We start from the raw sequence: 72,089 nt of genomic DNA on the forward strand, positions 1-72,089 counted from the left end.
CTCACGAGATCTTCAGGGCTCTTCTAGCACTCCTACTAACTTGCTATTTGGCAGTACATTTAGACACAGTACAGTTCAGATGAGCTGCTCTAACAACTCACTTTTTCAGTATGGCAGGAAGCAATGAAGGAAAAAAGACAACACCAAAAAAGCCTCTGAAAGTGACTACAGACCTGAAGAAAAAAAAAAAAAAAAAAAAAACACCTTATTGTTTTCTCCTTTCTGCCCTCCTCAATGAGGCTCTAAAACACAGCAAGCTGATTTCTTTCCCAAATAATCATTTCACTAAGCTCGCTCCTCTCTCACACACCCTGAGATATAGGCAAGCCAGCTCTGCCAGGAGAAAGTCTAGGACAAGAAAACTGCTTTCCCAATCAATTCTCCACACCATTTCTCCATATTAACTATGTTCAGCAATGTACTTGAATTTTACCACTGCAATTATGACAGGGGTTTCAAGGTACGTTGCATCTTCCACAAACTCGAGTGATTTCCAGTCCAATGGGCATCAGCCATTACCAGGTAACTCACAGACTGTCCACAGAAAATGCTCTTCTTTCTGCACTGCCCCATGAGCCTTTGTCATTTCCTGCACTTGAGAAAAGCCCATGGATACGTACCCAGAACAGACTGACTGCTTCAGGAGATAACTTCATTGTTCACGAGGATGAGATAGGACAGCTGTCAAGGAGAGACTGAAAACAAAAATGTGGGAGAGGTGCATATTTGTATTTTAAGCTTCATGTGTTTGCCTCAGTACCAGTGCTCATGGTGAGGTAATGGTTGGGCTTGCAGGACTGAAGGGAAACATCTGATGCACCACAACTGCAAGAAAAAATACTCATAGCTGACCTGGCACAGTAACTGTCATTGATGCAGAAAGATATCAGTATAGTTTCCTAAGCCTCCAAATCTCAGTAAGTGAATAAAGGCTCGTCACAGCATCCAGAATGTATTTCTAAGCAATGCAATACTTACTATTCAATAGACAGTAAAACAATTTTTCTCCATAAAAGTTCATGGAACAGAAATTGGATATATGCAAACATTATACAATACATAACTTAAAATGGAAAAAAAAACAGCATATGTAACACAGAGGATGGAAAAAATATACAAGCTGCAACATCAATTAAAGGAAATGAAAACCTCCTTTCCAAGCCATCTCAGACACTTTATTTGAGAACACATTTAATTATGACCAGTTCACAGACTGAACTCACTCAAAGTGAAAAACAGCAACAGTGGTCAATGGTCCAACATTTGGCCTCAAGTAAAGAGTCAAATCTTTCAGAATACTGACCTGGTAAGACAACTCAGCCCCTAAAAAGCCAACACCTTCTTGAGCCACTGACACCACTTCTGAGCTTAAGCTGTGTGTACTTAAGCCTCCTCACACACTCACCTTTGCTATCCTATCATGCACAGAATTTATTCCCTATCTGATAAGCTCAGCTGCTTCATCTATGGGACTGCTGATGTTTAGCAGAGCAGCAAAGGTTCTGCTGTGAAGCAGCTCAGTCTGAAGCACTAGAGACAAGTGATAAGTGTAGTCCATATCTTTAACAGCAGAAAATCAGAATCTATACAAGGCAGTAAGTGAACAGAGTTTAAAATGGCAGACTAGAACATGCTTTCTCTGTTTTGTGGTATTATAACGTTATTCTGAAGATAGAACTGTTAAGTCACTACTGGAAAGTAGTTATTTTTCCCCTCCACAAAATTGGGAAGTTATTTATACAGGGTATGAAAGGTTTAAGTTTACTGCATTGCTATTAGTCATCTTCGACAGAAGTCCCTTCTAAAAAAAAAGAGATAGATTTGATTAATGCTTTATGAAAGAAATTAGAAAACCACTAAAGTACCATAAGGTTAATTTCCTTCAAGTCAAGCTTGATCACTCAAGATTTCATTTTACTGCCCACTAAACTTGAAGTATATTTGGCAAGCTCCAAATTACTCCCAGCCTATTGAGCTTGACTAATTTTTCTCCTCCAAACAATCCTGTCATTTTTGTGGTACATCTTCAGCTACAAGAAATACCAAGCCAAACCCAAACCTTTCCCTAAGAGGCACACATCCATTCCAAATACCAGCCAATAAAAACATTAAGATCTTCAGTTAAAGAAATAAAAAACTGATTTAGTATATTACAGAAGATCCATCAAATTCCACTCCAACCTCAATATAGTACACTGCCTTACCTGTACCTCAAGAACATCAACAAAATGAACTTCAAAAAAAAAAAGCTACTGCATGGGGCTCCTTCTTTGAAGGAGACATCTTTCTTAACCCATTTTTCACATCTCCTCAGCATTGCACAGGTGAAGATCTCAGCTACCACCAGTTGCTTACTGATGCAATAGTCACAGGGATTCAATTTTGCTCTAAACTACAGAGCCTATACTGCCATGTAAGGCTGGTGAGCTGGAGAACGGTGTTGCTGTGTGTGACACATTTTCATGGATAAAATAGCCTCTGCTGGTCAGTGTTCACCATCCTGTACTCTCTGTGATACTTACACTACACAGTTTGGAAACAGAACTTTGCTTTTGTGTTTTTCTTAACGTAGTCAATTCTGTATTCTACCAAACCAGGACATCTTTCTCTTAAGCATCACCTCAGATTACACATCTATTGGCTCACTGTGAATTAACACATAAACTGTACTCAACAGCCTGTCTTCTTATTCAGCTGGCAGGCAAGGAAAGAAAATCAGAGGCTTCCAAAACGGAAAATCGGAGGCTTCCAAAACGGCCCCAAATGAAAGATGGTCTGGCATTAGCAAGCTGTAGGAAAAAAAAAAAACTAATTATATTTCTGGATTTCTGAAATAAGTCCTACTTTTTGAGACTGAGCTTCCTTGTGGTGAGGCATAAGAAGAATGAACAAAATCATACAATTCAGTGAGGCAGGCTAAGCTCAGAAGCAAAGTTACATCTGAAGTCTTCCTTTCAAGGAAAAGCATTTCACACACTGTGGCTGAACACCCGTACAAGCAGAGCACCTACTACAGCTGTTCACTCTGCAGGCAGACCTTTTCATCAGAACTCAGGAGCTTCAGCTGAAGCCAGAGAGGCACAAGTGTTGTGGAGCACATCCCATAGAATTCACAGAGTCATAGGATCAGAAGCAATAATTGCACTGCAGAACCTCAAAGTGGGGAGCTATTACTGCATTGGAAGTACTGCAAGCTGAAATCTAATGAACGAATCATTTGCACTACTCATCTTGACAGCTCCTTATCCCCACAAGCTCCACGATTTCCACATGTTAATGAATGTATCAGTTAACTGTGATGCAGTATTTTAACCATGTATTACAGTCCAACTCTAAACTTTTTTGTTAAGAGAAAATGCTTTCTATGATCAACTTAAGATTTTTACAGGATTCATAGCCAGCATGAAGTGTGTTACGTTTCAAAATGAATCCAGAAGAGTCTACAAGTGAACCTAACAGAAGCACAAGTATTACTGTTAAAGGAACAGAAGAACAGTATTCCATTGCTCTTCACATCAAACAAGACACTTCCACTTTGCAAGAGTTTGCTATTCTTCTGATGCAGCAAGTCACAAAAGCATTAACAGAAAACATTTCAGACATATTAGTCATGCACTTTTCAGACCAATGTGTCTACACTGCAAATACTTGTACCTTGAGAAGTTATGCTATGTTTAGCTGTCCCCAAGAATCCTAGAGATTCTGCTCGATTTTGACCCACCATCACTTCCCGCAGGCAGAGAGCGGCTTTCATTCAAGGCTGTGCAGAACAGAGCAAGCAGCAGCCCCCAGCTTTGTGCTCTGGCCACAGCTCCGGGCTGCTCCACTCAGCGCTGAGCACGGACAGCTGGCCCCTGTCCATGTACCTCACTGTCATATCCCTGCCTTTTTTTTTCCCCCCCACCCCTTTCTCTCTCCTCTCCAGGAGAGAATTATACTGATTAAGTACTTCGCCTGTTACAGCAGACACATTTAGAATCATTACAATTAGAAAAGACCTCTAAGATCATCTGGCCCATCCATCAGCCATTCCACCGTGCCCACTAGCCTCGTTCCTCAGCACCACATCTCCGCGCTTCTTGAACACCCCAGGAGCTGTGACTCCACCTCCTCCCTGCACAGCCTGCACCAATGCACTCGCACTCTTTCAGAGAAGTTTTTCTTCATATCCAACCTGCACTCCCCTGGCACAACTTGAGGCTCCCCCCCCATCGCTGTTATCCGACAGAAGCGGCCGACCTCCACCTTCCACAACCTCCTTTCAGAGAGTTGTAGGGAGTGATAAGGCTTCCCCTGAGCCTCCCCTTCCGCAGACTGAACAACCCCAGTGCCCTCAGCGACTTCTCAATAGACTTGTTCTTCAAAACAAGAGTTTCGAAGACAGCGAAAAAAAGTAACCCAAAAACCAAAAAAACCTCACGCCAGATATACAAAACATCTGTGAGGCATTTCAGCAAGCACGAAGCGGCCGGTATAAATAGCAGTAGTCGCGGGGCTTCAGCGCGGTGCCGCAGCTGAGTAGCAGAGCCGCCCCAGCCCCGCAGGCCCCGCGCCATAGGCGTTCCGGACGCGCTCCCAGCGCCGCCCGGCCGGCTCCCGGCGAGGGCGGCCCCGTGCCGTGAGAGGCGCTGCCCCGCGAGAATAGGCGGGGACGGGCCGGCCGCCCCTACTCACCCGCACCAGGTTGCTGACAGCGGCCTGCACGGCCGATACGGGGGCGGTGAGGTCCGGGATAGCCTTGCCGTCCACCTCCCCCTCCTCATGCATAATGACCAGGTGGGAGATCTGCTGGGCCACGGGCTCCAAGATGCTCTCGATGGTGCGCGTGTGGAAGACGGGCATGGCGGCGGCGGGGCGGGGGGCCGGAGCCCGAAGTCCGCACAAACTCCTGCGAAACTCTGTCCCCGCGGGCTGGCGCCCCACGGAGAAAGCCGCGGCCTCCGCCGAGAGAGAAAAACGAGAAAGCAAGAAGGAAACGCCGCCGCCCCGAACTCCTCACCCCTCAGCGGGCTGCGGCGGCGCGGAGCGGCGGTTCCCGGCGCGGGCGGGACTCGAACCCGCTGCCCTCGCCTTCCCCCGGCGGCCCCCACCCCGCACTGGCACCCCTCGGCAGCCAGGCGGCGGCTTTTCAGGCGCCACAACCAACCCCCTCGCTCCCCGCCCCCGCCACCACCCTCGCCCAATGGCCGCGCCGCCGCCGCCGCTCCCAGTGGCGCGAGCCCGCGTCCGTCAGCATTCCAGCGCCTCCCGCCCCCCCGCCCCCGCCGCCAAGCTGGGTTGCGCGGTGGCTGGTTTCCCAGCGCTGAGATGACGTCAGACATTCTGCTGTCCATATAAGGAGACGATTAAAGCCGCGGCGCTGGGATAGCGGCGGGGGGTGGCGGGATTCCTGTGCCCGCTCCTCCCTCTCCTTCCCCCTCCCGCGCCGGCACGAGCTGGGGCGGTCGTGCCGAGGGGAGGCAGGTCGCGCGGCACCGCGCGGCTCTTTCGCGAAGTCTCCGAGTGCGGAGCGCTGCCCCGCGCCGTGCCCGCGGGCACAGGGTGCGGCACGCCCCGGGCGCGGTCCCAGCCGCTTCCGCAGCGCTGAGGAGAAGTGCCTGGCGGGGGGTGCTCCGCCCCGCGCGGCGGGGAGCGGCTGTGGTGAGCGGTGTGGTTGCGAGAGAAGAAGGGCGGAGCAGAAGCAAAAAGCAACAGAAATCCCTTCTGTGGTGACTGCAGAGTGCGGCCGTTGTCCCGCAGTACGAGATGTCCTTTCTCTTGTAAATGCCCCGAGCACGCGGCCGTGCCAATGGCCGTGCCGGGCGATGGGGGTGCGCGGCACCACGCGCTGCTGTGCGCGGGCACCGCCATCGTAAATCGCTCTGAGCGCGGGCGCTGCGGGGCGGCACTACGAGGGAAGAATTAAACCTGGTTTGGTGCGAGGTTAGAGATCCCGGCAGCGCCTCTCGCACTGACTTGATCTTCTGTTCTTGCACATGTATATCTATTGAATCTATCACGGTAAAAGTCGGATGGCAAATTTCTGTGTGGCACTATCCGGATTTCTTCGGGAAGAGGAATTCTTGTAGTGCAGGCTTGATAACAGATAATCAAATTACACGTTGGCATTCAAGACATGCTTAAAATATCAACCTCTCAGCGGTACGGAGCGTGTTTAACAGCCTTGAACTCTGCACCCTCGGAGCGCCTTGTGGTGCTGACTGTAACCCGGCGCCTACGGTTACCCCGCCTGCATCGCCGGTGGTGCTTCTTTAACAAACAATAGATCCGGAAAAACGAATGCACAGACAAATCCTTCTGGCCTGCACATCATCTGCAGCAGCTAGACATTACAGAGAGGAGTTGGGGCACGTTTATGGCCTAATAACGTGCTTACTCCCACTTCATGTAAGTGTGCAAACTTAATAAGCCTCTTACTTCATTGTGCAACTTGCACACAGGCTAAGTTCTCTGGTAAAAAATAGCCTGCTTTAGGTCTCGAGCCCTTTGTGCTGAGTCGTGTCTTGAAACAGGCATGCAGAAACAGGTTTTAAAGCAAAAAAAAAAAAACATTCTACAATAATCTTGAAAGGCTGTCTTGGAGGATCTGATAGGTCTGCAGGTGTAACAAAATACAAAGAGCAGATGGACATTTCTGGCAAACTTCTGAAAGTTTGCTTACCTACAGGTCCAGAATACAATTGCATACTTGAGGGTGGTATAGAGAGTTTGTTTCAGCATTTAGGTCACATTGGTGTAATTTCTGCCCAGGAAAAAGGAGCTTCTGTTGTCTGTAATGTATGACTGCACTGCAGGTTCATCACTGACTTTCCCTGCTTCCTCTTTACAGAAGATACTTAATTTTTGAAGCCACATCTACCAGAATTACATGTAATTGATAGCAATACACACAACGCTTTTTCTCAAGTACCTTCTTTACAGTGCTGTTTTTTTCTCTTTGCAGCATCCTGTTGCACTGACATCATATGGACAGCTTTGCAGCCGGTACTGTTTTGTGGCAAGGGTTTTTTGTTTTTTGTTTTTTTTTTAAACATTGATTAGCCCTTTGCACTGTATCTGTAATTATACACTATGTTGGTTTTGTGAGGTTTCTTCTTCAGTTTATATTGTTTCATTAATTCTCAAGATCCTAATAGATAGAAAATAAGAGTAGATTTGGTCACAGTACTTTCCATTTCTTGAGCCCAACATGGAAATGTGTGAATTCTTTTATTTTTCCTATTTCCAGTATGTTGTTACATGTGGAACACATGAGGAAAAAGCATGCTGAACCTCCTTTCCACATACTCACCATTTTAGTGATGTTTAGAATCTGTGTCTATCATTAGCAGTCCAGGAGTAACTAGCATCCAAAATGTGGTAAGATGGTTAGACTGAAAGGATTAGCTTTGAAGACACTCTTCATATCCATTGCAATTTCATAAGAACTCAGGTGAGTCCAGTTAAACCCATTCCTGCAAAAAAATTCTGCCAGCAAACTTTTTGCTAACAAAAATTTTCATTGAATTGAAGGCCATAATACATCTCCATCTTAGATGACGGATGAATAAATACTGACAAAACGGAATTTACTGAACACAGAAATGTCATGGGCATTGTCTTACCTGCAGGGTTTTTTTGTGTGTGTGTGTTTTGTTTTTTTACAAAATTATGATAAGACTGTACAAGATGAAAGACTGCTTTATGCCTTGATTCAAAATGAAATGGAAGCATTGACTATCTACACTCTGATTTTCATTAAAGTTGAGTCATAGTAAAGTAAGAAAATATGAATTTGTGCTCATCCACTGAATATAAAGTTCACTAAATGTCCATGATAATAATCAATTCTATCTTCATCTGGTATGTTTTTATTTCCATTACTTTGGCTTAGCTTTTTGCTCTGACAATCTGTTTATTTTGCTTTCCACATAATATCAAGTTCTTTTTCCACACATAAGTATCTCTCAGTGAAGTGAAGGAATACTCTCCTTGCTTCCACTGAAACAAGAGAGATGTATGAATACGGAATAGTAGACTTAGGTAGAAAAAGGGAAAACGCTGCATGCTGACAAACAGTGTAGCTGCATTGCAGTCTTTGTCACAGTTCTGCATCCTGTGGTAGGTATACATGGCACTACACATGGCAGGAGCAGCGGGGCAGAGCCATTTTCACAGCTTTATGACCTTGCAGTTGTCTGAAACCATAAGGTGTTTTATTATTATGAATACTTCGTTGAAATCAATATGCCTGGTTTAACTGCAAGCACTAGCCATATTATGCAGTAGTTGATTTCAGTTTTAGATACCAAAGCAGAGAATGATGAGGTTTTCTAAGCATTTGACTGTGGTGAATTGCCTACCTCTGGAATGGCCTGATCTTGTTCTTTGACTGCTCTGGCTTCTAGATTTCCTGAGTAACACCTGATTAGCTGCCTTGTAAAGTTTCAAGAAGTGCTGTATTCATGTATTGCATAAAACAGCACTGTCTTGATCCCGTGAAGGTTTAAGCATATGTTGAATGGATTAGAATCTCTTTTTGTCAACTTTTGGAGAATCTGAAGCTATTATTGATCAGTGGACATAGAATGCATTCTACAGTTTTCTTATCAAGCCATTAACTTTGGGTAATCTAAGGAGTATATCAAAATATTCTTTTTTCTGAAAAAGAAAAAAGGATTTTATCTTTTATGGTTTAGTATCTTCTGGTAGCAATGATAATGGGAGGACAGTTGGACTAGATTATCTTGTACATCCTTTCCAACCTTGTGATTCTACGATTCCTTGTGGTAAAAACTGCCTTAAAGACATTTTAAGATTGGTATAGGTTTGTCATAGTACTACTATATTGATATCTCTAGTCTACTGCTTGTTGGCACAATGAGCACATCTCACACCTAAGAAATGACAAAGGGAAGAAAGAGCAGGCAGGAAATATGGCAGCGTAACTTCAACACGATACTGTTATTATGCCTTGCCTTCATGAAGATGACCTGCCATGAGACTGGATTAGGTTCTGTTTTGTCCTGGGTCTTGGCTGGCAGTTTGGTAGGAACTGCAACAAGACCAACGTTATATGATTTTTATTATTCATTTTTACATTCATATCACCAGTCACTAAATGAGATAGGTGGGAGCAGTCTCTCTACAGCTGCAAAATTTAAATCAAAATTGCCAGCCATCTCCTGAAGACCGTATTCATTGGACTCCTCAGTTTCTTGTGTCTTTGTGCGGGTGTGTTGTTAAACATAGTGAGGCTTAGATCTGCAGAGAATGCTATTACCAATTCACCATCTCCTTCAAGGATTTTCTTTCTACACAGCTGTGCAACATCTACTAGGAAGCATTTATCTTTTTAGCTTTGAGTTCAAGTGCCTACTGCTTTGAGCCCAGAAGACTGCACTAACTGCACTGCGTTCTTAAGTGGTTTTTATCTTGGAGTAACACAATTGTAACAGTACAATTCAAGGAATGTTTTTAAAGACAGAAGACGTAGAAAAAGATAGATACGCATATTTGATCTATTTTTATCTATTTATGTATATATTAATGCTTATTCTAGAAATTGCTAACAAGGGATGATGCTCAAGAACAGATTTTCCTACTTCTCAAGAATTCCAGACAAGATTATCATACATTTCTATATATGTAAACTTGTATGACAGCTTATATGTAGTTAAATTTACACGATCTATTCACAGTAAATTGAAGTAAAATACCTTTCTACTCTTCTGGCAACATTACTACTAATTTTGACTTCCATTTTCAGAAGGCAGTCGATAATTTTCGGGAGTTTGACTCTCTGATTAGGTAGAGGAGTACTGTTAAAAGAAAAATGAGTTGAAGCAAAAAAAGTTATCCCTATGTCTTCCACCAAATATTGCACTTCAGTGGTGCTCCTTTAAATACAGTTTTTAGGCAATGAGAGATGTGTATTTTTGTTCCGAGTCTGACGGTCTGGCTTATAAATAATCTAAGTGCTTTATTCACAGTAAGCGGCCATCTGAAGTTATTTAGCCACTAGTAATTTTAGCAAATATTGATGGTCACGTAAATGGTTGTGGAAATCAGCCAAACATTTTGAGCCTGTTTAAGTTAAGAATATTAAGTCTTGCGTGGGTGCTGTCACTCGACTTCAAATGGCACTCGCTGCACCATGATTCTTTTCTAAGAGCAGGCTTTCTGGAAGCAGTCAGACTACCATGATCAGTTTACAGAGACACTGCATCTTCTAAGTGATATGTGGTGACTGACTTCTCACATGCTCTTTGTGTATTTTCTTGAGATGTTTAGAAATTGGCTTAATTAGCTCTCTCCAACCAGTGTAAGCTTCCCTGTTTTACTTAACATTGCATTGGAATTAACAAATACCTCAGCTGAAATGCATACAGTAAGTTGTGAAGTTTTATCTTCCTTGCAAGAAGATATCTGAACACTCATGTTTTTGCATTCGATTACGTTTACATCAATTTCAAGGACCACTTTATCCACACCAGCCTACACAGCTGACCTACTAAATGCTTGGATTTTAGGGCTGCACGTTCATCTGTCTGGTTCAGCTTAACCAGCTTTTCTTTGCCTCTGTCATATGTGCTTGTATGTACCAACTCCTTTTCTAGGAGTTCCTCATGTTGAGTGTGACTCACCAGGGTGTTAAATCATATGCTTTAGTGTAAGATTAGTCTAAACTTTGAAGTGTTTTGCTGGTTTAGGAGTCTCGTGAGTTATTTATGTGCCTATTGTAGCATGAACAAGTTCAATTTTGTGTACATTCCAATTCACCACAAAGCCAAAGTCTTTGGGCTGACCAAAACTTCTGGAAAAGCCACCAACAAAACTGAAATAATGCTATAGTTAGTGGTAATAAACTCTTTGAGTATGCATGTATATAATCACTTTTGTGTGTGCAAATAATCCTGAAGTAATTTAACTCTTTCTTAAAATTTTTGTCTTAATTACTGTATTTAGAACACATTATAAATATGTGACTTTGTGTTACTAGAAATAGGAGCTCAAAGCCATCAACAAATAGTAAATGGCTGAGTTACACAACACTTAAAGAGGCTATCTTGCTAGAGAGCACCAAATTTCCGTGTATACGTATGAGCTCCATCCATATGTCTAGGAAAGACATAAATCCAAATAATACATCACATTGATGCGCATTTGGGGATCTTATGTGTGCTGTGTCCATTAATTCATCTCAGCTAAAATTCTTGCAGTGTCCCCAGACAGAGGACCTTCAAATAATTACAATAAAACAAGAAAATTAACCAATAATATGAAAAAAATGCTTTCTCCTGTCCTAAGACACTGCACCTACAGTTATCTTAACGTAATTGGACTTCATATTCTCCTGAAGTTAAGTAAGACTCTCTGTAAGATTGCTCTGTGAAAATATGCGTTTTGCTCTTCATTTCACATAAAAAAGCAGCAGTATCATAGAAAAACCAGTGTATATTCAACACTGCCGTGCACTCCTGGGCTTAGAGAGCATCAGGGTTGTAATGAGAGTTGTATACTGCTGCAAAAGGCAGAACTCAGACTTATATTAGTCCATACAATATTTCTGGGCTGAAGAAATAAATTGTCTTCCTGACATTTTATGTTTATAAGAATTTATCTAAAATTTTATTGAAATGTACCAAAAACATACTTATTCACCTTACTCTCCCTGTTAGATTCATGGCTATTATGAATTAAGTTATGCAAGCCATACACATACAGAAGATCCCTGTACTTTACCTTACTTTCCTCTTGAGGTCAAATATTAGGGGAGTAGATTTTTTCCCTGCAGCAATTGGATAGATCAGTAGAATGGGAAAGGCATTACAACAGAGCGTAATGATGGAAATACCAGCACAACAGAAAGGTGGTATAAAGGGAGGGAAGAAGATTGCTCACCCATATCAGAAGAATCTAGGTTTGATGGAGAAAGCTTCACCAAAGAGTAATCTCCAGACAGAGATCCTTCCCTCATGGCAGTCAGCCCTTACATGAGTCTAAGAGAGGTGCAGCCTTGCTCCATCCCTTCTGATCACACAGCTGAATTGCCTTCACCTGTGCTCCCAGGGCTGACAGGTCCTTTTCCCAGGTGCTCAATCAGTGATTCATGAACATGCCTCATTACACAGATGATAACTTGAGTATTTAGAGACAGAAATGAGAAGTTGTTTAATCTTCTCTTGAAGGAGCTTGGTATGAAACATAAGTACTGGTAAAATACTTAAGTATTCCTATTTAAGATATTATGTTCAATATCATGTATTCTATCCACTAGTGGGTGTTCGAATTCTGCAGTCTGCTAAAAGATGAGAAATAAAAATTAAGGGCTACCAAGTCTTCCTGCAGATTCCCTTCTCTGTAAAGAAAAATGTCCCTGATGCCAGGCAAAAATATTTCCCATTTGTATGTGTAAGTCTTCACTGTCACATACTGTGTTACAATTGCAAATTAAGTATGGTATTCAGTGGTAAAGTATGTTCAAACTGCTGCCAAATGAGTGTCAATAGACAGCAATGTCATGCTGTGCAAAGCATGCTGTGCTTGTGAAATATTTTCTCCACTGACACAAATTTTCTGTATTAATTACAGTGTCTCTTGCAAAGCAGATAGCCACGGGTGGACTCACATTTTTCACTCGTACTGTATTTGATTTACATCAGTCGAAGGAAACAGTAATGCACAATAGTGACTCTGGAATTTAAACAGAAACCCACAAGGGATGTCCATACAGAAGGCCAACTTCCAAATACGGGATAAGAGAAACCACCCGCAGTACAGCAAGGGGAAAGTAGCTGAGAATGCAAGAGCCACTTTGGAGTTTGTTCAGGAAGGTAACTGCCGCAATGCTTTAAGCAGAATAAGAACATGAAATTGAAATAGCGCGATAGCAGGAGGAATGTTAACTGTCTGGGGCCCGATTAACAGAAACACAGCTATTATTTTTTATTCCTCTTTTCAGTATGTAGTAGTTCACTTACCCCAGTTCAAACCCATAGCAATCTGTTGGCTTGAAGATTTATCATGAAGACTTGTGTGAAGAATGTCTGTGAGATCAGTGGACCTTACTACCAGGTCTAGATGAGCAGACTCTCTAAACAGAACTAGAAACACCAGTATTTAAGCATCACATTCTACAGAACACTATTCAAAGGCTTAACAAGAGCCCTTAGTAAACAGTCAACAGAAGAAGGAACCTGGGAAAAAAAAAAAAAAAGAAAGCGCTCAATGTGCAGACTCTATCTACTAGGTGATAGTTTCGCTTGTATTTGGCTGTTGAGGTTTTGCAGGCTTCTGTAAGTAGCAGCACATGTCAGCCATGCACACAGAGAAACAGCAGCCTACAGACCAAAGGAATCCAGAACCAAACCAGAAAGGGCAAGTCCCACAGAGAAGAGGCCAGCAAAGTGATTTTCGTTTCTAGTGAGCTACTGTAGAAAGAAGACATCTTAAGTGTTACTCTTACTGCCGCATTATAGACAAGGTCTATGACCTTTTGATGGGATGAGAATAAATCCAACTTTTAGAAACAATCGGAGAAAATGAAACCAATGTTTTATAAATTGAAATGCCGTTGGAAGAGACCTGTTCTGGCAGTAGGCTTTTATGAAGAAAAAAAAAATTGTAGGCCACTTTCCCTTTTGTCACCAAAGAACTATCAATTTTCTAGAAAAAGAGCTCGGGCGAGAACTGCTGTGGATGAGATTTGGATGCTTATTCTCCTGGGAGACTGCACTGAGATGAAAGTGGAGTAAAGGATTTTTCTTTTCTAACTGCCCAAAAGGGAGCAACCTGTGTTCCTTTAGCAAAGGAGATTTAATGGCACTGGTTTCTTATGAATGGTTTCTTATCAAATTGACTGTGCTGCCTGAAACAATTGAGTACGAATTTCTCACTCTTTAGAGTGGTATATGAGTGAATTATTGCATATCATTAGGCAAAAGCTTCGACATTTCTCTCTGCTGATTATAAATATTCTTGTGTGCATTCTTGCCCCTCTTCTACCACTGTCACCAAAATGATACTGTGTGAAAGTGGTAATGGGAAGGACTCCTAATTTTAAGTCATAACTCAAATTAGGATTGTGTTGTTAAAGTTGAGTCATAGTGATTCAGCTAACATGCTGTCAGTGAAAGATTTAGTGGAAGTGGTACTAAATTACACCATTAGCTTTCAGAGCTGTCCTAAATAGGAAACACTGCAACTTTGATAAAGTCATTTCTGTCTAACTGCAGAAATTTTACACTTCGTTCTAAAACACAGCATCTCTTTGACTACTGTTTGGAGGTTGTGTTTTACCTCCTAAAAATTTTAAATACTATTGCCTGATTTGGTTCCTCTTCTCACCTTCCACCCTTCATGTGATCATGGAGTCCAGAAGTCAGTTTGCAAAGTTGTAAACGACTGTCCCTTGGGGTGCATTCCTTAATTGGTCAGTCCTTCCTTGACAGTTATAAAATGGATATCTGCATTCATAGCTTTCAGTAACAAAAGAAGGGTTTCTGAAAGTTAAACACTTGTAACTTCACTGGAGATACATTTTTTTACAGTTTCCCACAAACACTTTTCTAATTCCAAAATTTTATATGGAACAAAGTTCAGAAGTCCAAAATCTAGTTGAAAAAATTCGCAACAGAAAATGCCATCGGGGTCTAGTAACACAGAGGCATTATTTCTGTCCAAAGAATATCCTCAGCTTTAGACAGCTGGACATAATGTACTTTGGGAATTGTTGTCTTATTCTTTCCTGCTTTAGTTCTTTTTCAGTCATCCGCTGTTGGCTACTCTCAGAGCTGTGATAACATGCTAGATGACACCCATGTTCTCACTCTGTCTTTATACTGTTCTCATAAAATAATTCTTCTCTAACACCTCAAATCAAGAAAGAAGGATCAAAAACAATATCAGGATTACAAAAAACCTTACATGAAGATATGAAAATACCTTATGTGCTATTGCTGTTTGCTCTTTTCTGTGTGACCGGGCTTTTCTTTTGCTAGAACTGACTTGTCTCAGCAAGGATACGTATTCTATAAATAGAGCACTGTTTCTATTTCAAAATTAGCAATGAGATGAGGGAGAACATAAAACATTCTGCATCATCATGTCCTGACCCTATGAACAACCCCAGACACAGTGATCCCAGAGGCACAGCTGTGGGTCACGTCACATGGTGGGGTTGCAGCTGGCTACAGGGCAGAGGTTGCCTGCTGAGCAAACCTCTATCTGCCACACAACACTCCAGTTGTAAAAGAAACTGCATCCCATAATGACTTTTAGTATATTACATGTATATTATAGGTGCTCCTTTGTGTACTCCTGTGCACCTTATTTATATGCTTACGATACTCTGTGAGATATAAGCTCACGTGTCTTCCTTTGTGTAAGCTGGGAGCAATCTTGTGGCAATACTCTTCCAAAAAGAAGCCTGGAAACAACCTTCCATGGTTTCATGCAAACCTGCTTTATTTCCAGTTTCTAACCATCTCTAACATGGCCTAAAAATTCCGTGTGTATTTAATTAAGTTTCCATTTCTCTTGGAGACTGGGAAGGAGGGCAGAGAGAAAATAATGCAATAGAAACCCAAGAAAATTAGATCTGGAGATGAGGTAAAGGAAACAGACACCGAACAAGTGATTGAGATGGGCAGAATATTTATTCGGGGGAAATTGTAGGAGCATTCTACTAACTGTGCTGTTTAGAGTCTGAGCTCAAGGTAATATTTTAGCCACGAAATAAGCACGAACAAAAGAAACTTGCTTTCTGTATATTAAATCTGAGGTAAATAACAGAAGAGAGGAAGAATGTGGGTTTAAACAGCATTTAAGGGTTCTCCAAGTCAGTGTTAATACAGTTTTTTCATCCACAGCACAAAAGTGTTTGGAGTTCAGCTTCCTTCAGTTCCCATAAGGAAGCCCAGACTTCTGTAGCTTTCAGGAAGAGTTAAAAATAATATCACTAAGTGTATTTCCACATGTCATTATCAGCAGCAAAGGCCCTATGCTACACTTGCTGATGCTAGTAAAGCTCTGTGCAGGCTGTGTTCTTCTGAGAGCTAGTTGTGGTACTTGATGGCTGCAAAGTGCATCACCTCAGTCCAACCATTTTCCAGCCCTCTTGGTTGCACATCAAATGAGATACAAATGTTAGCTGCTGCATGTTATAGTAAGAGGTAAACCTGCCAATGCAAGAACAGATGGTGGACTTTTCTTACATGAAATGTAAGAGAGATGATTACACCCAACAAGCTGATCAACCCTTGAACACAGTAGACAGTATAGTCTTTGGATTTGTGGATAGGCTTCACTTAACAGAATTTATGTGCCATTCAACACCAGAGAACAAGTGGAGGTGAGAAGAAAGGAATGAGAGGAAGATGACAATGTTTATTTGGCAAGAATCATTTAAGAAAGATTTTGTTCCATGACAAGTTCAAACAAAGGAAAGCATGCGTACTAAGGAAAGAATTGGTCATTAAGATAAAAATAATGGGTTTTCTTGTTTGTTTTACTGAGAACAAAACAACTGAAAAATACATCCAAACTGATTTACATTTAAAGTGATTATTATGGATTATATTAGATTTGGGCTGCAATAAAACTTGTTATATGCTCTTAAGTTACATCTTGCTTTCAGTGCATTTAAATGTATGGACACTGCAGAAGGACTCCAGGGAATTAGACATGCAGTTGAAAGCACTGCAGACTGGAAAGCTGTGCAGCTTCCCTCCAGATTTTTGTGAAGCTCTCCCACTCTGCTCAGAATCCAAGGAGCCCACCTCTTTCTACTGCACTGTTTCCTCTTCTACACACTGGAGTAGCCTTTGAAATTAAAGAGATGGCAGCTGGCACCTCAGAGATGTATTTTCTTGCAGTTGCCACAGTCAGAATATTGCCTTTATATTGGGAAGAGGTAATCTGGCACCACTGTTACTGCTGCTTCAAACATTTCTGTATGCATAGAATGCTCCAGGGCTTCATGAAAATTTCCAGTCTATTTCTCTTACTTTATTCCCAGCTAGAACCCTACAGCTACACCGCATCCAGATTTTGTTATTCCAGAATCAGACAAAGATGCTTTCAAAAAGAAATTGAAAATACTTGTTATTTATGTTATCATGGGATAAAGAAAAAACACAGACATGTTAAAGAATATAGTACTTGTATGCAGATTAGACCACTGATCTGCTAAATCTAATCAGATTGTGGCCACACCTAACACCTGAGGAAGGTTTTAAAACCCTACTCAACAGAAAACTAGACATAACATTTTCTTTTCCAGAACTGGTAATAAGACAGTGAATTTCTCCAGCTGTCTTGCAGCTGGAAGCCAGAACAAGCTCCTTTCTGCTGTGAAATAATACACATTGGCTCAGAATTTAGATGCATTCACTCCATTACGTACGAAAGTCTGACTAGCATTGTCTTTTTCTACAGGCTGCATGATTCACATACTGGCAAAATGTCATTCAGAAGTAGCCGGACTTGCAAAACTGCTGAGCTTGCAAAATTGCCACTGTAGTCTGTAAGAAATACAGATTCTAAAACATTGGCTTCAAACACGTAATGATTTGATGTTGTCAGCAATAAAAACTCACATTTTTGCTTCCAGAAACTACTATTGTTAAGTAACTGAATGTATTGTTTAGCAGGAATAATAATATTGATCCATCTAAGGAGAGATTCACTTTTGCATTTATGGACATTCTGTTTTCTCTGGAAGTAACAGGGATACAATACGTGCTGTATTTTTCAAAAGATGGCTTAGATATTAACTAATGTCTAGCATTCTCCTCTGAGTTTGGCATGGAATAAGTCCTTATTTTAAGAAAGAAAGAAGTGAGACTATCTTAAAAATAAATATTTCTTCATTCTTTAATAGTGCCTGGAAATACCTAAGTAGCAATTTTAGGCTTAGCCTGTAGACAACTCTTTCAGAGCTGTTTGAAACTACTATTTCTGTCTGCTATTACTTTGCATGATTTGACACTAACATAGTCATTATGCAACTGAACATTGATTGCCTCAGTGTTAATGTACTCGGATGTTAAGAGGTGGTCACACAGTGAGCTTCCCAGTTTAAGGCTACTCTGGCTTTTATTAGGCAACATTACTGGTCTGGGATATAGCACTGAATTAGAACCTGAGTACACTGCTGATTCTCTTCTGTTGATTTTAGATCACCTGATCTGATTCTCCAACTTCTCTAATTCCATGATATACACAGCCAAGAACCCATTCTCTTTAGCTCCTAGCTTTAGATGTTAGATTCCAGGTAGAGGTACTGTGATTTTACGTCTTGATTTCTTTTCCTCCACACTCCTATTCTTGAAGTGTATACTTATAACTTAAATCAGGACAATTTATTTGCCCCTGGTAAATTACACTATTGTGAGACTTCTGCATGTCTCTCAAATGCTTATAATAGTTTTTGAACACATGGAAGAATTCTTAACATTAACTACCAGTTGTACATTAATATAACAAACACAAGGCAGAGAAAAGCAGATCTCATACCATAGTCTTTTCTACTTTTTCTTCCAAATGTATGATTTAGCCCAAATTTCTTAAGAACTTACCCAGATTTGCCAAATAATATCCTAGTCTTAAGTACAAGGAAATATCTTTGCTGAAGTCCTGGTTTTACTGAATCAAGTAACAAAACTCACATATATTAATTGAGCAAGGAATTTATCCCCAGAACTTCAAAGTACTTATGCGACCTGAAAGAAATCCATGAAATTATTTCCCATTTGGGCATCACAAGAGCTTCTCAGATTGAAGCACCTTGCTAAGTCCATGCAAAAATATTACATGCTTTTGTTTGCATGCATTACACTAAATGCATTCAGTGTAGACTTAAATTCTAGACAGTCCAAAGATGCCCCTGGATGTTGCTGTGAAATCTGTGAAAGAAAGCAGGAGCTGGCCTTGGACTGTGTACATAAACACTCTGGACGTTACTTAATCTCTTTAAATCCAAGTTCTTTCAGAAAATAAATTGCTTCTGCTGTATTAATTCTAGGTACTACCTCAGCTAGAGATATGGTCAACAATACTTACACCATTAAGTAGCAAAGCAGTAAAACATAGCGTAGTCTTGCTAACTTTATGTTTTTGCAGTGAAGTGACTAGCAAGCTGTTGGAAAATATAACACAACTAAGCAAAGAACCACAGAGAAATAAATGACCTCTGGGAGGCTTTATAGCTACGATGGATATTAGGGTGTGTAGTGGAAATGCTGAGTCACAACCTGAAGCAGTGATTGAGCTCCTGGTGGAAGGCAGGGCCGACCCAGTGAAGCTCAGGTGCATGCAGGTACCTGAGTGACTGGGAAGAGCGGAGCCAGGATCCACCCCTTCCCAAAACTCATTTAAGGGTTGGCAGTGCCAACAGAGATGTTTTGCTGGAGATTCCTGTCTACCTGCAGCTTTCTGAAGGTAAGCAGTTGATTTTCCTTTTTTTTCTTTTTTTTTTTGGCATTTGTTGTTTTATTTGGATTTTTTCTTATTTGTTCTAGCTAAAGGCCTTGCTATCCTGCTTTTATTGCTGTTCTTTCTTTCGTATTCTAGTGTTACAGGGAGTATCCATTCTGTTATGAGGATGATAGACTGGGATATGACAAGCAGCTCATTCCTGCTTCTAGGACAGAATTATTATGGCCTTTTGATATTGTAAAGTATCTTTTGGTAACAATGATCTGAAGTTCAGATGCCTTTAGAAATGTTTAAACCACACAGAGAAAGTTCTTCAACTGCAGCTGGGGTGGTGCTGCCCATTTGCTGATACTTTTCAGTGTTGTCACAATGTACAGAGTAGAACTGCAAACTCCTTGCAGATCACTTACCCCCCTCTCCTAGTAACTCTAGGAATTGTTCATTGGCTTTAGGCTTGAAAGTCAAACCCCACACTTCAATTAATGCTGTGCTTGTGAAGTGCTGATGAAGTCTGAAAACAACAGAAACCAACATTTCTAAAGGATGGGTTTAGTAGGTGAGACAAAACTTTCTGTTTGCTGAAGAACTGAATTTCAAGAAGGCCAACAGGAAAGCTATTTGTTGCAGTTGCATACAGTTACCATGAAAAAGTCAATAAAGCAGGATAAGCTATGAAGCTATTTGTATGTTATTTGCAAAGACACAAAATATTTGTCTTTATTGGGAATTAGCTCTGCAGGCACTGATGTGCAAGGAATGGTACAGCTCCCATTCTGGATGAGAAAGGTAACAAACTTGTGCTTCTCTCAGTCCTGTGATGATCTTTGCTCATAGTATTTTTTTTTTTTTTTTTTTTTTTTTTTTTGTAAGTTAACTTTGTGTATGAACACCAGAGGCTGTAACTGTGGTTAATTCCACCACATAGCCTGAACAGACTAGGTAATGTTGTGGACTTCAATGGACTTCAGATAAACTGCAGGGTTACAAAAAAAAAAGTGGGCTATGAGCTGAAGTTGTTTTAAGTAGCAAGTTCCTGCAGTGTGCAACTCTGTGAATGAGGAAGTCCTGCTATCAGAGTATTTAATCAAGTGAAATAAGTATTGGCTTGTTACTGAATGATAAGTCTGAAATAAATTCTTCACCTACATCTGTAGTTCTTAGGCTATAGCTTTCTCCCTATCCTGGCATGATGATGTGGAAGAAGCTTTAAAACAGAATACTAATGCAGGCAGCCTGTCTTGACATGCCGACCAGCTCAGGTATCAGCCAGCTAAGCTTTCAAAGAGTTCCCCTGTGACAGCAGTGTTTCCAGACACTCAGTAATGCTTCTTGTTTGAAGTCTAATTGTTGTTAGTTGCTCTTTTTGAGAGGACAGTTTTGTCTGCTTGTTATCTGATGAACCAAGCTGCTATCATGGTGCTGATTTAGGTATTTTTCTTAATTCCTACTGACTCAACATCCAAAGTTACTATCTAAATTTTGTTTTCTTTTTAGCTTTATTATTGCTACCAATAAATGAGTTCTCTAATTAGTCAGTGTCATATATGTCCTTAAATGAAAAGGTCCAACTCCGATATCTAGTGTGGAGAGAAAATCTCATGACTGGGACACTGATTCTATAACCTTAAAAGCTAGGTGGAGTCACTACTCTTAATAATTTAGTGATGTGATTTTTCTCAAGGACATAATTATTTCCTGCTATTCCCATTAAATATGTTAGTATACCAATGTGTTTGGTTTGCATTGGGCTAATCTTCACAAATGGCAAAACTACGTGCCTAGGAAGAGTTCCAGAGTGTTCCTCTTCTTAATGTCAAATATCTCTGTACTGTAGATAATGTCTGTAAATCTGTTCCAAAGGAGTCACTGGTACTGTGGTTGCTTCTGAGGCTTAATAATCTCAGAGATAATGACTCATAGAAAATATCCCATTTAGTCTTGGATGCTGTCGTTCATGAATATGAACTCTTCCTCCTCCTGTTTTTGTACTGGGCCTTGAAATTTATACTGTGCTACCATTACTGGGAACTACGAAAGAAGATATGTCACCTTTTCATTTCTAATTTAAAGCTGTGAGATGGTGGAAAGCCAATAGCTAAACTTCTACAGAAACAATCAATCACTTTAATTATGGTTTCTGTAAATGTTACTTTGAAGTCTCAGGTCATTTGGGTATTTAAGATAGTACATACTTTTAAAAGTACTGTTTTAAAGTACACTTCGATTCTGGGAAGGAATTATAAGGGGATTTTAAATGTTCTGTGTTTATACCTTAGTAGCTGTCTTGAATCTTTTATGTTTATAACTAAAATGCTATTTTTGATGGCTATTGCTGTAAGTTTTCTTTAGAAAGTGAAAGCTAAGGAGAGACTTCCTTCAGTTTGTTAATACCTGTCAGGAAAGAGAGTGGGTATTATAGCATGTGAACCTTTGTGAAGATTGTGTTTTTGAAGCCTTGGGAGCTACTCAGAGGCCCTAATAAAAACCAGCTTCCTTTCATAGAGTGGCATGCAATGTGTCAGTGCTGTAGGAATAAAAGCAGAAGATGCCAACTTTTCTTGCCAGTGCTAATACAGTTTGAAATGAGGAGAGGGGCTTTTAACTGGCACTTTCAGGAGTAATGAAACTCTTAATATTGAAAGAATCAGGTGTCTTTTGCATTAAAAGTTGACTGTATTGTATTCAAACAGGAATTTTGCTCATTTGGGGGTATCTAAAATAGAGCACCATCTATGAGGAGGCCACTGTAATTTAGATTTCATAGAACATTGAGTTGTTATACAGATCACTGCAGTTGTTTGAGCAGCCATCCATTCTAACATGTGTGGACAATTCACCAAATCTGTATTCCAAATTTCTTGTGAAATGAAGTGCGTGCTTATTTTAAGTTTCCCTTTCAAGACAACTGTTATAACAACAGTATTGGCAGCTACAGTGTATCATGTTGTGTATTCCTGAGCTGTATGAATCCAGACTTCCTGGCAGTCATGCTCAAAACAGGAGGACTCTAGAATAGTAAGTCTGATAGAAGTTGCTGTAAAATTAAATCAAGTCCACTTTATCATCAGTTAAAGCTTTGGGGTTTTGAACATAACGTAAGTTTGATTTTAGTGGAAAAAAAAAAAAGGGGGGGGGGGATCTTGTAGGTCAAATATTCAATTCTTGCTGCACAAAGTGATCTGTGAAAATATTTTCCATGAACTAAAATAAGGCATGCAGACCGGAAACAAACTGCAGTATTTCTGTGGGAAACCAGAGGAAGATTTTTTTCTTTTATCAGACTTCTCACAGTGTTTGTTTGATAAGACATGGATTTCTGTTGTTTTGTTGGTCTAAGTCATACATGAAGAAAACTTATCAAAGTTTGATAGTTGCATGGAGAAGAAGCTGTCTTCCCCCTCCATTTAACTCAGCCATCACCGGATATGTAACTGGCACACACAGCTGAGCTCTTCTGTCCCCAAGAAAAGCTGTGGAGGAATAGCTGCTGGAGATATTAAAGATAGATTTTGTTCCCATTTTCCTTTATCTGTTGACAAAATCTGATGCTTGCATCTCTCTCAGGCTAATGTATGAAAGAAGGTTCCCCAGGGTATTTTGTTGTGCTCATGTGCTCTGCCACAGCATTGCCCTGTGAAAGGGTCTATATTGGTATGGAATTCTTTGTGAAGTGTTAGTTGCTTGTTTTCTTACTATGTTAAAAACTTGTTCAGGGTCAGGAATGCTCTGTCAAAGAGCAGAGGCAGAACAGCCTGCAGTCCTGTGTGGAGAGCTGTGCTCTCTTTGATACCAGTGTCTTTGCCAGACACAGGCTGGAGCTGTTGTGTCCTATCACTATTAGCTGCTGTGTGCCGGAGTGCTTGCAATTCATTTCCTGTTTGGGGGAAGAAAGTAAAAGTGGGGAAATAGGCATCTGTTCCCAGCTGCTACGTGAGTATGCCTGCATTGGTGCGGGGCTCAGAGCCTTTGAGGTTAACTCAGAATCTGACTCAAATTCACAAGACTTGGCATCATACAGCCTACCAGTTGGCTTAGGTCTTATATGGTGCTGAGACCTCATGCTGGCTCTGTCCAAGTGATGGATATCAGCACCCTTGCTGTGCATCAAGCTGAGTAGGCAGTGACATGGACACGTTGCTTCTAAATGTAGGAAACTTTATGAGGGGCATAAGCTAAGTAAATGTACTGGGGCAATCTCTATTTTGTTGTACTATAGCTTCTGAATTTTTAGCAGTCGAAACTGCCCTCTGCCAAGCTTTGTCTTCCTCGCTGAATTGTATGCAGCTGGAGTATGCTCTGTTTAATGATTTTTCCTGACTTTTGCTGTTGAACATTGATAGGAAACTTTCCAGAGCTACCACATTGCTAATTTACATAAACCCTCCTTCCCACCCTATCTTTGTTATGCTGTCTTCTGAGTCAAAAACAAAGCACTTTCAATTACCTTTCGTATCAGATCTCATTAAATGAAAGGCTATCTATTGCTGGTGTCTCTTTATCTGGATGCATGCATTTTAATTTACCTCCAGTACTCTCAGGGCAGGACGAAGACCACATGATATAATGCTTATGCATCACACAAAGTAACTCTCACAGTGACCATTGCTATTGCCTTGTGTCCAGCAGTGGGGAGAAGCACAGAGTAAAGATCACTGCAGTGTCTCTGAATGATGTGGATGTTTTCCTGTCTTCTAGCAAGCTGAGCCTGCTGCTCCTATTCAGTGATGTCTTCCTCATAGTGACTGTTTTCTTGAGAGTGCTCACTATCACAGTGCTAGCATTTCTTGCAGGTAGAATGAAAACCTTAGACCAGATTTTTGCTGTCTGTTTTCAGCTGTGCCACAGATGTCTGTTTATCAGACAAGTCTAAGCTGCTGTGGCTGAAGCAGGTTTAATATTTACGCTTCTCAGAGCAGTGAGTCACATCTTGGTTCTGTCCAGTAAAGCACACAGAGTTCATCATGAAATAGAGTTATTTCCAGACAGGGCCCCTCACTGAAAAATGTTAACAGGTGGAAACCCTAGCAGATAAATGAATGTCTGCTCTTCAACAGAGGGTTATTTTTAGGATATTTTACAGAAAGCATTTATAGCTTAGAGTGCTCTGGACCTTTCCTTCCCCCATGTTTAAAGCATAACAGTCCAGCAGTCTGATAATACATCTTTGTATTCATAACAGACACGTTAGGTGATTATTAGAATTTTGGGCACAACATTAACTTGATCATGTAGCCAGAGGGAACTAGATCATGCATGAGGGCTAAGTAACACCCAACCCATGAGGCTTTGATTAAAAGGAAGTGTACACCATGATTTTTTTTCAAGAGAGCATTGCTTGTCTGTGCTTACTAATCGCAGTGAGCTTAGAGTCATGTGAATGTAGCTGAGGTTTTTCATAGGCCTATGCATGAACAAATGTCTAAGGAAAAATTGTTTTTCTCCCTCCATTCCTTTACATGGGGAAATATGAATATTTAGCTGCTCAGATGTGTGCTTCTTTCCCAGTGCCTAGCTTGCTTTTACACTTAGAGAAATGTGTGCTCATAAAACTGCAGATGTTTTTTATGTAGGAAATCAAGCTGATAACTAGATGAGATGTTCCTGTTTGATGACTGGTGCTCAGGGCAAGAATGTGACCAGGTGGTTTGGGGGTTCCTCATGTCTTGGCCCAAGTGAATATGCAATGGCCCTCATATTTCCCAGGGCCTGGCAGCTCTGATTTTGGATCATCTTAGTGACCTGAATGCCTTTGACTGCATTGTTTGCTGTAGCATTTGAGGCATTCCAGTGTCCCTAGTGTGTGTAGATCTGCTCTGTCTTACTAAGCATGATACCTTCATACAGTGTTCCTAAAAGTAAGGAGTCCAACTTTATCCAAGTACAATTTTATGGAAGACGGCTGTATAAAAGAAAGCCCTTGACAACAGTGTAGTAGTGAGAAACTGCATTATGCTGCAAAGAGTTTAAATTCAGAATGGGAAATTCAGTGGTGAATCACCTGTGACCTGAACTTACCCTCCCACTTACTGGACATGTTTTTAAAGAATAAAAGATGCATAAATATTACTGTAAAAATCTGTTCTTATTCATGTATTGCATTGCATATCTGTATCTGAACTAAAGGAGACTGTGCTCCCAACATTATTCTAGCTGTTGCATTTTGGTCAGGTTCCAGTAAGGCCACAAATCTTGCATGCTCTAGGAGAACTGCTCTGTGCATTTTCACTTCTTGGTCTTTTCTGAACACCCAGTCCCAATGCCAAATAGAGGCATGTTTTTGATGAGTATCTTTTCTTTAGAAACTGGGCTGAGAGCCACAAACTTCCTTCCAGTGAACCACCAAAGCTTCTTTTAATTTGATGACCTAAGTTGCTGTTGAATTTGGATGAACTTAGACAAGTTTATATGTGAAAGTGTCTTTCTCTGCTAATCCTTTGAGCTATTCAGTTCAGTTAAATCCTCTTCTTTTTAGGCTTAAAAAGGCTACATCTTTATCCAGACACTTTCAATGTTGCTTTCAGGATCTAAGAACATTTCAAGGCTCTTCCTGCATTCGAGATTGCATTGATAACAATTGAGAAATGCTTTTAGTGAAGATATTCACAACATCCTGCAGACAGTATTCTTCCTATTGAGATTTAATTATGTCTGGTTAACTAAAATGCACTTCTTGCATATTTTAAAGTAGTACTTTCTAAGAAAATATATATGAAGTCTGCAGTCAGGTTGTTTGAGGTTATGCTTTAAAACATTATCTGCCAATAAAACATTACAGAATCTCCTTTCAAAAATAGATCACATCATGATTTTCCAGATAATTTAATTACAAATTGCTATATGGGATGACAGCAAAGAAATTGAATTCCTGCCTGAATTCCAGCAGTCAGTGCTTCATAGAAACAGTCTCTGGGGCAGAGGAGGAAGGAAATTTCGTATCACGACCACTCGGAGAACTTTGATGTTTCAGCCTTCTGTCCAGTCCCAGGCTTTTGCAGGGGTAACAGCTCTTGTCATAGCACACAGTTACCCCTGACTGCACCACTTAATGTTCTGAAGTTTCTAAACTTCTGAAAAATGGCTTCCTCACTTAAGAAAAATAACAATGAAAACATAAAAATCTATTCTCAGTCCTTAGTTAGCACCAAGTTGAAATCAAAACAAAAAAAGTTGCTGTTTTTAACAGCTGAAAAAAGTATAAGAAAAAAGGCATAAAAATGGAAACAATAACACAGTGGTGGTTGCACCTGTTAAGTTGTACAGAGCTTCAGAAATACCACTTACCTTCTGACAGAACACCACAACCCTTTTCTTTGACAGGATTTCTCACCTGAATTTTGATTTTGTCTTGACTTGAGATGGTGATCATCAACTCAGGTGAATTTTAAGGAAGATTGGGATTATTTATTTTTCTTGTTTTTAGTTTAGCTGAAGCACATAACAGAGCACTATCCACGTATCCATCAAATTTTCAACAGGGGAAATTGCTGTCTTTTCCTGAGCGAATTACAAGTTGTAACTACTCAGAAGTTGTTCTCAGAATGCTCTTTTAAGGTCATGGAGAGTGAAATGTAATTAATAATCTTGGGCATTGGAGCTGTGCAAACCATAAGAATCTGAAATTGTCTCAACTTGTCTGTTCAGGGAACTCTGTACTTGCTCAGAAATAAAATGTCCACAGGCACTGCGAACAGGAGGTGGAAAAGGTTTGTTTTTCTGCACTTTGGAAAGGTTTTAACAGACACTTGTGTAAATGTCCTTACTATTCATCTGCTATGGATGCATAGCATTCTGTGCTGTTAATCCAGCATTAAGCTACTAAGCCAACATACTCCTACCTCCTACTGTCTATTAAAAAGTTATTGGGAAATACTGTTCTCAGAACATGAGAGAGTCTAGCAAACAGGGCTTTGCATTTTTCTGCGGCAGAAGCTGAAGATTTGAAGAAATTACCCTTAATCTCTTGGAGAGTGCAGAAGGCTTTATACTGAATGTGGACTTGCTTTAGTATTAATGCTCTCTGCTGACAACTGCCCCTTCAGTTTCAGTAAGCAAAATCTATTGCTTACAAGACCAAAGGCTGCAATATGCTTTGCATCCTGAAGCAGCCATCCATGCAAGCTTGACTCTCTAATGGAGGCTAATGCTAAAAATCTTGACAGGTTCCTCACTGTGAAACTAAATATTTTAAATAAAAGACATCAGCTCGGTTTAAGGCATGCTGACAGATGAAAACGAGTGCCTGTTTTTCCTTCCTGTGCCTTACACCAGGAACTAGCAAACTGCTTCCACTTAGCACAATGCCTCTGTTGTGCAGAGGAGGAAGTAGAGCCCCACTCCCTGTGCCTGGGGGGCTCCCCAGGGCTGTGCTGGGAGCACCACGCGAGTGCAGCGCCTGAGCAGAACATGGGATTAATTCCAGGCACTCTCTGGCTGTGAGTGTGCTGCAGGACTCACTTGCCAGGAATGTTCCTCTTGGCAGGCAGCTCCTTCCTGGCACTGGGGCGGAATGATATCAGCTGTAATTGTTGCTATTTATAATTTTTCTTCTTGCTTATATGAATCACTGTTAAGACAGCCAGGTTATCCCAAATCTTCAAACAGTGCCTACAGTTGGAAGTCTGACAGTTGAGAGAGGATAATGCAAGATAATGCAAATTATTTTGAATTGAATCTCTTTTTTTTTTTTTTTTTTTAATCAGAGAGATGAGCATATTCTGCTTGAGCTTGGAGCTTTAAAGCCGAGAGCTACCACTGAATCCTGGGTCTCCCACACTGGAACTTGCAGTGTGTCCTGGAGGAAGTTGATTTCATGTCTCTGTTTTGGCTTTCTTTCACTTACGCTTTTTTCTATTTGCTGTTAATGCTCTTTTTGTTTGCTGGTTGTTTAGATCATGTAAGCAAGCAGGTCCACATGTAAACAAGTATTCCAGCACTTACAATATACCGTTGGTAAGCGATGGGTCTGGCTGTGCATTCAGCCCTGAGTATCTTTTGTATTGTTTTTTTTTGTGTATTGATTTTATGTAAGTAGAAGTATCAATTCTGGTTTTGACCTAAATTAATAATTAGGAGCACAACTATTTGTTTCACTTTTTCTACGTAAGCAAAATGCAGGTACACCAGAGAACATAGGAAATTCCTGAGCTGGACACTGCTGTGAGTGCCCAGCAGCTCCAGCCTGAGTTTGCGCTTGCAGAAGCTCTGAGCATGCTCATAGGCCCTGGCATTCTGGAAAGTGTTGAGTAAAACAGCAATGCTTACACAGTAATTCTGGCATATCCTGAAAGCAGGCGACCTTACTGTGCAGTGAATGCAGGGTGTGAACGCAGGCAACTTTGACCAGAAAATCCCAAGCAGAAATTCATTTGTCCCTTCTTGCATGTTACCACTAAATACAGACAAAAGAGAGTCTGGAAAAGATGAAAGAGGGCATTGTATGTGGGGTGTTCCTGCAAGGGGTTTCTGGAAGTCTGCGGTAGCAGTATAGACAAATAAATCTCTTTGGTGCAGAAAAGCCTTTTGTGGCATAGAATTGTCATTTGAGATTTCGGTGGGAATGCTTTAGGTTCTGAACAAGGAGGTTGTGTTTTCCCCCTCCTTTTGTGACTGACTGCAGGGTAAAACAGCAAGCACCTCTTCCATCATTTGTGCAGTATTCTTAGTGCCTCTGCAGTTATGTTACATAAATAATATTGCTCATTTCAACTTACGTAAGTACCAATATAACTGATGGCAGACTGAGTTCTGCATTGCTTTTAGCTACTGCTATGCATTTAATTTTAAATGTAATTCTAAATGAAGTACATCATGCTTCATTTTGCCTATGAGTAGTACCTACTGCATATCACCCTTCATAGTGACAAATTTGCAAAATACACTGCAAGAAAACTAAAATACGTCTTTTTAAAGTGAGGTCAAAAGAGTAAATTCAAATGTAGGTACAAAATGCAACTGCTGCTACCCTGCATTATGCACATTTTCATCAGGTCGCCAAGAATTGCATTGTCAGTCAGCTAACAGAGACACGGTGCAGATGTTAAACATCTGGAGACTCAAGAGAATGGCACCACGGTGATGTTATGCCATCAGAGATCATGTAGCTTGTCCAGAAATAGGCGCGTTAGTGACTTGGAAATAAAAGACAGAAGGTTTGAGCTGATTAGGAACATCCTGCTGATGCCAGTGCCTTCTGGTGCTTTCAGACTGGTGCTGCGTCAGAGCAGGCACAGAACTTATCCTCCAAAGAGTAGCAGAGTGTTGCTTAATATGAGGCATGGGGGGAAGTAGAAAAAAGAAGTTTTGAGATAGACTGTGTCAGTGACTTGCTCAGAGGAAAAGATAGAGTACATTTTTCAGTGTCTCTCAGCCCAAAAAGCCAACCATATCCTGGACTGTATCAAAAGAAGCATGGCCAGCAGGGAGAGGGAGGTGATCCTGCCCCTCTGCTCTACACTGATGGAGCCTCACCTGGAGTACTGCATCCAGCTCAGGAGTCCTTGGCACAGGAGAGACATGGACCTGTTGGAGCATGTCCAGAGAGGCTACAGAAATGATCCAAGGGATGGAACACTTCTCCTGTAAGGACAGGCTGAGAAAGCTGACAGGCTGTTCAGCCTGGAGAGGACAAGGATGCGATGTGACCTGGTAGCAGCCTTTCAGTATGTAACAGGAGTTACAGGAAAGAAGGGGACAGATTCTTTAGCAGGGTCCATGGTGACAGAACAAGGAGAAATGGTTTCAAGCTCAAAGAGGGTAGATTTAGGTTGGATATAAGGAAAAAGTCTTTTCCTTTGAGGGGAACAGGTTGCCCAGAGATGTCGATGATACCCATCTCTGGAGACTTTCAAGTCAAGGCTGGATCAGGCCAACCTGATCAAGCTGTGCATGTCCCCATTCATCGCAGGGGAGTTGGACTAGATGGCCTTTACAGGTCTCTTCCAACTCTGACAACTCTATGATTCTATAAAATATGAGACTGAACTCTGAGCAAGCCACTAAGACATTGAACACATACACTGAGGCAGTAAGCAACCTGTCTGTATCAGCTACAAAGAATGCATCACTGTGCATCCTCGTTCCTGAACAAAAGCTTTGGGCTCAGATTGCAAAAGATTAGCAATCTGCTGTGTTGACATAGTCACTTCAAGTCACAAAATTATTGACATATCTTCTCTACTTAATTGCAAACCTAAGTTGGTGCAGAACTCTAAAAGAATAATGGAGTAAAAGTAAGGTGTTTCCTTATCATACAGTTGCAGAGTTGAGATTCAAAGGACTGGAGTATAATCTTACCTTGAAAGTGTTTCAGTACGGCTGGGGGATTCCTGCTTTCAATGGAAGCTGGAAGGTGAAGAGCTGGTGTGTTTTGTAAACATGAGCTACAGAAACAAGAACCAGTCTGGCTTTGAGGACATTCTGAATGAATGGGTCTAAGAACACTTGTAAGTTACTATCTATTTTAGTTGTTCAGTTCCTCTTTCTTTACTGTTTTTCTTAGAAGTTATAATTCTTAGAAAGCAGGATATATCTGGGGGAAGGAATGCAGGGAAGTGGTGGTTCTTCAGTAAATACCACACCTAGATGCAATTTCTGTCTTTTTTAGTGAAGAAAAGATTTTTCCAAGATACAGTTTTTCCCCTAAACCTGCCGTCAATTAAATTACCATATATAGTAATTGTCAGCAGTTGTCTGGCCTGCCCAGGACAATAAGTTTTCTGGTTTCCCACTGTTAACAGCTTGATAATTAAAACCCTTCCACATTTACATTATTGCAGAGCTAGCAAAGTGGCAACCAACTAGCAATGATTAGATCTTTTTTTAAGTATTTTGTCCTCAGTTAACTTTCTTCTGATCTGAAGGCAAGATTCAGTGACTGCAAGGTTTTGTATGTATGGCACTGAGTATAGTCTGTTCAGGAGTATCTTTTTCCTTCATGGTGATAGACTTTGTTTCTTCAGACTTGAGTTGTTCTCTGCTGATGACTGTGGCAGTTTTGTCAAGCTAGGAAGGCGGAGATCAGGGGGATAACTTTGCTTTGCCAATATATTTCTCAGAAGCAATTGTCATAGTGCTTAATGGCTTTCAAATACTTAAGCTTCTAAACTTCCAGTTGAAGAGCTGTCAGAGGAAGGGAGACCCTCAGTCTCAGAAAGCCTGAGCTAGCCACAAACAAAATGTTGGTGCATTGGACTTTCTCACTTCTGCCTCTTATGCAGACGTTCCTAGCAAACAGACTGTAACTGAACATACAGTTCTTATTTTATCCTTTTTATTTTAATTTTTTGTTTTCCTGAAGCTCATCTGTTCCCCATAAAACTCTGGCCATATCCTCTTCCTAAATTTTGTGTGTGTTTCACTTCTCTGCACACTGTCTCACAGCGTCAAAACTGAAGTAAGGAAAGTTGACAAATCTGGAGATTATTGGTACCAATGAGGGATTGGAATTGTATAGAGAAACATGCAATTTAGAGCACAGCTGGAAGGCAAACCAAAGAACTCAAAATTACTAAACATCATCCTGACTTGTACGCAGCTATTCTCATTTTGCTATAAAATTACTTGCATCAGAAAGGCAAGTCTAGCATTACTTACTGTTGCAGGCTTCCATATTGCTGCCAAGGGAATGGTTTTAAACTTGATTGGGGTTATGTGTTGGGAGGAAGTTTTTCACACAGAAAGTGGTGTCACAGTGGAGCAGGTTGCCCAGAGAAGTTGTGGATGCCCCATTCCTGAAGGCATTCAAGGCCAGGCTGCGTGTGGCACTGGATAACCTGTCTAGTGGGTGGCAACTCCACCTATGGCAGTGGGTTTGAATTAGATAAACTTCGAGGTCCTTTTCAACCCAGGCTATGCTATGATTCTGATTCTGTTTCAGAATCAATAAAACAGAAGGGAAAAGAGAACCTGTGGCGTACAGATTAGTGTAATTTCTTAAGCCTCTCTTCAACATCTAGGAACCTTACTTTGACAAGCATTGCTTTAAATTGAGTGTGCTTACTGCAGTGCTCCCTTCTGTTGCACTTGCTTGTCAGAAATTGTAGCTTTTCCTAATCTAATGCCATTGTTCTGCTAGTGATAATGCCACTGAGCTGTAGGGGACACTTAGTAAAGAGCATCTGTTGCAGGAATCTCCACAAACAGGGGGAGCACACATGCCTTTATGTCAGTCATGACAGCATGAGACGGTTTTTAGCAAACTCTCTAATTTTTTCTTATCAGGAATTTATTTTTTAATTAGCTCTAAATGGTATCTTTTCCTGCTCTTGATGGCTTGGAAGCTTTCTGTACTTCAAACTTACGAAATACAGTCTAGCAGGTAGAAACAGCACAAAATGTAGCATTTTTACAGTATGGATTACAAAGCACAGAAATCCAGCCTGGTACAGCTGGCTGTTAAATTACAGTGCATGCTAATCACCATATCACGGTGAGGGATTCACATGGATGACAGCAAATGCCACCTAATTATAAAGTGAATGCATCACTATTTCTGTCTTTTAAACCAGAGCACTATCTGTATAGTAATTTGCTTCTGCTCCCACTAAGCTGTAATTTCCTGTTCATCTGGAGGAAGGTGCAATTATTAATATGCAGAGATTCTAGGGGTAGAGATCTGTGTATGCCTGGACACTGTAAGCTGGAAAAACAAAATTTGAGGCATATAATCACCTGGATCTGGAGACCTTTTTTTTTTTTTTTCCATTTGTGAAATGTCACAGTAGTAGTGACCACTAAGAAGTGACCTTGTCTTCCAGATCTGCAGAATCCTCTGCACGGACACTTGTTGTTTGTAGAAGAACTTCTGCTTCCATTCTGGACAGGTAGTGAAGCATCAAGCAGCGAGTGTGTGCTGACATATACATATGGAGATGTGCATGTAAACAGATGTCAAATTAAAGTAGGTGGATAATAAGAGAAAAGAAAACTAACAAAAAGTAATTTGCAGTAAAAGAGGGCTGTAGTTTGTGCTTTTGCATCATTTTTATTGTTCACTAACGGCTAAATATTTCTTGCTGTGTGAGAAGTTAACTATTGCAAAAGAGGGTCACGTCCCTAGTTGTTGGATGTTCTCAGGGTACCTGTGCATCTTTTCACCTGTAGAACGTACGTAGGTCTCTCCAAATGTAAGGTCTCCTATTTCTGTGGAAACTGCGACAGACACAAAGAGCACAACAGCACTGTATGCTAGAGTAAATTCTCAGCTACAAAACACTGTATCAACCCAGTCGCCACTGTTAGCTGTACATTTTGCACCAGTGCTGAACAAGACCTGTGTGCCATGCTAGTAAAAATCTGCATCAGTGGAGGTGACTCACCGTCACCACTGCTGAAACTCACCAACCACTGCCTCACTGTGCTCACATCCACTGTTTGGTCTCCATCAATGTTCAGCAAGCATCATTTAATGTTGGTGTTGAGTAATGGGCCATTGTGTTCTTCATCCACTCAGCAATGTAGCGCTAATGCTGAATGACTGATGAACACTGCTAGCTCGTGTAGCTCAGCTTACAATGCCTTTACGCTGAGCCTTGCACTGCTAGAGCTTTCTAGGCACTGTCATGTCTACATGCTGCTAGGCAGCAGCAGTACCCAACTTCAGCTCCAGAGCTGATCAGATTGCTAGAAGAGAGGAAGTTTGAGGAGAGTAGTTCAGCTTCTGAGAGAGTTTTACTGTTTCCTTATATGGTCTATTAGTTGTAATTGTGTTTACATTTGTTCTGAACACTTCCACATAAGCTTCTGTCCTGTGGCTCTGTACTGTTGCTGAGGCATAAAGTTGTGAGGAAATGACTAAGCCATATTGTGCCTTGTTGTTTGCTGCGGTTAAGAACAGTACTGGGTGGTTTTGAATTTACAAACATTGCGTACTACTGAGGCCATTGTTGCTGGGTTTCCCCTGTCAAGGAGTTCAATATGGGTTAATTTGCTGAAGGAAACACAATGAAGGGGTGTTCAGGAGATATACTTCCAAAACAGAATCATATTTGACACTTTATTTGTCTGATCTTGCTTTCCCTTGCCTTCAGTTTGAACTCCTTCTGTTACAATGGAGACTCCCAGTCAAGTCCACTCCCTAAATGTTAGCTCAGGTATATATTTTTTTAGATTTTCTGTTATTGACTCATGCTGTCTTCAGTCTGATCAGTCAGATCCACAAGCAATAGCTACACAACAGCATAGGAGGAAAGGGAATAAATCTACTTCAGTAGCTAAAAATGCTGACCTCTTAGTACTCAAAATTATGAGAATTTTCTTATTTAAGGGATGTGTCATTACATTGACACAAGTTCATTTCAGTGGTACAGGTGCTATTATGTCTGATTTTCAGTATGAATCTGTTTCAATGGCTATTTTAGGGGGAAAAAACAGAACATGCTTCTGTATAGGTCATTTATAAGCTAAAAATAGTATAAAGCCTGATTTGAGCTTTCAGAAGTGACCTCTGACTTGAAGGGCTACAGACATTTACTAATGTAACTAATAAAATATGGCTGGCATAAGTGGAGATGAGAGAAAGGAGAGCTATAAGGTATACTTTGATACACCATTCTGCCTCTGAGTTTCTAACTGCACTCTCCTCAAAGTTAAGTCCAGGGCGTTGATTTCATGTCTACAGGGGATCATCAGTAACCCCAGGAGACTGCATCAGGGTTAGCTAAAGAATTCTCTTGCATTATTTACCAATGACTCATTTGTAACCATCTGCCAATCCTCTTCCTTGACTAAATATTGGCAAATGTTGCTGCAAAAACAACAGTCAGCTCTGCATCACAGCTTTCTCAGACACTGGCTCAATGGCTGTGCCAGAATAAGGCAAAGAGCTTATCTGGAAGCTGTGAAAACCATATGGGACTTGCTTAAATAATGCCAGAGTAACCCTAAATGTATTCCATCTGATGATAGGAAAATCAGGACTTAGCTCAGGAAAACAAGAGATCTATCCCTCCGTTCCAATTGTACCAGAGGACCTGGTTGGTTTGCTCCTTGGCTGAAAACTGTCTTCTGACTTGAGAAGTGCAAAGGCTGATGATGATTCTGTGAAATCCGTTTGGGTTCTCATATCTGGGGGAAGCTTTTGGATGCAGATGATATCTAGTGTTCTTGCTTTCTTCATCGAGGTTAGGAAGGAGACCATAAATTTTATTTCCATACTGGGACATACAGTTGTATGCATTTTCTGTGCTTTCACCTTCTCTTCTATCTTCATTATGGAATTGTTAAATCCTCTGTGCTGTGATGCTGCGCTTTTAAAGTAAAGTGGCATCTTGATCTATAACAGCAAGCAGTCCATGCTTTCTACTTCCATGAGTCATTTTGTTTCTTAAAACACAAGGGGAATATTTTTGCTATGTTCTTATTTAGAAAGCAGTGATTCAAAATTATCTCTTCATTGATCTGGCACTTAGCAGATTTCCTGTAAGACATTATAAGAACCTTAATGACTATGCTTTTGAGGCTTAGTAGTAGATAGCTTCTGTTTGTTTTCAAGGTAACCTTTCATGTTTATTACATTTTCAGAACACTTCAAATACATGCCAGAAACCACCAAAGATATTCATCCTGCCACATCTAACTTCAAAGGCTATTTCAGTCACTTTCTTCTGAGCAAGTGAAGTTGTTTTGAGATGATAGTTTAAGGATCTTTCTCCCCTCTACCCTGGTAGAGACAGCAATGCAGTGTGAATGTAGCCTGCTGAGTCTGAGCAATTTAGCATGGGCACATGGGTAGGCAGTACACAGTAGCTCCACAAATGCTGAAGTTCTCAGCTTCTTACTGGTCATGCTGAATGGATTGTCAGTAGAGTAAAATGTACCTGGCCAATAAAAGGAAAGAGCACATTACTTTTGTATTTTGATGAATTATTCTGGAGATGTCTAATTTCTGGTGATAGGATTGCAACTGTAACCGTGCTCTGCATGATTCAGAGGCTTGTGGGACGAAAATCCATAGTGAAAATCTGTAACTCATATCAGGGCAAGGATTTGTATCAGATCAACCTGAACCCTTCGGTTGTTACAAAAGTATTGAAAGGCTTTTCTTGGAAAGGAAAAATACCACAAATTTCAGGGGCTTGAAACGATTGGCAGGGCTGAACTGAGATATGCCATCCTAATTCTTTGTTCTTGTCATTGTGGTGCAGCATGTGAGAGTGAAATGTAAATGTCTGCAGTACTGTAACCACTCAGATTTGTCTTCTGTTTGCTTAGGCTTCCCTGTGGATTGTCTTTATATCATAAATATGGTTATACAAGTCCAAGCGTATGAATATTTTGTCAACTTCTCTATCCCATCTCTTCTTTCTCTTCTCCCATCCTCCTGTAAAAGCATGGAGTTTTCCTTGGGATTAATGAGGTTTTTTCATTTCTTTCTTTGTGTAAGATAACATCTGAGTCATTATTTACTTTCCTCAACCATGAGGGGTACTATTTTTCTTGTGAATAAAAGCTTAAATTTGCTCACTTTGGGAGCACGGCTTCTAAGCACAACACCAGTTATCTCAAAAGTTAAGTTCCTGTAGCTTCTTTAATTCACTTTAAGATGAATGTCATATTTTTTAAACTAAAACTGCTGTTAAATACTAGTAGTTGGTGCTAGAAACTCAAAGAAAGCTATTTAGCTTTTTTTGCACTATGTGATTCTTGTTGACTAGGCTGCTAGGTTTAAACTACCTGCAAATGTGAGAGATACTGAGATGAGGGAAGACAGGAACGTTACAGGCTGAAGCCTCATATCTTTGCGTTCAGCAAATAGTATGGGATGCTAAATTCAAAGTTATTTTCGATGCTTGACACAACAGCCTCAGCTGAGAAAACAAGATGGCAGTTAATTTGACTTCCTTGCCATGATCTTTCCTAGTTCTACAATAAATGTTTATTCCAGTTTCACCAAACAGCTAAAGTTCTCTTATGAAGCCCTCTGTGATTTTATTTGTCAAAATAAAGAAAGAAGAAGAATGTTATGGACTCTTCATATGTAGATTATAGAAAAAAAATGTACTGCCACATTTTCTGATATCAGTGCTTACCTGTTCTGTAAGAATGCAGGCCTGTATCATAGCTGTTTCTCAAGGCTGTCATTATTCTCTTTCTAAATCCACTGATAACAGTATCACTTAAGAAATAAAGCTGAAGGTAGCTTTCACAGTGGGAACTCTTTGGATTCTTGATATTTGCAAATAGTCATCAAGCAGTGTACTAAACGCTTGTAGAGCTGCATGGAAACAAACACAACATTTAATTCCTCATTCCTTTTAGTTTATATAGTTTTACCAGTATTTCTCAAAATTAAATAAGCTAGTGAGTAACTCAGTGTCTTTATATGAATATGTCTTTAATGACCAGCATATCATTTTTTATTAGCTACCTCAACTGATGCCAAACAGAGGCTCATCTGCATGCTCATTTCCTTTGCACTGACATTACCTGTTTTAATTAGCCTCAGTGTCTGAAGACTTGGTCTTCATTTGCTGCTTATTATCTTTATTATCCTTCGAGACATACAAGCAGCTATTTTGGTGCAGAATACATAAGTGTTGTTCCCCTGGCTTGGCAGTGCTGCTTTTACAGCAGATTCAAATAAGGCACCAGCTTTATGCTGTGCTGCTGATAATAAGTTTTCTATTTAATAGAATATGTATTTTGGTGGCTTTTCACATGTCATTTTAATTAATCGATAAAAGTGCTAAAGAAAGAAAGTAGTGGTCTGAGCCACTAATACTGCTTCCTGCTAAGCATTATGCAAGAAAGAAATGCAGAAAACAAATTTGGCTTTAGCAGCATTTGTAGGACTTGCACTGTCTGAGCACATGTGTTTTGGAAGCACAGTTGGTGCTGAGAGCTGTGCACCCTGGAATGCCCACCTGTAGCAGGGGAAAGCTGCACTTGTTTTGGTTACTAGTTGATAGTCCATATGCGAGCATTGGCTGTTCGCTTCTTGCAGGTTTTACTGGACTGCAAGCAGTAATTTGATGTGAAGACATCTGTTGAATTTGCTCTCTCAGTGTGTTCTCAGAGCTTAAATCTTTTAACAGGTATTAATGCTTACTCATGGAACTGCAGCTGACGAGGCAAAGCTGTGCACCTGGTGTGGTTAAGGATGCATTATGAATTCATGTCTGCAGGAAAGTGCTGAGCTGCCAGGCAGTGGCCCAGAGTCTACCTTGCTGCCACACCTGCTGCTTCTGAAACCTCATGAGAAGAGCCAGAGGAAAACTGTGGCAAAAGTGGGAAAGTGCACGAGCTGAGATATGAGTGAGTTGTATGCTCTGAGCAATGAGACCTGACAGGCCTAAGTGAGGAAAGCCCCACAGAGGCTCTTCAGAGACAGAGCACTTTTGCTAGAGCAGCTCAGTTCACCCTCAGCCTCCCATGAGAGCTGCAACCCAGCCTTGAAACTATGACTTGTAAATGTTTGAACAAAGTAACCGACATAGGAAGCTCATGCTTATGCATTCTGTAGTGGCTTGATGGTCTTAAATGAAAGATGCCTTTGCAGACATTGCTCCTCATTGAAGTATGCCTCTATTTTACAACAATCTGAACTTTATGGTAATAAAGCTGCCAGATTTTGCCTCTGGAAAGTGCATGTGGTGTCAGATTGAGTGGGAGATGCTGGCACTGAGGAGGACAGGGCTGAACATTTGAGACTGATCCTGGGTAAAAGTTTCAGCTCTGATGTTTTATTTGTTAGGAGAACATAATCTAGACAAGATGTACAGAGGGTATTTTTAGTGGACTCAGTACCATGTATTTTAATAAAATAGATGTTTGTGCAATGTAATGTGCAACATAAATACCACTTTTTGATTTGGTTCCAGCTGAGGGCAGATATATGCAGAGGAGATGGAAAAAACACATGGTGAGCAAGCTGACCTTAACTCCTTTGCTGGATGCATGCTCTTTGGGAGACCCATAAGTAAAATACATTTTTTTAAACATTAACTTAAGCCACCCCAGGTATCACCGGTGTGTTTGAGTAAATATATTTAGCCACTTGTTTCTGAGAAACTGGTGTCACAGTTTGTTCCCTGCCCTTAAAGCAATTGCAGGTGAATCTGTGCTGCATTAGACTCACCTGAGTTCTGCCTGTCCTGAGCAGTCAAGCAGGTCCTACAGCTCAGTTTGATCCATCTCCTTTCACCAAGACAGACCAATAGTCCTGCTGCTGTAGTCTTGTTCAGTGATGAAATTGCTCTGGAGCTTCAAAAGAATGAGTCTGTTGTTCTGAACTGACACATTTTGTCTCTTACCTCCTGTATGTTCTAAGGAAGACTCTGGTGATTGAGGTATCAAATCTATCCAGCAAAGTGAAGTACATTTTCAACCTTGTAATATTTTTTTTTTTTTAATAGCTAAGGAATATTCCAAGCAGCATTCTTGATTATTCAAAACTCTGTAGCCTGTGGAATTTTCAATCTGTGGGGAAACAGTAAAAAAATAAAAACCACATGCTTCACTGGCTCTGTGTACAAGAGGCTGCGTTTTAAGCTGCAGCCGCTGCACACTGTAGCCTGTGTCTGCATCGTTTGGTGTGTTGACATTTGCATTATGATGAGGGCAATTATTCAAAGCCAAATTACTATTCAGAGTGGTACTGTGAAACAATGAAAAAGAGATTGCTAGAGGGGAAAATATATGCAACAGTTTGCATAGTTAGGAAAGAAAATCAGCTTCATTTACTGAAGCACTGCTCTCCTCTTCAGTGAAGTTTAACCCCTTCTACAAGAGCTAAAATAGGGCTGTGACACGGCTGAACTTCATGACACTGCAGCACCCCTTGTTCTAATGGCTTTTAGAATAAGGAAATCTATTCTGTATTTGCATGATGTACATTTTGTGTGTAAGGGCAGAATCCTTATCTAGTGAATAGTGAAATGGTGCAACTGTTAAATCTATTTTTAGAGCTGAACAAACACAGAAGGAGGGAACAGACCCACAGCTCAGTGTAGATTCTTTGCAGAAGAGGCTAAAATACATCCAGAGCACAGGAAATGTATCCCTGGCCCTTAAAATCTCTATAATGAGATTTTCTGACATGATTCAAATATTGCAAGCAACTGTTAAAACATTTTTTGCTTTGACAGGCAGTCATTTATGTCAGAAATGGATTCTAAAATTGTCCTTTCTGATATTCAGTGGATTTGAAAAATAAAGAAATTCAAGGCTTGTGGTCCTTTTGAAGAAAAGGTATATTTAAAAGCTCAAATATTGAGCAATATACTGTATGGTTTTTATCACAGTTTCCCTTTCGGAAGTGTTTGGTGGCTCTATCAGTAAGGTAAAGCACTGTGGTAACTGTCATGTGGAGTCTGAGGATGACTGGGGTTGGAAGTGAACCCAGCAGGAGCCAGGTCTGAGCTGCTGTCAGAGCAGAGTGAGTTGAGGCCACATCAACTGTATCCAAGCTACAGCTTGGGCTCTTCTCAACTGCTCATGGGGAAAAAGGTGCTCCTCCCTAGCCCTGATCCTTGTCCTGTCTTGCTGCCACCTATTGCTCTGCTGCCAGTAGCTGAGCTCTGTCTTCTCAGCAGCCATCGCGTGGGTTCTGTAGGGAGACCCAGGGCAGGGCCCCCTCTGGCAGCACCCTGGGCCAGTTGCTCTTCCATCCCTGGCTGCTTAGTGGGAGATATTTTCTTTGTGCAATAACATCTTGGGTTTATGTGGCATGCACTAATAAGTCAGATGCAACTTGTTGTAAAATTTGTAGGTAATTACTTGCTGCTGCCTTTCATTTCATTTGCAAATCAATGCTTTAGAAAAATTCTTCTGTATTGAATTGTCCTGATGTTATCAGTCAGATTTACCCTTTCGGGGGGAAAAAATATATCTATTTTTACCCTTGGCATGTGAACCACCAATTTTCGCAAATGATATCAATACTAGGAATCATTTTTGAGAACGGTTGTGTAATGGAAATGCTGAGTCATGGCCTGAAGCAGTGATTGTGCACCTGGTGGAAGGCAGGGCCAACCCAGGGGAGCTCAGGTGCATGCAATGTTCCTGAGTGACTGGAAGGGGTGAGGCCAGGATTGACCCCTTATGGACCTCACGTAAGGGTTGGCAGTGGAGGCAAAGGGATCCCTCTGGAGATCTCAGCCTACTGGAGGCCTTCCAGGTTGGTAAGCAGTTTTTTTCCTTTGTTTCTGTGTCCATGACTGCTGCATTTGGGCTTGTTCTCATTTGCTGCAGCCTGGGATTTTGCCCATCTGCTAATATTGCTGTACTTTTCATTATGTTACAGCATTCCAGGTTGAAAATTGCGACAATTCTGTATCTCCCCTATAACTTCTGGCTCAGTGCCCATTTCCACAGCCAAGCACCACTGTTTTCACAACATAGTGTGTTGAGTACCTGTGGCAGAGGTACACTTCTGCCTATGAAGGGATCAGTGTTTTGGTCTCATTTCAGACTGGGGCTGATCTGTCATGAAGTTCAGCAGCAACAGAAAGTAGAGGTAACTTTTATGTGCTGTGCTCTGGAATTGCGTGAGGGTAATGGAGCATAACTCTCACAATTCACAAGGCCAGTTTTTAATGCGGGAGGGATGAAGGAGGTCTCAGGCACTGACTGATGTGTTTGATACCTGCTGGGTGAGAGGGCGTTTGGCTCTGATCCGGAGGAGTGTTTGCCTCTTTAAGCAGTGCTGTGTTCTGTCTGTAGGTCAGGGAGAAAATCTGTAGGGTGCTTCTTAGTGCAATCACAAACGAGGGTTGTTTATCTTTGCCACGTATTTCACATTTTTCTTATACAAATATATTCAGGAAAATACAGAAAACTTAGATTAATTAGAGCCTGAAAAAAAAAAAAAAAAAAAAGACTCTTGACCTTCCCACTGACTCTTTCCAGTCATTAGCATTTTAACAGCTTCTTAATTCCCACGCACGGAATGATAGCGGTTCCCTGCAGCGGGTTCGCCGCCTCCGTGACCGCTGGGGCGGCTCAGGCACCGGCTGCGAGGGCCTCGGCGGGGCGCGGGCGCCACCTGGCGGGCGCTGCGGGCGCCGCGCTCAGCGTTGCTCCCCTGCCGGCGCCCCCTGGCTGCCGCCGTGCCGCCCGTCTGCTCTGCCCGCCTCGCCTCTGGTACGGAGGTAGCGGGGCTGGGCTCCGCTGGGTCGAAGCGAGAACAAGCAAATAACGGCTGCAGTCTATGTAAGACAGAAGTGTCTTTAGATGCCAAAAGATTTAAGTGTAAAATGCCCAACTGCTGTTATTTTAGATGAACTTGAGTTGTTCTGGAAAAACATTTTAAAATCTGTACGTTTACACCCAGTTTGTCATGAAATTAGCAATCATTTATTCTTACAGATGATGTGCAATATCTGTGATACCCAGTGAAGCAGAACACCCCAGCCTAGATTTAGTCCCTCCTTAGTCTTCCTTAAAGCTGGGAACTTAAAATATTTCTACCACCTTCAAGTCTGATGATAGACTGAATAGGAATTTCCAGCCCGGACTTTTAATGGAATCTTCTGCAACAAATTGGATGCTTGAATGATGTCACATACAAAAATACCTGCAGAAATAACCTGGCTACATTTGTTTCATCTTTGATCATGGCAGCTGTTACTGTAAAGCAAGTTGTCCATCCCTACCCTCTCATATGACCACAATGACTTATGCTATTCTATATAATCTATGATTGCATATACTTCCACGTTTACAAAATGTCTTTATCCATTCACACATCGATCCAAGTTGTCTCAACATGAAGACTTTCATAGCCAAATCCAACACCAAAAAAATTACTGAAATTACTGTTTCAGGAAGCACAGTTGTAAGAGGACAGCTGAGGCTCTCCAGAAATCAGAGAGAAGCCATTACATAGCTTAGGAGCTGAAAAGGTCATCTTGATGCTTGAATGTTGGAGCTTGAACTATTTTGCTGATTTAAGTCTGACAGCTGTTTGTCCTGATGTGCTGTAGTGATTCCAAGTGTGTGCTGCAATCTTTGTGGAACAGCTGCATTCCCAATGGCTATAGTGATTCTCAACATCTGCAGGAATGTTCAGATTTATGTCATTTGGGGAAGCTCTGCTTTAACTTTGGCTAACATTTTGTGCCACAGCACAAGAAAATTTAAGGAAGAATTAGAAAGTGGTGTTTCTTAATTACTGTTGCTGAAGGTATTAATATACTGCATGTAGAAAATCAGTGCTGGGACCAGCTTTGATGCTTTGGCTGCAGTATTTGTAAATGTCTGTCTGTTTTTCTGGAATTACACTGCGTCACCAAACAGGTGTCTGATCTTAAAATCTGCCTGCCTGTGACTGGCAGTTTCTGGTGGCTGCTTGTGATTTTTGAGTTGTTTTGATTGCCTCCTTATGATAATACTCTGCTTTGTGAGGTTTTCATCACACACGGAGGCTTTTGGCTTGGAACTTGCTGAGGTAATTCATGCTTATGATACCACATCATAACATTACATACAAGACAATTTTCAGATATTCAGTAGAGAAATGACATTTCCACTATCCAATGGGGGATATTCTTTTTACTCTCTTGCCATTTGCACATGTAATTCATTGAAAACACATTGCAAATATGAGATGGAAGCAATTAATTTGATTCTAGTTTTATCTTAATCTATTTTATCTATTATCTTAAGTCTGGAATATTATCTTAAGCGTCACAGAAACATTTGCTCAATATCTTTTGTTTTGTTACTAGTCTGACATTTGGAGACTTCCCTTCAAAGGTTCATTCAGAGATCCGCACCACTGTACATCACAGGAGCTGCATCTTACAGCCACTTTTTAACAAGGCGTTTCAATTACACTGCTGTGTAATGCTATTACTAAACTCTGCGTTTTCATGGAGTCATCTCAGTCACCAAGCACTGTTCGTTCCATAATAGAGCATGGAATCTGAGATGAGATTATTTCCATAATCTCTTCCAAATTCATGGCAGTATCCCAAACCAGTATCAGACTTATCTCTTTTTTGTATCGAAGTTCTGAAAAACTCAAGTGGAAGAGGTTCAGCACCACTCAGTGCTGTTCATTTTAGTGCTTCACTACTCTTACCATTAGAAAAGTTCTCATAATATTGCAGTTTAGTTTCCCTTCCTGCAGTCAGGCTTACTGTTTCTTAGCCTGACTCTCACAGATACAGAGCAACAGCTTTTCCCCCTTGAAGAAAATCTTCCTTTCAAGTGTTGCTTCTTTAAACAAAACAAATTATTTTCAACCTTTTCCCCTTATCACATTCTAGACCACAGATCTTATTTGCTGTGTTGTCATCAGGGAGAGTGATGTGTGTAGCAGGACACAGCTGAGTGTCATCAGAGGCCCTTACAGGACTTACAGACTGTGTGCAGGTGAATGTGTCAGTACGTTTATGGTTTTTTAACTCAGTGTTGCCAGTTTAAGCCCTCCCCATGGTTTGCTGTGCCTTCTGGATCTGCTTTAATATCAGTCATCTCTCACCTGCATCTGTTTGATTATTCACCGCTGTCTTCACCAACTTTCATCTTGGTTGCTTCCAGTGAATCTGGTTTGCTAAGCTCACACTGAATTCTGTTTAGACAGTGGCATACTTGTGTCCTTCCAAGCTTCAAACATCAGCGAGGCCAGAGAGAGGCAGCCGCAGTCTGACTGAATCCATGTGTCAGCTGGCACAGGAGTTGGTCATGCTGCTTGTATGACTCAGCCTGTACATTCACACTTGCTTGTGGATGTACATTTCATTTTACTGTTCAAGAGGTACGTTATACTTGCTCCATAAGTTGCTTATATTTTCACTTCTTTAAGTTCCACTGGCCGTAAAGTTAAACGTTGAAGTTCTGTTCAGATTGTCCATTTGAATATGGCATGTGATGCACTGAGTTTGGAAGGGGGGTACGTCAAGTCTGAACCCATTTTTGCTCATTAATGAATATGCATGCTTTCAAGTACATCACATTTTTTTGCCTTACAAGTGAAGGCACTTAAACCTACACACTACAAGTCCAACAAATGCAGAGATGTTTGATCCTCTTTTCTGTGGAAAGCTCTTTTTGCTCCAAAGCAAGCAGTGTGGTTTAGTGTCAGATACGTGACCAAAACTTGGTGACAAAATAGTCCTGCTGCGCTGCATTAGTGCAGGGTTCAGTATAGCCAAAATCCTCCCCTGCATACAATTTCATATGCAACAAATAGGTGACTTTGTATCATGTTTCATTAAAACTTAGTTTATTTAGAACACATTTTATTTTTAAGTGGTTTGAGTCACGTTTTAGTTCCTACTTCCATTAAGAAAGCTTCAGCTATATAAGGCAAAGTGGTCTGTCCATTCAGGATGCATCACTTCCTTTTAAGAGATGACGTGTTTAACCATCTTCCCATCTCCTGGACACATTAGCTATGACTTTATATCTTACCACATTTATTTTGTGAAAGTTTTGAAGATAAACAAAGATCTGAGATCTTACTATTCATGATTGAAAGGTTTCTGAGTTAGATCTCTTCTCTGGCTAGTGCTCATCCCTGAGCAGTTTCTGAATGCTTATCTCCTATTCTTTCCACTGTCTGCCACATAACTAAAGTCAAAGAATCTCTCTTCTTAAGTAAAAGCAGATTTATGGTATCAGGTTTTGTTCTATATATATGTTTGTACACAGAAGATATCCAGTATCTTCCATCAAGGTTCTCTCTGGTATTTCTGTTGCCATTCTACACTGGTGCTCTCTCCAGGCACAGCTCTCAAGTCTATTTCTATTGCTCCTCCCAGTGCCATAAGTTGGATCATCTGTTCACTCTCTATAACAGGGAAAGAAAGTGTTGCCAGGGGCCTCTGTTGCAGGAAGAGAAGCTTTTGCACAATTTTGCTGTCATCTTCTGCCCTTCTTTTTCCCAGGCTCTGATAACTAGACAGCCAAATGATATTGCAGTTGTGGGGCCCAAGTCACACAGATGATATTGAAAGTACAGAACACAAGGGAAAGTGCAACAAGACATAGAGCAGCAAGACTGCAGGTCGCAGTGAGTGAGGATCCACTCAGGTGTGACAGCAGTAGGTGCAGAAATAAAAGAAAGAAGCTGCTTACATTCAGAAAGCCTGTAAGGTCCTCAGGTAGGCAGGGGTCTCTAGATGATATCACCTCACCTCCACTACTAACTCTTAAATGAAGTCTGGGAAGAGGTAGAGCCAGGATTCACCCCTTCCATTGGCTCATGTGCATTGCATGCACCTGAGCTCCCCTGGGTTGGCCCTGCCTTCCTTCCAGGTGCTCAATCACAGGTTCAACCTATGACTTAGCATTTCCACTGCAGAGGGTATGTGAAGTATGGTAGAAGCCAAAGCAGAGAAGTATGTATGTTTGTATATTTAAGTCTTCCATTTTTCCTGGGGCAGTTTAACATACACTAAAGAACAAATATGATTGCACACAAGCAGCCATCAGTCAGAGCCTTAAAACCTGATACTTGTATCTGGGAGTGTACTACCCAGAAAAAAATCATCTACGTTTCCTCTGCTCTTAAGGTTCTCCCTGTATTCATGCTTTCCTCAGAGTTTGCTAAATTTCAGAATGAAAGACTTTAATGCAGTTTTTGTTTGCACCTTCATTCTTATTCATAGTTATGGGAACAATTCAAAATTTGTATTTTACTGACCTGGCTTTATTCATACAAAATCTCACAGACGTCAGTGAGAAATGCACACTTTGTTATGATGATGATAATGTACAGCATCTCTGTTGCAAGTCTTATGACAGTGCTTTAAATGCTTAAATGAAGTGCTGAAGTGAGAAATCGTTACCATCCCAAAGGATATGACTAAAATGTAGATTTTTGTGTAAAGCTGTTCATGTTACTTGATTAACTGCTCTGTTACGTGATTTTCTAGACAGTAGCTATGAGCACTTTCCTCCTCTTCGTGGACAGTCTCTAAACTCTGTTGTAGAGGAGATCTCCAACTAATTGTCCAACAAATGCAGTTTTAACTCCCTGCACAAACTTTAACTGGCAGTCCACAAAGTGTGCGTTCACCAAACAACTCTACCACGAACACTGGTGACTTCTACTAAGAAAATTCTGTTTGCAGGTCCCAACCATAGATTGTATTACTGAAGTATTCACAGCCCAGTACTGTTGCTTACCATTTTGTGTTTTAAGTGGTGATTGCTGTCTTTGCTATGGTGCTGGCAAATTACTTGCAAGCTTCTCTCTCTCTCTCCACCAGAGAAATCATACCAGGTCAGATCTGTGGGAGAAAGGAAATACTGGCCCACATATTTTATAGATGGGAAACTGAAGTATAAAGATGTTGTGACCTAACAGTAGCAAACTGGCAGTAGTCCAGTTGTCACATGCTTCAGGCTTGACTCTAAAGGACAAGATTTCATTAAGATTCCTATTCCCGTATTCCATCAGAAATATGCAAGCTTCATGTACCCAAACTAAAATAAGCAACAAGATGTAGTACATATCTCAGAAATAAAAGTGTGCTTATTGGATGGAGGAAGTACAGCTGATGCTTTCTCTGTTGATATATTTTTTTTTAAAGACTGCTGTAGTTGAGTTTGTACCTCAGTAATTCATTTTCCTTGCTATGAAATGAAGATACTGATTAATTTAATAATGAGTTGAGTTTATCTACCTCATCTCTATTTGATCAAAATAAAATAGTATTTGTCTTTTTTTAAAGTATCTTTGATGTCTATAACATGACAAAAAAGAACTTGACCAAAGTAGTGTCTTGAGTGCTTTTTAGAAAGAGTCCATTCATTCTCAGGTACTGCTCACCTCTAGTCAAAGCGCTGCTTTTGGGTCACAATGAATTGCTTGATTAATATTTTTCCAAAATGTTTTTGAAATCTGGAGTCATTCATTGTTAAGCAGTGATAGAGATCAAATGTGTGTGTGAGAATCCCACGAGGAATGATTGCACACAAGCACTGAGATATTTTTCTTAACTGTAGCAAGCAAGTAAATGTTATCAACTGATATATAAAAATCAGTGAATGTTGCTAATGATCCTCTGTTTTGACCTCCTTATAACACAAATTTTGCATTTATGAGAGGAGACAAAAAAGTAGTTAGTACCCCCAACAAAGCATTTGGGTAGGAACTTTTCTTGAAAATAGGCTAAAAATGGCAAAGTTGCTGGCTCTGATCTTTTCACCAATAACTACTGGAGTCTTGCTGGTCTGCTGTGTCATTTTTTAGGATGGATAAGATTAGTAATTTAAGAAATTAGCTTGCTGATGAGCCTGCTAATTTGTTCTGTGATGGCCATTTCAACATGGGATATCATTTCTCACATTCTTAAATGCTTGGCAGGATATTATGTTGCTACATGCAAGCCTTTTGCTTTAACATTTAAAAACATCACAAGTGTCACATGTATATATGATGCTGGGATACAGACTCTTACCTGTTGTAATGGAAATACTAATTGAGGTCTTGAAGCAGTGATTGAGCACCTGGTGGAAGGCAGGGCCAGCCCAGGGGAGCTCAGGTGCATGCAGTGTGCTTGAGTGACTGGAAGGTGTGGAGCCAGGACACATGCCTTACAGACCTCATGTTTTGGTAGTGGAGGCAAGGGAATCTTGCTGGAGATCCCTGCCTTCCAAGGGTAAGCAGATCTTTCTCCTTTGGTTCTGTGTCTACAGCTGCTGCATTTGGGCATATCCTCACTGTAGCCTAGGACTTTGCTACCCTGCAATCACTGCTATGCTTTCCATCCCATTGTAGTGTTACACCCGTGAGTTTGTTGTAAATGCTGCTTGTAGCAGTGCCCCCAATGTATCCGTTTCTCTTAACTACTTTCAAAGAAGCAAAACCACAGCAAAGTATTCTCCTTCAGATGTTGAAGTGGTGCTAGAATTGAACTAGGTTCCCCTCAAAAGGGAAGCCCTTGTACATATTTTTCAGCCTTTGATGTTTGCCCAAACAACAGAACATGTCTTCAACAGGGATTTACTTTGTGTTAATAATTGTGGTATTTTGTCCAGAACTGGCAATGCAGTTGGCTTTAAGTATTGGGTTGTTCTCAGTACTTTGTTATGAATTCTTTTCTGGCTGAACTTCTTTCTTGAGGGGGGGAGGAAATAGTGAAGTGTAAGTGAAGCTTTTGCTTGATACACCGTTTATATTCATGAAAATGTTACTTAGAAGTGCTTAATATCAACACTAAATGTATTTCTTTTCTAAAAATCCTGTTACTGAGGAAAGCAAAACTATCACTTTCCTTCTATCACCTATGATATTGTTGCAGTGGGTTGGTGAAGGGAGCGTATGATGCTCTTACACCTGTACTCACACCTTGTTAAAGATAGGGAATGCACTTTTGAAACCAGGTTTCTGATTGCCCACTGCCCTCCAGCAAGTGGCTGGGAACTCAATCACTGAGCATGCTAACTGTATTTCTTTAAGGTGAAACCAAAACAGCATAGTTTGCTTTAGGAATTCAAACCAGATGTGCTGCAGTTACTTGGGAGCATCTAGTCTATGCACAACCCTGCAGCATATATTGTACAGATCTGTGTACAGTGATTGACATTAGAACTTCAAAGCATTGTCTTCCCTTTATGAAAGAGGAACAGCTATATAAGAATAATAGTTTTATTGATAGTCTTACATATATAATACAGATAATAAGTTAAACATAGTAAAAATTAAATAAAATGAGGTTCCAGCCCTCATACAAATAATTCCATCTATAAAAAAAAAAAAAAAAAAAAAAAAGTTTAAAAATAAAATCAAAAGTCGTGAGGGAAAAAAGTCATTTCCATATCATATCAGTTAGATGAATGGAAATGAAGTTCTGACTTTTGTTCTGACTTTCAACATCTGTAGCACTCAGTGCATGTTTGAATCCATTTGAATCAATTTGAATCCGTAGCTCTTCTCTGGGTTGCATAGGTAATGGAGAAAATTGGTACCATCAGACTTCTAAGGGAACCCAGGCTCCTTTGGATGGGACCTGGAAGTGCAGTCACATTAATAGTTTTCCCTCTTTAGCATAGTTCTTTGGTGGAATACCTCAAAAGCTTTTAATGCTAACACAGCTACAGTTGCCATTGCTAAGATTTCAGTATTTTTTGGATCTACAGGCATGAGTCCTGTATACCAAGCGTTGCTTCAGTCAGAGTGGACTTCAGTCGTTCTTCACACATTGATGATAATCAATGCTGATGCCGTTTCTTGCACATTCTGAGGCAAAGTCTGTTCACATTCCCAGTACTGGCCTTCATAGGCTAGGTTTCTATCATTCCACATTGTTTGGAGTGATGGGGAAAGATGTTAGAGAGATGCTGTATGCAAAATGCACCAGTTAAATAACTTTGAGCTTCACCAATACTTTCAGAACAAATGCCAGTTTGTAAATTAAGTGGACAGTTAACTTGATATCTACAGTATTGTGCATGGGAATACTCATTTAAATGTTAAATATTTTAGATTCCCATTGAGTGGTTTTCAGTAACTAAGAGTAGTGAGATAGTATCAACTTCTGCATCAGAAACACTGTAGTGGCAAACTACATGATCAGTTAAAAGCAAGAACTCTGATATTCAGGGCTTTGGTGTCCTGGCATCGCCACGGTCTCATTGTTATTCAAGTCCAGAAGTACACAAATGGTCACTTTGGTTCAGGGTAAGAGTGACTTTTGGTAACCACTGCATTCATATTAGAGTCAATCCAGTTAAGGTAGCGAGTAACTCTGGTGTAAACACCGGGCTTGTTTTTCTTTGCACAGCCATCTCCCCAGCTGACAATCCCATAAAGTGTCATCCTGCCATTGTGCTCACAGACCATGGGGCCGCCAGAATCTCCCTGACAATGGAAAAAGAACACATTAGGATGTTTTCTGTAGATGCAACTTTGATAACAGGGAGCCTGTGATTACTGTTTTTCTGAATTGAAGCAAACGGTAGATACATACAAGCTAAAGCTATGATCTTTGAGAATACTGCATAAACAAAAGCGTGAGAATGTAGCTGTGCATCTGTTGCAACTACAGCACAGTCCATAAGGTCAAGAGTTCTCTATCCCCCCTAGCTTGCCCAGGTTGGACAGTTACTTTGGAGACAACACCCAATGCTCAAAATCACAGCCGTTAGGCTAGTTGTATGAGGTCAAAGCAAATATGCCCTATTCTGCATCATATAATTAATTGTTTCCCTACCCACAAGATACTTGTATGCTTAAGGGTAACTACTGGTTGTTGTTTTTTTCAGTGGCATATTGGCCAGACTGCCCAGTGAGGGTGCAGGGAAGCAAATCCATTTTTGAGGAATTTGCATGAGGTCTCAGTGACTTCCTGTTATCCATCCCTTAACCCTCTGCTGAGATGCAGTTAAGATTAAGCAAGTGTAGCTGAGGCTGGCATAGCTACTGTAATCCTCTAATGTGTTTACCTCCCAGCTGCTGCCAGAACAAATTGTAACATCTCCAGGAGCAGCAGGATTGCAGTGATTGCTGATCCTTGAAAAGCAGACCTGGAGAGGTTAACACCAAACTCTTCATCCTTCCCTATCTTCAGCCACTCTAAGAGTCAACTCTAGTAGCTACAGCAAATTCCCTTTACTCAAAAACTCTCTTGAGTAGCAGAATCACAAGATGCTGCTATGCTACAGTTGATTCATTCAATATACCTGTTAAAATCATTTAGAGGAACAACATTTAAAAAAAAAAAAGTTTTACCTTGCATGCATCTGTTTCCCATGTTGGGTCTCCAGCGCAGACCATGTTGTCAGTAACTCTGATGCTGTCATAGTATTTATTTTTGCAAGTGTCCTGTGATATTAAGTTTACAGTGGCTGACATTAGTCTTTGAGCATAGTAAATATCATCTAGGAAAAAAAAAAAGGAAAAATGTCATTTTGGGGAGTTGAATATGAGGCACATAGAGTAGTAGTCTGTGGGTCTTTTGAAGATCATGGTATGAAAAAAGCCAAGTTTCCACAGAGTTCAAGTAACAGTTTGGAAAGAAGTCATTCACTTACAAGAATTCTGTTTTCCATAGCCAGCTATTTCACACCGGGTATTGTCATACAGCTTAAGGTTCTTCTCTGGCAAGCAGACTGTTCTGACGTAGTTGGATTCTACTGCACACTGTCCAGAAGCTGTTCTTATTCTTATCAAAGCTAACAACAACAACAAAAAAAACCAGATTACTTAAATTTGTGAAGCAAGTTCCCTTCAAGTTCTCTGATAATTGGAGTATCCAGTGCAGTTAATGGGAATATTTACATTTTGTTCTCATAATATTTAGTTTTTCTCATTGCTTTTGGAATTATGAGAATCATTATTTGGTGACAATTAATTTTGCAGCATTGAGTGACAGAATTGAGGTCATAGGCAAAAGTTCAGTGTCAAGAGCAAGGGTAGCAAGTCTGTTCTGTGTAAGTTACAGAAATCTAACTGAATTCATTAGTTTAGGGAAAGGTTTGTAAAAGGGGGAGAGACTTTGAGAAGTATGATTTATTTCAGGAAAACCTTTAGCTCATGTGCTAGCTAATACGGCATTCCCTTTCTACATAATGTAACCTACTGTGCATGCACTGTCTCAGCCTATGGTGTTTTGCATCTGTGATGTGCCACAAGCTAGCCAAACATGGAATGATCTCACTCACCACAGATCTAGTTCTCAGAACTACCTGTCTTCTGTTCCTTTTATCTTTGCTCTAGTTCTACTTCTTTTACTTGACGTACCCCATAACTACACAGTTTTCAGCTATCCTCGGTGTTTTAAAGGTTCATATTAAGATGATGCTTACCAATATCATTATCGTTGCCTCCCGTGTAGTCTGTAAAGTCAGGATGAGAGATTATTTCATCCACCATGAATATCTGTTCATGTTCATCGGTAGCATTCAGTATGGACTTTCCAAGGACGACTGTGTAGTCTGACTTGTTTGGTTGCTTTTTTGTCCTGTTGAAGTACAAAGATTCATGAAGGCTACTATTTTTGAGAGTGAGGTTACCAACTTAAAATCGAATTCCCTGTTTGGTTTCTTGTTCACTTAAATGCAGACAAGAAAAAGCAACAAGAATGTTGATAGACTATGCTACAGGAAGGTTTGCTGATTCATCACTTGTAGTGAACAAGCTAGATGTTGGGGCACTGTGAGAGGCACACCTAGCTACTGCTACTCATGTCTGTCATCAGCAATAAGACTCCCTGGCAGAATGCAAGGTGGATCAGCTATCTATAGGAAAAAAAATGTACTGAATGTACATCAAGACTATTTTTAGGTTTTAGAAACAGATAAGTTGAAGTGAAATCCTGGCTAAAGTTGTTTCAGCTGCATAATCCATCCAGCTGTTTGTATTTTGCTAGGCATGGACTTCCAAAGGCCTAAGGTTCATGGCTGCTCCTCTTCTTCTGCTTAAGAGAGACTGTCATAACTATGGTAGATTTGAAGGTTTGCTCATTCAGCAATGAGGGGAAAATAAGGAAATCTGTTGAAAGAAGTTGCAGGTAGGAAGGATGCAGAAATTCAGAACTTCACACTTACGGATCATAGAAACAGTGTGCTGCTGTAAGCACCCAGCAAGGGTTGATGAGGCTGCCACCGCACTGAAAGCGGTCAGTGCCCTTTATGGTTTGGAAGATGCCAGCTATCCAAGGTTGAGTCTCAACCTCAGCCTGGCTTCCACCAACAATCTTGAAGTACTTGCTGAAGCTTCTTTGGCCACATGTATGCCCTATGAAAGAAAGTTTTGTTCAGATGTTCACGTGATTGGCAAGCATCAACTTTGTGCTAGAAATCCACTGTTTTGAAACCAGTGTTACTTACCACACTTCTCCACGGTGCTGCAGGGTGTTTCTTGAATGAAGTATCCTTTCCTGGTGTAGCACCAAGGCCTGCTCCTTCCATTTGGGTTTCTGGAAGATAAAGGAAGTGTTCTTTTTATAAACCCAGTTCTTAAAAAAATAATAAAAATAAAATGATAATATGTTAGAATTCTAACTGTCCTGGAAAAGCCAAAAGTGTTTTCTTGTAAGAAACGTTGGAGAAAGCAATTAATTGTTTGAACACAGGAGTGGCAGCTTGTTTTTTCATAGCTGAAACTTCCCTTTAGGGTTACTGATGTGATATGGTGGCTCTGCAAAGTTCTCAGCAGCTTTAGTAAGCAGTAAGAAGTCTAAGCACTTCAGAGAGTCTCATTCCAAATATTTTAAATTCAAACTGATCCCTGAAATACTCTGTTATTCCTTTAAACATATATCATCCCTCAAAGCTCTTCTGGTAATGTCATCATGGGAAGAATAATGCATCATCTTACCTGCAGTAGTTATGCTTGCCCAGTCCAAGCTGCAGAGCGTTCTTCAAATCAACATGGTAATCACCCCTCCTGATGACTGAAGGAAGGTCCCAATACAGACAACCTGGGTCTGCTGCCATTCCTCTGTAGCTCTCCCCATTCCCACTGTAGCATATGCTGTCAGTGTCTGAGAAAACAAACATTTGTAAGCAGCATGTTCTGTTTGTAATTGTTCTGAGACAGAAGTAATCTGTATGAGTCATTTTAGTGATAAAGCATGCATTACACAAGAAAAAAGATGATACAAAATCTGGACTGATTATATATTCTTATTGAATTGCTTCTCTGAATTTTATGCATGAAATAACTTATGCTTTATTCCAAGTTGCTTTTTTTTTTTTTTTTTAGCAATTTCAATGTACTTCACAATGTAATTTATTCTGCTTCTGGATACTCCTAAACAAGTTCATTTTACAAGCTACAACATTCTTGAGGGATGAAAGAACACTTACGAGGAGGGAGGGACAAGAAAATTAGAGATCCCAATTTTGCTCCAATATTTGGCTGTTTCTCCTCACCTTAATTATTATTAAAAAAAAAAAAAATTGCTGGAGGATATTAAGTTGTGTTTATAGGTAGCACTTTCACTTGAGAATCCTTATTCATGATTTTCTTACTTTTCCAATTCATTTAGTTAGTATTAAGGAAGGTGGATACCCTACCTATTTCACAGTGAAGTCCACCGTATCCTTCTGGGCACAGGCAGCGCTTCATATGGCTGAAGAACTGATAGGTAATGCAAGTTCCACCATTCAGACAGTGGCATTCTGCAAATGAAAGATACCAGTAGTAAGAGGCAAAACACTTGAGTGGCTGAGTGAAATGCAGTTGCAAACTAAGTTTCAGCTGCATATAATTGAAAGCCTTCTCTCTTAGATAAAGATGTAATTGCAGGCTAACAAGCTCTTTTTAGGTTGAAGTAGAACAGAGGTACTTACCTCTATGTTGGGATCTGTGTTTATGTGATAACTTGTAGTACTGCCTCGTGTAAACCTAAGCAGACAAAAAGGAAAGAAATTATTGAAGGACACAGTTCCTTTGACATGTTTCTATTACGCAGTACAGGACTGTGCTGTTTTCTACTGCATGCCTTCTCTAACAATTTAAAGTTCTAGCTGAATTTGCTCTACTGAGTCTACATATGATCATATATGATCTACGTATGATTGAAGTGGAACTCTGAACAAAGCAGATGAACACATCACACCAGAAAACCCTCTGAAGAACTCTACCAATCTGGTCCCACTGCATCTGGTCAACATTGCAGTTATTTCTTCTGCGAGGATCTGGGCAGTTCCCAGAGGTGAAAAGACAAATTCTCCCTCCACACCTCTCAGGTACTGAGCAGTGCAGCAAAGGTGGAATGTGCTCCAGCTGCCTGTCACTGGTGACCTTGGTGCTTCATACTTGTGCATGATAGTCAAAATATTCAAAATCAGGTCTGTGTCTCCTTTTTCAGCTTTGTATTCAAGCAGGTCAAGACAAATTTATTTGAAGGCCCAATTTTCTCCTACATAAAACACTACTGACTTCTTGGTACTTTGTGTCCAGGTCAGAGCTGTTTTATAAAAAGATAAATGCTGGATTTCTTGGTAACTGCATGATGTCCTCACTATTTTAACTCTAGAAGACATCTCAATGTGGAACAGAATCAGAGGAAAAAACAAAGTGTTCAAATATGCACTTTCTGGAGGTATATGTGCAGCAGATGTAAATGCAAAGGCAGCAGAAAGAACAGTTCAAGTCAGAAATCCAGCACCGTGTCCAAAGCAGAAGTATAATTAAAAAAAAAAAAAAGGAAGTGGATCCAAGTAAAAACCCCCTCACTTATTTCAAAACTTACAGAGTCTAGTCCTGTGACAAGTGTGCCGAGAGTTATTGTGAGGAGGATGAGTAACTTCATGTTGATAGTTAAGTTCTCACTTTGTTCCTCACCTTAGTTTTCTTTCGATTCTGAAAATAAAAGAGGAATTCAGTGACATGTTGTATCTTGCAGCATCAGCTTTCTTGTGGCTGTTGTCTTACCTGGTTTGAGTAACAATACAGTGGGCAGAAGAATTGAGAACTGACTTAACTGTGGAATGTCTGCATATTATTTCCATAAATTAGCTTAGATTTGCTATGATTAGATTAGCTATGATTTTATCATTTGAAGATTTTTGTGCGTTTAAAAACACAGATTTTTGCAAGGTTCACGTGAAGCAGAGATAGGGAAGCTGGAGAAATCCAGACTCTGGGTTGTGGACTACTCTGCAATGTGGACTAGCAGTCAGAAAGCGGCACATCTATTTAGCTGCAGTCCAGCTCTTTGTGCTCATTTAACTGATTATTACTGCCTTGCAGCAAGACTTCTAAACAGTCTGAACATGCACACTGAAGCGTGGGAAGGAACACTCAGCTTTCAGTGCCTCCCAAGCTGCCGGCTGGCTCTTGCTGCTGCTGAGAGCTTGTGTAAGCCCAGGCACCTCAGGAGCGCTGCAAAGTCCTGAAAGTCTGGTCCTGCGGTTGCTGCATGTATGGTATTAGAGAGGCTTAAACCTCTTCTGTCCTGATTTTGTGTGTGCAGCTGCCTGCTGCAGCCAAGCACACAAAGGGATCAGCCCAAGAGTGAGTGTTACAAATCAGCCTGCAAAAGGATAGGGGATTGCTTGAAAAACCAGCAAATATAAAATTTGCAGTACAAGTCATGGGAATGAATACCGGATTATTATTATTATTGAAAGAGAAAAGCACCTTCAGTTCTAAAATAAAAAAAGAGAAAAGTTAAAAGAAGCCATAGGACCTTGGTTTGTGTGACTCTAGTGAGCAATGTAGAGCAGGTGCTGAAGTGCTGCTCTGTGCTTTCAGAGGTTCTGACATCAGACCAATTTTAGATTGGTCTTACAAACTGAATGCCCACAGACAGTGGGAATGCATCTCCTAGGTTTAACAACAAAGAGATTTGGTGACCAGACTGTAAGTCCATAATGTGGTGCTGGTCCAGCTACACGAGAGGAACAGGGGCTTTTTATTTCAAGAAAACGCAGACATGGCCCAAAGCAAACTATGTTGCAGCGCAGCCCTTGCTCAGAGGCAGGCTTCATAATGCAGGGAAGCAGCCTGTGCTCTGTGCTCTGACATGCTTCTCAGGTGCAGCTGGGACTGCAGCAGATGTGCGTTCTCTTGAGTGTTATTCACATTAAAGCAGCAATTTTTAACTCCTCTGGCAGGTACGCTACTAATTTGCTATCCATTACCGTGATTAAATTCTCAGGCCCACCCCCCAGCATCCAGCAGCAGCACTGCCGATTTCTGTTCCAATCCCGCTGCCAGAGGGCAGCGCGCAGAGCAGAGCTCTCCCGTTACCGACGCGATACGCAATCTGTACTTTGGCGTCGCTGATTTCAAGAGCGATCGCTAAAGCCTGCCGCAACGCTGTCCGCGGACGCAGCACTTACCGACCGGAGCGGCTGAGCCAGGCACGGTGCAGCTGCAGCAGTGGTGCGGGACGGGCGCTATAAAGGCCCGGCCGGGGCGGTTCCTCAGCCGCCGCCCGCCCGCCCCGAGGCGTTCCGCAGCGCCGCCCCCGGGCAGGGCCGCCCCCCGGGGTTGCGGGTGCCTCGCCGTTGCCTCTGCGGGGCCGGCGGTGTGACTCGGGGAATTGGGGGCCGCTGCTGGTTTCGAGGCGGGGGAGCGCGAGCAGCCTGAAGGGGGCGCGGGGCTCTTCCTCGCCTCCGTGGGGCGGCCGGCGATGCGCGATTAAGCGTGGTGAAACAAAAGAGAAACGTGAGAGGCAGCCATGAAAAGAACGGCTTGTGTTGAAGCGTGCTTAGAGGCGCGAACAAGCGTAGCGTACTTAAATTTCAGATTTGTGGCGCCGTCCGGGAAGAATGAAGCCCAAATGCCTTTGTGGTTACGAGGATTAACTCCGCTCAGGTGTGGGTGAGGGCAGAACACACCTGTGCGGAAGCCTGAGGGGCTCCTCCGGCCCATCTCCGTTGCTCGGTGGGGGCGAGCTGCAGCGCCAATAGCCTGAGGCCCTGCGCTTCCCCAAGAGGTGCCGTGCCTTTGCCGTGTAGTTTCTGCTTTCCAAAGAGGTATTTAAAATGCGGCCATGTCACAAATGGGGATGGCGACATCCTGTCTTGTACTTCAGGCCCTGGAAAACAGTCTCCTCTACTCCCAGTCAAGTGTGATTTCCCACACTGGGCTGTGACACTGCAGCAGTGCAGTGAATAACAAAACCCACGCGTGGCGTTTGCAGGCATAGTGGTAGTGTTCAGCCTCAGGTACTGGGGTGACTAAGCTGAGGCAGGTCTCCTGCGGCCGGGTAGCTGATGAAAGGCAGTTTCTTCAGGTGCTGCTTCAGAGCAGGGGATGACATGAATTTCCTTTGGGAGGAATGCTTTTCATAATTGGGCTATCCGGAGCTTAAGGAGACCAGCCTTCTGTGTTTGACATCTAACTTCATTGGTAAGAAAATGGCTGAGTTTTCTTCTTCCTTCTGCATCTTCTCTTTGTGTTGAGTCTTTATTGTAGAGCCACCCTTACTGAGGAATTGTATGTTTATCTGCTCTATTCCTTTTTGTTGTGTTTCAGCTCCTCAGGCTTATGTTGGAACAGACTTCTCCACAGAAAGCGTGTTGAATTCATGTTCACTGGATAACAGAAATTGAGTCTAGAGAAATGGATCAAGGTGGAAGTCCAGAAATGGGCATAGGTAAGGAAGAAATCTTCCTGAATTTCAGGAGACTGAATTTTCCTATCTCTCTGTGACGTCTGAATATTAAAAGCAAATGGATCCTGTAAGAAATAGGGGAGATAACATTAAGGTAGGATCCCTACTGCTCTTTCTTCAATCTAGAGGACTATCTGTGATGTAAACTTATTCTAGGGATTAAATTCAGTGAAAAATAATCCAGATTTTAAAAGCAGTCTGGAACTTTTATTCTTTGAACGAATTTTAACACGCTATTTTTACAAAGTAAGTAAAGAACGGATCATAGTTTGAGCAGAGGGAGAGGGGAAGGAAGAAGCTTCCAGGAAGAGAAGGGGCTCCTCTGGGTCTGGACAGCTCCTCTCCTTCCTCCTCCACCCCTTCCAGGGAAGAGGTGCCAGGCCTTGGCAGTTTCCTCAAACCTTCTGGAAAAAGAGTCAATGCTGGAGCATCAGTATTTCCTCTTTCACTCTTGTTCCCTGAGGAGTATTTCAGAAGTGAGTAACGACCCTCTCTCTGAGCTCCTGACCAAGCAATGTACATGTCACCTGTTCCTCTTCATTCATTCTTGTTTCAGAGGCTGACGAGCCAAAATAGTTTGTGTTTTCACTCTGGCACAAGGTTTGACAAAAGCCAGAATTCCCTTTTTCTACTGTTTGGCACCTAGGTTTCACTGAAATTCTGTGTTACTTTATCCTTAATGACAAGTGGCCTGGTCTGTGGTGTCACTTTGTTTCAATCACATGGATAAGATACTGATCACAAATGGTCTGCCAGGTTTATATTACCTCTTTGGTGTTGATTCCTTTGCCTTGAATATTTGCACCTAGGGAGGTGAATAAATGATAACTAAGCCATTGTGAAGTAAAAATACTGTTCAGGAGAGTGCGATCCAAGAAAGCTGTAGGTGAGTTTGCTTTGGTAGTGGAGGCAACCTCAGAGCAAATAAGACCACATGATCTCCATAAGAGTTGAATGATTGTTGGGAAGCAGAAATGGCTGAGATAATTTGCAGTGCTTGACTTCACGGAGCTAACTGGTTGATGGCTGCTACAATAAGATCTGAGGTGAGGCTGCAACTGAAATAAACTCTTGGGCTTGTAAATGTCCTGCCTTCTGGCAGAGGCCTTGGAAAAGCTGTAGTTTGGCAGTTCTGGCAAGACCTCATGTCAAGATCTTATAGCTAGACCTGCCTGTACAGATATGAAATGCTCCTACCCAATGAGTAGGACAGGTGAAAAAGGACTAGTTCTGCTACATAGAGATTTTTTTGATAGCTTCAGGGGCAGGATTTTTTCATTATTGCACCTCTCAAGAGGTTAGAAGAACCTTGTTGAAAGTCTTTTACTTACTTTGCCAGCAACTTCTACCTTCTACTATTAAATTCTTTCTCCTTTGTCATGTCTATGGTTTCAACACTTCGGCCTATTATACGAATTTAGGAGAGGTTTGGGCAAGACGGTAGGGGAAGGAATCAAGAGAAAACAAAGGTGCTACAAAGTGTGGCAGGACTGATCTTGCAGAGGGCAATTTACCCTCCTGCATAGGAATGTAGCATCTGATAAAAAAAAAAAAAAAAATACTGCTCACAAAATTTGAAGTTGTTCTCTCATTTCCGTGCTTAGAACTGCTAATAACATATTTTTTTCTTTTGTCTGTACATGGATTATAGCACTTAGTAAAGAAAATATATATAAATGGTGATTAGTAGCTGCTCATTTGAATCAAGTGTAAACCCATTGGGATCGTATAATACCTCTTTCAGATAGAGTTCAAATGCAGTGGATCCAACCCTGAAGAGCTCGTATGATTAGGAGCACAGTCAGACAATTCTTGCTTTCCTGCAATCCAGTTACTGATAAAAATCTTGCTGATTCTTTTAATTTATAGTTGAAATAACTTGAATGTTTCAGATTAGTCTGCCAGCCTGACCTAGCAAATATTGAAAAGATAACATTTCATTCCAACTAGATGAGGACACTGACCCTTCTAATGAAATACAGATTTTCTTATCTTATGGTGGTGAGCTGAAAGAGATTACGAGGTTTGTGCTGCTTTGTGGCTGTCACTGGGCTAGAGGTGTTATTAGTTCCAGTATTCTTTTTCATAGCTGGTGATAAAATATTAAAACTAGGGCAAAATACCATCCACCATGCACTTTCTGGTAGTCCATCAGCAAACTACACAAGGACAGAATTCACAGAGTTGAAATAATCTTACCACTCATTGTGGTACCCTGATGCTCCATGCTGATATTCTCAGACATTAACTCTCTTTGACCTCATTGGAATTTTCATGTGTTTTAGAGTTAGAGCCAATACTTGGACATCTGCCCTAATTCCAAACACTCGGCACTGGGAGCAGGAACATTCTCTGAGCTTCTGCTAAAGGTAATGGGACTCAGTGCAGGGGAAGCGGTCCCCCGTTCAAGGTGCTTTGAGAATCGGGACTCTGTGACCTTCTGTCACCTTCAATCTGTTACTTGTGAGGAGTACGTCCTGGTTTGTATCACATATAAGTAACTGTTAGTCCTTTGTCTAGTGATTTTCTCTCCTGACAACACAGCTTCTAAATTTTCACACGAGCCTGAACCTCTGTCACCTCACAAAAAAGATCAGAGGTAAACTTCACATTCAGTATTCGTGTCTAAGTACACATAAGCCAATACAACACCTAAATCCTCTGGACGTGATTTGTCTTGTCTGTAATGGTCATGGGTTTCTTGAAAGTAGGTCACCTGCCTCCTGCTATGTGTATGGGGATATAAAGAACACAGCTATCTTGACATCTGCTCTGTGTATTAGAATGGTGCTTCAGAGTTAAACAGTATTGGGTTACAGTAAATGTTTGGATTATGGCAGAAAGAATTGCAAAGCAGTGGTGAAATGTTTTATGAGCTTTAAGGGATATTTTCTCACATCAAGTTGTTTTCAATATTCTAGCTTCAGCTTCCAAACACTGGGCACTTTTCCAACAAAATATTTTATTGGCCAAGTTCATTTTTACAGCCATTTTACTACTAACTCTTGAGATAATAATAGATTTGATTCAATAAGCCAATAGATTTCAGATGTTACACTATCAGTATAATGTAAAGAAATAATAGTAGTTTAAAAAAAAGATGAAATACAAAAAACAAGAATGAGTTCTTTCTTTAATCTTATTGTCTTAATTTAGAGCTTGTATGAGACCCAGGAATTTCCAGAGTAGCTGATTTTAAAGTGGAATGTGATTCATAAAAATTCTTGTACTTTAATGACTCTTCATTACTTGTCAGTTGTTTGTGGTTGGAAGCAAATGGTGATCTCATTTCCTTTAGGTATAATTCAGCTACTCAGGTTTCTTTGTTTATTTAAAATTTTGTTCCTTTTCCTCGCTGCCTACTGTGTTTCTTTTATCTTTGTTATCTGTGTGGGTAGAAGTAGCAGTGCTTATCAGCTGAAGGGCACCGGGCTCTGCGGATGCGTGTATTCCTGCTTGCTCTGCTTGCAGCAGGAGTAGCCGGCCTTATCTCCACGCTGAGCCAGTGTAATCAAAACTTAGAAAGTTACTTCAGTCACAAGAACCAGCCGCTGTTAGCTCAGCTATTTTGTTACACTAGGAGAGAATGCGGTTGAGGCTTTAAAGCAATAAAGCCTTTCTCAAGCATAGTTTCGTTGGATACTGCAGCTGCACTTTCCGAAGGGTCTGACTGTGCTACAATTCGACTGCTAAGTAGCAAATAGAGATGGAGCATCTGTGAAATCCCCTGTCATTGAATCCTCACTCAAGTGGGAGGAATAGAAAGCAACTGTTTCATGAACAGCCTTTGCTGTACGCAGTGTTCTGCCGTTTCAGTGAGCTGTGCCATACTGGTTTTTGTTTCTTTTTTTGTTGGTTTTTTTTTTTTTTTTTTTTTTTTTTTGAACAGGAGTGCTCCTGTCTGATGATTTCTTCATCAGCTTGAAGTGCACCTGTTTTTAAACTAGGTTTAGTGTAGATTACATCTCACTCAGCAGTAGTAAACATCCATAGATAGCAGAAATTGCCGAACTCTGGGATTGCTAAATTGAGGTAGCTGATATCTAAAGAAAAAATTTGTCTGAACTGCTGGCGTTTGATCCAGATCATAATAGCTTAAGATTGCTTGCATTTGAGTCCAGGCCAGCCTTTAGTTGCAAATTAGCTGGAAGCTGTGGAGAAGACCCAGAAAGGAAACTTTTGAGTCTGAACTTAGAAGGTGGAAAGCAAATGCAGAGTATTTTAGGGATTAAACTGCGCTTTCTGTGGTCATTTTAAGTTCAGAAAAAGGATATACTTATTTAAAGGAGCACTACTTCTGCCTCCCATATACTGATTTAAAATCACACATTAAAATCTAACACTGGAAATTACAGAAACAGCTGGCTTGGACTATTATTTATGACATGCGTCAATCAGTCAGATTCATATTCCAGAGAAAAACCAACACACTGAGAGCAAGCTGGTTGGCAGGATTCTGGAGAAAGCTTGCTAAAAACTGGCAAGAAAGCAAATTTTGTGTAACACAGCCCAAGTGAGAAACCTGGTGCTGCTCATTTCAGCAAGCTAGTCTGAGAAACTCATCTGGGATTATACTCCTTCCTTTTCTGTCTTAGGCATTCCTGCTAATGAAGGAAATTAAATACCTACTATAGACATGTTCCTATCTACTGGGAAGGAAGCTGTGATGTTACAAGCTGTTCTGTCAAGCAGCACTAAAACCTTAACAGGTGACACAGATAAGAGACAACTGTTCCTGTTCTCAGTAGGTATAACACTGCCTACCATTATCAGTTTGGCCTCCTGGGGGGGGAAAATTGCATATTATATAGGTCCCACTCTTCTTCAGTAGATTCCAGGTGTGCAGGATCAGCTGCTGCAAGACCTGAATGCTCAGAGCTTGGCAGTGGGGCTGGGTGTATCTGCTCCTGCTCACTTAAGATGGAAAGCACAGGCAGCCATGACAGATAATTGTACTACAATATTTAAACCAGGATGACTTTGATTGTAAATGTCCAAGTACCATAATGGCAGATTACAGCACAAATTCCTAAAGCATTTGGTATTAAGCCCCATGTTATAGAGTACTACTAATGACATCAGTAGTGGATTGTTCTGTGAAACACAACAAAAGCATTGAAGGAAAAAGGACGGTCTTAGAAGTTCAGAGCTGAAGAAAAAAGGGACACCAAATGCAGGAAGATGGCAGCGCAGAGCCCACAGGGCAGCACTGCCCGGTGCTTCAGGCGGGGTCTCAATATACTTGCCAATGAGTAGCTGTTGAATAACACAGAGGTAAGAATTTTAAGGAGAAAATTATTTCGTGCGTGCTGCTGAAAAGCAGCATTGCAGCATTCTCCCTGCATAAGCTCCGAAAGGCACAGTGCTGAGAAGAAAAGGAGAACCATTGACCCAAGTGCTCTAATAATAACCTAGGTCTTGGGCATTCTAATTATAATTGCCTATCTCTTCTCCCCCTCCCACTCCTTCAGATGTTTTGGCTGCGGTCTTCCATTTTCTTTCAAATAAGCTTCCTGTGACTTATTTCTAGTATAGCCACTCTGCAGCTTTTGCTAATCTCTATTTGCCGATTGTTTTGGATTTATAGAATTAAAATAAATACATTTTTAAAGAAACTGTTGCTTGCTATCATGCAAACTTTAGCACCTATCTTGCATAGGTCAGTATCAGTTTACATTGATGGACAAGGAAGACAAAATAAGAGAGATTGCAGGGCTTCCTGTTTATGATAAACACACCAGAGAAAGCCTTTCAAAACCACAGTTGTTTGCAAAATAGGCATTTTCCTTATTTTTCATAGTGTTCTAGGGACAATTCTGGAGTACTGGGATTTATCATCAGTACTGTCAAGGGTGTTTCTCAGTAGGGGAAATGCCTGCTTTGTCTCCTCTCCCCGTGACCTTTCTATGGCAATACTGACCACTTGGGCCATTCTTTGATTTTGGTTAGAACTGCTGAAGATGTCAGCACTTAATTTATTCTTCAGTGTACGTATTTTTTGAGTAAAATATCTCAACTTGACATTTAATGGTCAATTTGAGTTGATAATCAACTGCAGTGGAGTGCAACTTCCCTTATGCACCAAGCTGTGTCAGGAGTATGCTCCCTTGTCTTTTCAGACCAAGCAGTGAGTGAGGTGGAAATTTAAAGGGATGATGGAGAAGGCAAGGTTTGAAAGCAAGTTTATCAAAGGTTTCTGGAAGGCAGAAAAGTGGTGCTGCTTTTGGTGACAGAGAAGGAAAGTAGAGGACAGTGGTGTAAGGAGCAGGATATATGGAGCTTGGTTATAAATTAATTGGATTTGATCTTGTGAAAGGTTAAAAAAAAAAAAAAAGACACCAGAAAAAAGTACAGATTGATTCTGAGAGAGTGAAGAGGGAGATATACAGTAGAGATGTGGTGTTGCCCAGATGGAAACTCAAACTAAATCACCGTTTCTAAGTGAGATACAAAACAGGGAGGAAAAGGAAGAAACTGCCATTTCAAGGCAAGTTGAATCAAGTTGGAAGGATACAAAGAATCAGTGGCAAAGAGAAATGTGGAGCATGTTTGGTGGTGTGTAAAGTGAGTTCTCAAGCCCAGAAGAATGAGGGTAGGGTGCTGGCTCTGAACTGTTCTAGTAAGGGGAGTTTCCATTCCTTGCACAGGCCAGAGAAAGATTGGATAAATCCTAAACTGGAGTTGGAGCTAAGCTCTGCTCTTAAGTCTGTGTTGAATTCAGGAGTGATCTGTGTATGAAGTCACTGCAACTACTGCTAAAGAGAACAAACTGCAAGAAATAAGTAGGTTTTCCCTCTCCACACCTGGTGATGAACATTTGTCTGTAGTCCAGTAGGAAAGCTTGTGCCAGCCTATGAAAATCCCCCTGAGATAAATGGAAATTTATAATATACTGAGTGTAACTTAATTCCTTAAATGGAACTACTTCCATGAATAAGCATTACTCAGTGGTAGTGAGGAATGTCAGGACAGATCCTAGGTTAAAATACTATGCTGCACTGACTATTACTTAAAAGACACATAGCTTAGGGAGATCCTTGCCTTCTGTTCATTTCAACTGAATAAGTGTGGGTGGTAAAACACCAGCTAAATCAGAGATCTAGATTCTCTTCTAAAACACGTGCCTATAACTCAGTTACTCCATAATGTATTCACACCATGGGAACAGAGATCAGCAGCTGGCTCGGCACTTACAAGTCTGTTTTCTTTCGTACATGTACACAGAATTCTATTAAAAAGGCCACTATAGAGGATATGTTCCTATGGAATGGATCTTGCTGGAAAGCTGCAGGGTTATTCATTGTCTCTTGGGCCTCACAGATCTTCTATGTTTCTCTCTGCAAGACCTTTTAACAGGAGAAGGCAGAGAATGACTCCTGCCCTAGGCTACTCACTTTACTGGAAAGCTATTAACTGATTTCTTAGGCCTAAAAGAGCCTGGAATGCCAATCTTTTCTATCAGGGTTATCTCAGAAAGTGGGTGTTGCTACTGCTGCCTCTTTTGTCAAACTCCTGCTCTTAGAAGATATTTTAAATCTGAATTTGATACCTTTTGAAATTAAGCTCTTAAGTTACAATTTTTAAGCTAAATTCCAGTTAATGCAATGTAGGTTACTATGTCACTTGCTTGCTTCAGGTATTTTTAGGTGATTAATGCTCTACCTGTCTTTTGTTCTTCCCACTGTGTGATTCATATTAAAAAATGAATTTCTCTTGTCTTTTGCAGTCTGGCAGTTTCTCACTGCTGTTCAGTGCCAGGCAGAGGTGTTTGCTTTAGTTCTAACATGTCACTGCATTAACATGAGAACTCCTGAAATTGAGGTACAATGCAACACAGCGCTGTATAGTTATGGTTTCACAGCTCTCGGCTCTAGACCAAATCATTTGGCGTGCTGGGATCTCTGTTCTCCTGTGTTGCCTTTCACAAGCATGTCTGACATTTTTTCCCCAGCTGTGCTAAGCTCTGAGAGAGAGGAAATGTAAAAAGAGGAAAGACCACATCATTTAAGGAACATAAGGAAGCCGCAGTTCTGGCATGTGACATTCAAATCTGTGTGAGCATACATGAAGAATTACATCTGAAACTGTGTGGTAAATTCAAACTAGATAAACAGGCTAACTCGGCCTTAGATATCCTCAAAAACCTGTAGAAAATAGAAGGGTACTGCTACATGTCAGTGTAGTACAGATACTTCAAAAAGCAAAAGAAATCTTACAAGATGCTTTGGTTACAGCTAAGTGACGTGAACATTTTCCAGCAAGTTACTAAAAGTGAAAATAAGAATGGATGCCTGAATATCTGGTGCAACTTTGATGTTATGAGAGGATTTCTTCTGATGTTAGGTAGAACAATTCTATTAGAGCTACGATAGAATGGGAGCTACAATTTATCAGGAGCTACAATTTATCAGGAGCTCTGAGGCACCTTTGGTGTGACTGATGTTGCTCTGAACCCTGACAGGAGATTTACTTGGTGAAGCAATAGTAACATTGATTTTGAAATCATTTTAGGAAGAAAGGAAGTAGAAAAGATGTGTGGTTTGGAATCAACGTCATATTTTCTTTTTTCTTATTGACAAAACAAGAGTATTGCTTGTAGACAGTGCTAAAGGCAGGTGTTTAACAATAGGAGTGTGTCCTTATCTCACCCTTCACCCCATAGCCTTGGGAGGAGAGGTTGGAGAAATATATGAAGGCATAGTAAATGTCTTATGTGGATTAGTATCACTTGCTCAGAAGAGTAATGGGGTCTTCTCTTATGCAATGACCCAAGGCAACAGGAAACTCCTGGATGATTATTCTTTTATAGTGTAATTGCTGGCTCACCTCTACTAAGATTTGTACTCTACAGCAAGGTGATCTTCTGTAGCACTGTGGTGGGTGGTTAAGATTCTTGCACAACAATATTGTGTATATGGGAAGTTTCATGATATCCTCACTAAAAGCAGAAGTTTGGGAGTGTACAGGAGAATTGTGAATCCTGTGGATCTACCAGGGCTGCATGTATAAACTAAAAATTGCCAAAAGTGCGATCTAGATCCTATTGCCTGACGAGGAGACAGCCTGCCTTGTCAGTCACCTGACAATTTCTGATTTGAATTTTGAAGCTTGCCAGTGATTCTTGTCTGCACTGTAAGTGGTCTTAATCTGCCATAACACCATGTTCCAGTTCCTTGTGCACTAATTTTAAGAAGGAGCTTTGAATGTATTAGCAGCCAAAGGATAGGCTTATAGTGCCGTCCATACATTCTCATTTTGAACAATCTTCCTCAGAAACCTGGTCAATTGAGCCTATAGACTAATAAAGTCTTTAGTCACTCTTAGAATGAAAAGTGACTTGGTACTGCCAGTTAAAGCAGCTAATTCATGTGAAATATTAGCTTTTTGGAAGGTGTGCAAGTGGTCAAACGTATTGTAAAAAATCTTTCAAATGAGAGCAGTTACATCTGGAGCAATGAGAAATAGAAATGGAAGCATCCATTACTTCTGTTTACAACATATGAATGCATGTTCCTAGTACTCAACAAATCTTTTTATAAACATAACTTGCCAGAACATTCGCTGATGAAAATTGTAGCAGGAGAGTCACGAGACAGTAGAAGAGTTCATAGACTTATCTGGGTTGCAGAAACAGCTCTGATTTTCCATTTACAGCTGGAATGGGGCAGCATGCGAGCATGACCTCTTGATAAACTCTCTGATTCTCACTGGGAATTAACCATAACTGCTTGCAGCCAAGAGTTTGTCACTGAGAGGAAGAGACTGGTGTTTTTCTTCTGCATAAGACAAGTACATTCACAAGCATTATTGACAAGAGTCAATAACATTTATGAGCTGAGATGGTTGTGTGTGCGCATATGAAATTACTCATGTAATTTCTTAGACTAGTGCTGGATAAAATTCCCCCATTAGTACTTTGTTTTTAGAATGTGTAACATTGCAGTGATCTAAGAGATGTTTGTTTAGTTTTTGTCTGTTTCTAAAAGCGTTGTACAGCTTAAGACATAGAGAAAATCCAACTCCTAAAGTTTTAACTAGCTTTACTTCCTGATATGGCAAAAATTAACCTAGTCAGTAAATTGTTCATTCTGTTTTAAAGGGGTTCTTTACAATGCCACTGAAGGACACAGAGTTAGAGAAGAACGAAGAATGAGCATGCTTTCTGTTTTTTCATTTGATAAAACTTGGTTTATCTTCCTAAGAAAAAATGGATATTTTATAACACACACAAAGCATTACTCCATTTGCATTATCTCATTCAAAGTCTTTGTGATGGAATAGTATATTTTAATTGAACAATTTTCCTTTATCTGGACAAACTGTGTATACTCTGCAGTTTTGTCAACTAAGTTGTCTTGGCTAACCAACCTAGCACTCCTTCAAAATACTTCAAGCAGAAACAGTGCAGCAGGAAGTGGTATTTGTGATTCAGTGAATAGCACCTTACCCACTGAGTCAGAGTTGAGCCGATGTCCAAAAGTGTTGCTAGAGAGTTGAGCGTAAAATCCAAGTCTTGGCCACATGTAGCCATTGGGAAACTCATTGAACTATTGACGAGAACAGGGATATTAACCACAACATCCCTGATTCCAGACAGGGATAATTGCAACTTTTCCTCTCTTACTTCAATGGCAGAATTATTTTTTCCTTCCCTCTGAGCTCGTATGGTTTCCCTGCATTTAGCTAGGCACCGTCCTCCAGACATGTTAGAAGACATCACAATCTCAGTCAAAACAGGACGAGTGCCTCAGCACTTTCTGTGGGCACTGCTGGAAGTGTCAGTCTTTGCACCTGCAGCTTTGCAGCCCCACAACTTATGTCACTTGGATATTGATACTTGGCTTTAGAGAGAAGCCATCACCATAACCTGTCTGAACTTTTCAACTGGTTCAAATTAACAACAGACGGGATGTACTGAGGCATTTGTAGTACATTTCCTGTCAGGACTTGTAACCAGTAGATGTGCAGAGTGACTCAGAACAGCCTTCTCTAAACAAAGTTTTCATTTATGGAAGGACTTGAACAAACCTCTGCAAAGGTTACGCTGAAGATGCTCTCCATGTATGATTTTATTGGCTTTGTGGCCATCTGTCCAGTACAGAATGTTCTCTATGCAGGAGGTCTTACTTTTTAGATTTCATCATTATATATAAGAAAAAACTTTCAACTTTACTATTCAAGGAGAACAAGTTCTCAGAACAGATGTCTTATCTCTTTCATCTAAACAATAGTTGATGCAGAGGTCTGTGGCAGCAAATTTTGGCACCTGGACTTATAAAATAATGCTAGAAGCTGCTGTGAAAGATCATAGCTCCAAATTCTGAATTGTCCAACAAGTGGTGCAGCTGCTGTGATCCCATGAGTAGTTGAAGTAGTGCTTAGAATTTTGAATCTTTCGTGTTTAAATGTTTGCAGATATCCTTATATTTTTCTCCTAATTTTCTTTCTTTCTTTTCTTTTTTTTTTTATTATGAAGCATCTCACTGCATTTAACTTAAGAGAAATTTTGCTGAGACATTTGTTAAAGCTTGTTTCAGACTTGACATTGTTACAATCACAGCTAGCTGCAGATAAACAATTTGAATTTTGTAGCAGGAAGATGCATCTTGGATCATTTAATTAACCTCTGTATTCTGAATGTAATGCCTAACCAAATTCTGGAGTTATGGAACATAGGTACTTCAGGTAGCCCAATTAGCAGGTGGGTGGAGGTGGAGTTTGTCAACATATGAGTTTCTGCATTGATGTTAAGTGAGGAGATCTTTACACGCTATGTGTATTATCTTAGCAAGACGTAATTCATAGGGGAGATGCCATCTGTTGTAGAGAAAGGAACATGAAGCACAGAATTCAGTTCCCTGGGCACAGTAGCCCTGACCTGAACATCTGCTGGAACTGGGCTTGCAGGTTCAAACCCCTCTGTTGTTCAAGGAGTAAATCATTCCATCAGAATGAGGAATAGGATATTACTCAATATGAGGAACAGTGGCAAGGTTTCACTATGAAATGTGATCCTTGTGATGTAGAAGTTCTCATGGTATCAAAGAATGTACTGATCACGTGCAGCACATCGGTTCATCCTGGTCTCTCATCTTCCCCTTCCTTTATCTTTCCTCCACCCTCCAAGACAAAGTTTTCCCCTGATCATGAAGGAAGTGAGGGAGCCTGGATGTTACCTCAAGAGAGAAAACTAGAGGAAGGGCTGGGTCACTTAGTCAAGCAAGAGGGAGGAGAAGGAAATGGTCATTGAAAAATAAGGTTCTAAATACAGGACCTTGGGCTAAAAATAGCTTGAAAGACTTGTAAAGAAATGAGGAAAGGAAATAATATAGGCTAAGCAATTTAATCAGACGTGATTAGTTATAGCTTTCAAGGTGCGTGCTTTGTGTGAGACCACCTGCCAACATCACAATGTGGAGCATCAGTTCTCTCTGTGTACTGAACCACTATGAAATGACCAGCATATCTTATCTCCCCGCAGCCCCCTATGGGGCTTATGGGTGACTGTAATTCCATGTTGATCTGAATCCTTACTGATGCCTTCATCTGCCATATCCTGGCTATCGCAGCACGTCTCTTGTGACTTTTCTCCTTCTCAGATATGATCATTTATGCTGTCTTACACTCTAAATACTCAAAAATAACATAATTGAAGAAGTGGATTGGGTCGTATTTAGTTGTGATATTGATGTACATTGTATC

General features: G+C 40.8%; 2 protein-coding genes across 6 annotated transcripts in view; both read right to left on the bottom strand.

Annotated features, from left to right (window-relative positions):
• VCL (vinculin) overlaps positions 1-5,035 on the bottom strand; it is a 57,913-nt gene extending 52,878 nt beyond the window's left edge. For 2 of the 5 annotated variants that reach the window (XM_042862981.1, XM_042862980.1), the window contains exon 1: positions 4,675-5,029. In XM_042862981.1, the coding sequence (XP_042718915.1) occupies positions 4,675-4,842 (168 nt within the window). In that variant the 5' untranslated portion in view covers positions 4,843-5,029. Of the gene's footprint in view, positions 1-4,674 lie in introns of all 5 variants that reach the window. The other 3 variants (XM_042862978.1, XM_042862979.1, XM_042862982.1) reach the window with 3 other exon arrangements.
• Positions 5,036-49,971: 44,936 nt separating this feature from the next.
• On the bottom strand, positions 49,972-58,175 carry PLAU (plasminogen activator, urokinase). Its single transcript, XM_042863000.1, has 11 exons — positions 58,108-58,175; positions 56,514-56,623; positions 55,609-55,663; positions 55,333-55,437; positions 54,632-54,797; positions 54,142-54,230; positions 53,860-54,049; positions 53,119-53,273; positions 52,345-52,485; positions 52,043-52,191; positions 49,972-51,172 (listed from the first exon to the last, which is right to left on the bottom strand). The coding sequence occupies exons 2-11, from the start codon at positions 56,571-56,573 to the stop codon at positions 50,978-50,980; spliced, it is 1,305 nt and encodes a 434-aa protein (XP_042718934.1). The 5' UTR covers positions 56,574-56,623; positions 58,108-58,175; the 3' UTR covers positions 49,972-50,977.
• Between the last annotated feature and the right edge of the window lie 13,914 nt (positions 58,176-72,089).

This window comes from Lagopus leucura, unplaced genomic scaffold (assembly GCF_019238085.1).
Source record: "Lagopus leucura isolate 7727_CA_CO unplaced genomic scaffold, USGS_WTPT01 Super-Scaffold_739, whole genome shotgun sequence".
NCBI classification, from domain to species: domain Eukaryota; kingdom Metazoa; phylum Chordata; class Aves; order Galliformes; family Phasianidae; genus Lagopus; species Lagopus leucura.

Bases quoted from the DNA above. Each gene is read 5' to 3' on its own strand.
- PLAU (XM_042863000.1), bottom strand. From the start codon at position 56,573: ATGAAGTTACTCATCCTCCTCACAATAACTCTCGGCACACTTGTCACA. The intron at 54,050-54,141 runs GTAAGTAACACT...TTTCTTTCATAG, and splicing joins CAGCACCGTGGAGAAGTGTG to GGCATACATGTGGCCAAAGA. The intron at 52,486-53,118 runs GTAAGCATCATC...TGTTGTTGTTAG, and splicing joins AGGCAACGATAATGATATTG to CTTTGATAAGAATAAGAACA.